At 37.8% G+C, this 72,089-nt stretch overlaps 3 protein-coding genes, 2 long non-coding RNA genes and 1 pseudogene across 6 annotated transcripts; 3 read left to right on the forward strand and 3 right to left on the reverse strand.

Moving 5' to 3' along the window:
• Positions 1–1,775: 1,775 nt before the first annotated feature.
• LOC109046696 (NF-kappa-B inhibitor alpha-like) lies at positions 1,776–3,755 on the forward strand. The gene is made up of 6 exons (XM_042760858.1): positions 1,776–1,989; positions 2,081–2,198; positions 2,595–2,799; positions 2,913–3,001; positions 3,233–3,466; positions 3,549–3,755. Exons 1-6 carry the CDS (start codon positions 1,793–1,795, stop codon positions 3,582–3,584), a joined length of 879 nt encoding a protein of 292 aa, XP_042616792.1. The 5' UTR covers positions 1,776–1,792; the 3' UTR covers positions 3,585–3,755.
• An 11,741-nt stretch (positions 3,756–15,496) lies between these two features.
• On the reverse strand, positions 15,497–47,391 carry LOC109050310 (B-cadherin-like). 2 transcript variants are annotated; one of them, XM_042760855.1, is made up of 15 exons: positions 47,310–47,391; positions 27,420–27,667; positions 26,349–26,486; positions 26,099–26,254; positions 24,459–24,606; positions 24,177–24,349; positions 23,965–24,093; positions 23,685–23,870; positions 22,116–22,363; positions 18,204–18,349; positions 17,906–18,130; positions 17,579–17,794; positions 17,138–17,271; positions 16,251–16,313; positions 15,497–16,165 (listed from the first exon to the last, which is right to left on the reverse strand). In XM_042760855.1, exons 2-15 carry the CDS (start codon positions 27,633–27,635, stop codon positions 15,959–15,961), a joined length of 2,385 nt encoding a protein of 794 aa, XP_042616789.1. In that variant the 5' UTR covers positions 27,636–27,667; positions 47,310–47,391; the 3' UTR covers positions 15,497–15,958. The 2 variants fall into 2 exon arrangements, with proteins under 2 accessions (XP_042616789.1, XP_042616788.1); XM_042760854.1 differs by having other exon boundaries at positions 17,579–17,797.
• A 1,995-nt stretch (positions 47,392–49,386) lies between these two features.
• Positions 49,387–54,514, reverse strand: LOC122145673 (BEN domain-containing protein 5-like). Its single transcript, XM_042760859.1, has 5 exons — positions 54,366–54,514; positions 54,147–54,264; positions 50,056–50,100; positions 49,688–49,969; positions 49,387–49,597 (listed from the first exon to the last, which is right to left on the reverse strand). The coding sequence occupies exons 2-5, from the start codon at positions 54,184–54,186 to the stop codon at positions 49,497–49,499; spliced, it is 468 nt and encodes a 155-aa protein (XP_042616793.1). The 5' UTR covers positions 54,187–54,264; positions 54,366–54,514; the 3' UTR covers positions 49,387–49,496.
• An 8,662-nt stretch (positions 54,515–63,176) lies between these two features.
• On the forward strand, positions 63,177–64,573 carry LOC122145675. Its single transcript, XR_006160495.1, has 3 exons — positions 63,177–63,539; positions 63,632–63,780; positions 64,509–64,573. It is a non-coding gene; the product is annotated as an uncharacterized LOC122145675 (long non-coding RNA).
• Positions 64,574–66,538: 1,965 nt separating this feature from the next.
• On the forward strand, positions 66,539–67,713 carry LOC122145676. Its single transcript, XR_006160496.1, has 2 exons — positions 66,539–66,859; positions 67,042–67,713. It is a non-coding gene; the product is annotated as an uncharacterized LOC122145676 (long non-coding RNA).
• Positions 67,714–68,755: 1,042 nt separating this feature from the next.
• Positions 68,756–69,189, reverse strand: LOC122145674 (annotated as a pseudogene).
• Positions 69,190–72,089: the final 2,900 nt, after the last annotated feature.

Raw genomic sequence — 72,089 nt, forward strand, 5'->3', positions numbered from 1 at the left:
AAAAATAATTACATGTACAATTTTACAAAAAAAATAATATACACCACCAGTCAAAAGTTTTTGAACAGTAAGATTTTTATTATTTTTTAAAGTCTCTTCTGCTCACCAAGCCAGCATTTATTTGATCTAAAACACAGCAAAAACAGTAATGTGAAATATTTTTTACAATTTAAAAGAACTGCTTTCTATTTGAATGTATTTTTTAAAATGCGGTTTATTCCTGTGATCAAAGCTGAATTTTCTGCATCATTACTCCAGTCTTCAGTGTATTAACATAATAATAATAATTATAAAATGTTTTTTGAGCATCAAATCAGCATATTAGAATGATTTCTGAAGGATCATGTGACTGGAGTAAGTCACCTTTGAAATCACAGGAATACATTTCATTTTAATAGAAATATAGAAAATTGTTATTTTAAATAGCAAAATATTATACAAATATTTTAAAATTGGACTGTTTTTGCTATACTTCAGATTAAATAAATGCAGGCTTGATGAGCAGAAGAGATTTCTTTAAAAACATAAAAAAATCTAACTGTTCAAAAACTTTTGACTGGTTGTGTTTAACAAAAGGTAAGCTCCCAAATATTATAAAGTCTGAGCAGCTGAATGATCAGATAAACAGTTCTTGACATGCAGTACACACACATACATACATAGACTACACAGAGAGATTCCTTGCTTCAATATATCCTCCGATTCTCCCTCAAGGTAGTCTTTGATGGCATTCTGCTGATTTTTACTGTCCATCTGGAGAAAGGCAGGCCCTGTCACCTCCCCACAGAATAACCCACGATGACTCTGTACCACGCTGGACCAATGTCCCTTACAAACTTCCACTTTATGTCCTCTTGGCGTTCCTGTTAAAAATAGAGAATACATACGTGTTTGGGGGTATATGTGTCCACTAAAAATTATTTACCTCATCATTCTACATAAACATATTTATGATTTTAAACCACAAAAATCAATCAGTATCTAAAGAAATGCTCTCACCATACCTCCATGCACCACTGCATGGCTTATGTGGTCCTTCAAGTGAACTGTAACAAGTAATTTTCTTTACTGGTGAAAACTGCAGCAGGGACCCCTTAACCCGGGAGAACTGCCCTGCATCAGGCTTGGACTGAAAATGTGTAGAATGCTGTAAAACATGACAAACAAACATTAGGTGATGTTTTCGTTAACATAGAAGAATACAAAGATAATTTGTGACATACACAGAGTTATCCAGCAAGACATAATGAAATGATGCGGTTGCCCAACCAAGTTACTGTGCATGGGTACTGTGATCAGAGTATATCATTAAAGAGGTTATATATATATGTGAGTGTTTTGTGTGTGTGTGTGTGTGTGTGTGTGTGTGTGTGTGTGTGTGTGTGTGGTGGTGGTGGTGGTGGTGGTGGGGTGGGGGTGGGGGTGGGGGTGGGGGGGGCAGGTAAGTACATATGTGTGAGAGGGATGAAGTGTGTGTGTCTGAGTGGGTGAGATGAGTGTTATGTGTGGGGGAAGGGTATAAAAATATTGCACATTGATTGCTAGCTAAGCAATAACGTGCCGGTGTGAAGTTGAAATTAAAAATACTTACTGTTGTTTATGCACATGCACACAAATGACGCACACGTTCTTAAAGTTGTCAACGTTTGGTAAAGACCAAAGATATTTTTTTTTTACTTACCAACACGGCAAACAACAGCTTCTTTTTTAGCGGTTGGCAAACAATACAAATTATGTTCTTATCGATGCTTCTTCCTGTTTCAAAATGATTGAGAATGTGACGTATTTTGACATGGGCGTGGTCTGTGACGTCACACTTGGATGTGGGCCGTGTTGGATGTCCACCGCAGGCTGCAGCGAGATGCTCCTGCTGGGCGAGCCTGCAGGTAACGTTACAGACAGACTGGCGGTTTCAAACACTGAGGAGGATCGGCAGCGAAGGGAAGAGCTCTTCAACACGCTAAACTTTCTGTCAGAGGACGGTGATACGTAAGTCTATGTTGTTTTCTATTACCTGCACAGTTGAGCAGTTTGGAAGGCTATTAGATTTAGGCTGTAAACATTTCCTCTTGTCTCTTAGGGTACTTCATTTGGCGCTAATTCATGAGCAGTGGGGTGTTGTTCAGTGCCTGCTTGAAGAAATTGTGGTGGACAACACCTGGATTCCTTACCTGGACATCCAAAATGACCTGGGTCAGGTAAATGTACAACAGTGTTGCCAGATCCCTCTAGAAAAACAAACAACCTGCTCTAACAATTCAGAACCCGTGGATCAAGAAGAACTGCTTTACTTCCAGTGATTTATTGTTGCATAAAACATTACATATTAAACGAACAAATAAATTTAATAGTGCTGTTGAAGTCACCATAAAAGCAAACTTCACAATACTTATTTTTATGGATTATTGCAGTGTTTAACCATAAAGGATTTATGCATTCCTGTAATTTTTTTTTTTTTTTTATATATATAATTAAAATTCTTTCATGTACAACTCAAATTTTCTCATGCCTGTACACCTATAGGGAAACAGAAACCAAGACCTAGCAAGTTACCTATCTATAACGTTTTCCACCCTCCCTTCTTATTTGCTTAGACCGCTCTACATTTAGCAGTCATCGTAGACCGGAGTGAGTGTGTTCGGGCACTGTTGTGTAGTGGAGCCAGTGCGGAGATCCAAGAGAGGGGTGGAAACACACCTTTACACCTGGCTGTCCGAGAGCTTCGCACAGAGTGTGTGAGAGAGCTGACCAGCTGCTCACAGACCCCACCAGTGCACCTGAACACCACCAATTATGCAGGTACAAACTCAAGCAAATGTATTTCACTCTAAATAATGCCATTATTTTTTTTTTCATTATTTTTATCTATGTTTTCCATCCTGTCCCTTTCTCTGTCCGTCTGTCTCTTTAAGGTGTGAGTGCACTGCACCTGGCTGTACATATGAGCAATTGTGAGATCATCAAAATGCTGTTGGAGGCAGGAGCAGATGTAAATCAACAGGTGAGAAGTTACCTTTTGATTTAAATAAGGGTTATTTAACTAAAATTTAAACTAAAATGAAAACCAGTAAAAATGTTTTTGTTACTTGGAAAAAAAACATTAATTGAATTAAAGTATTAAAAACATACTTAATTAAATCTTTATTTAAAGAATGGGCTCCTCTGGAGTTGTATTATAATTAATTTGAGTGTTCAATTTTTTTTTTAAATCATTAATTCTTTGGTTTTGTAGGATTTGGGGTCAGGGCGGTCTCCATTGCACTGGGCGGTGGAAAGTCAGAGGTCAGAGGTAGTGGAGTTATTATTGAGCGCTGGTGCATTGGTGAATCAGTGCTCATATGCAGGCCACACCCCATTCTACTATGCCCTTTACCGACCCAACAAAGAGGTGCAGGCCCTACTTAATGCCCATGGGGCCACATACACACAGGACGATGAAGAAGAGGAGTACCGAGAGAGTGAGGAGGTTAGAGCCAAATCTACACACACTGACTAACAGAATGCTTAATGGCCTGCTTCTGTATTTATAATTTCTCTGTCTGTCACAGGAGGAGTTTGATGATGTCATCATAAATGGACAGTGAGTGCTGCAGCTGCAAAACTTACCCTAATGGTGGTTCAAGACTGTATGACTTTTTCTTCTGAGGAATAAGAAAATGTTCTGAATTTGTTCTGACACAGGTTAACTCTGAGTTCTTGTCTTATTTTATTACGATTTTCTAAACCATAGCGAATAAACTGTGATAATGTGAGAAATGTTCACGGTGTCTGAATAAATGTAGTTTTTATTGTATATTATATGTATATGTACGTATAATACTGACACAGAGAAGTGTCATTATAGTTAGTTTTAAATGTTAAATTTTTAAATGTTCAAGGTGTCTGAATAAATTTAGTTTTTACTGTGTATATATATATATACACACACACACACACACACATATATATATATACATTATATGTATATGTACGTAAAATACTGACACACTGAGAAGTGTCATTATAGTTAGTTTTATTAGTACTTAGTTTCTTTATTTTTCAAATAATAATAATAGTAATAATAATAGTAATAAAATTAGAGTCAGCCAGCTGGCAATAGTTCAAGGGCAGAGGTAATGCCTCTTATAATTAACAATATTATTAGTTTTATTTAACATTTATTTAACATTTTCTTGGCTTAACCCCAGTACACTTTTCAACGTATGAACGCAATCAAAAAACATTCCTGGGAAGCTCCTATCGGTGATGATAATTTTATCAGACAGGCAGACAGACAGACAGATAGATGGAATAGTGCTAATGTTCATCAAAACACTTAGGTCCCCTGTTAAATGGTAAACTGTGACATCTCTTTGGTTGCTTTGACATGTCTTGCCAATTTCATGTTGACTTTGAAAATGTTCAATTGGCTAAATTTCTAAATCAAATGTTACAATCAACATATATTGTAACACTGTATTATCAACCTTGCCATAGCATTCAGAGATAGTGAGAATGTGAAATATTGTTAAATGTAAGGTCAACCAATCAGGCGTCGCACTTCACCATGTCGCACTTCACCATATAACAGGGGACCAGTGTCCTTTAGTCTAGTGAAATCACCACTACATGCACAGACCTGTTGCCGTGTACGTGTAGCATGTACAGTTGTACATGTACCGCCTGTGTGGAATTGTTTTTATTATTTGACTTTTTTTTTCAGCACAAACAAAAATGACCCTCACTGGCCCATGAGAAACATCAAAGGAGGATTCGTTGCAGAGTGTCTGACAAAATTAATGTCTTGTAATGTATAATGTACGCTCAGCACCGCCGAGTGTTCCCGCGATCATTAAATCGAAACGTGCAAACGCATTTAAAAGCAATTTTAATACCCCGCGTTTTGAGAGCGACTCCCTGATGCGCGCAAATTAGGCTACATAACATATCTAGGCTATTATTAGTATATAGGCTATAACAGGTTTTGTAGTTGTCAATAGATCTGCATCTTGCTTGAAAAATTTGTCTCTATTTGCACTTTGAATATATAGAGAGCACTTATTGTTAATTGTTATGTTATTTATTATGTGTTTATTTTTATGTTCAATTTGTGAAAAGGAGTTCCCTTTCAGTCGGTCACTCTCGACGTCACGTCGGTGATGACTGACAAATTGGGATCCTAATTCGAGTTTTGACCTCCACATGTGTATTAGTGTCAGGTTTTGTATGGACGGCACTTCAATAAAATACTTTTAAACATTGGCACTTAAGTCGTTTAACACACTGACATTTTTCAGAGCAGCACTTGATTTAGGGGCTCCATTTTTATTATCAACATTGCCATTACATTCAGAAATAGTCAGAATATGCTAAACGTTAATGTAAAATCTCATACGCTCTCTAAAAGAGCCACCCTGCGGTAGTTCAGACTTTTCACCCTCAGTGATGAGTGGCTACATATACAACAATAATAACAATACCATTAAATAATAAAAAAAATTCTGTAGTACTTTATGTAGAAGGTGCATTTTGCTTTGCAGGAAATAATAATGTAGATAATTATATTAAAATTAGTATTGATAGTATAAAGAAAAAGTAAAACAAAAAAATCAAAATGAAAATTATAAAAATACCTGTATTTTAAACATATTTTTAAAATAGTGCAATTTTAAAGTGGCTTACATCAAAGTTATAACAGGTCATTCCAAAACAGAGGCCCAAACAGCAACTAAAAACAGCAACTGAAAACAGCTGTAGTCAATCATTTCAATGCTATGACACACTGATGCTCCATTTACATGGACTATCAATGTTGTGGCACAATTATGACTCAACATTGATACTCCACATTGCAAGCTCTCAGTGTTTATGGGCTCAATACTGTTGACCCAAATTTTTCTCTTAATTGAATTTATTCTGTTGTGCACAAAACTATTTAACTGCTTTCCAATCTCTTCCATTATCCTTTAAAATCTTGTTTTCGTTTATGCATTTTTCACAGTCCACTTTTCCAGGAGCCTTCATTTCCTTAAAGTAGGTTCTTGAAACAGTGTTCTATGACTTTCCTCTCTGTTTCTGACCAGGGCTTTCTGGGTTTTGCTATTTAACAAAACGAAAAGATAAAAAAAATATATAGTAAATAAATATATGAATGAACGAACAAAAATGTAATGTCAGTAATGCATACTTTACAAAGTTGAAAACATGAAAAGACCATGATCTTCAGATCTTCTGTATTCTTTATGGTGAATGGAACATACCTTTCTTATTTAATGGCACTAGTGATTTACTGGTGTATCCAAGGCTGAAGGCTGAAGTCTTTCCTGAGTTGGCAGCCCTTATTTCAGAAAGATCATCCTCTGTGTCATTATTTCCTATAAACCACATGGACAGCAGCTCTTACTTAAAATTATAGAATAAATGAACGTGATATTGCATTTAATGGAAATTATTTATTTATTCTATTTTTTTTTAATTCTTAATTCAAAAGTTACAAATAAAAATACTTACCTTCTTGAATTGTCTGTTTTTTTTTTAAATTAAACATCCTCTGCCTCTGAGTTGGAGTCCTCCTCAACTGTAACAAAATGATCAAATACTCAGTACATTTAAAAATGAAAAGGTTTTACAAAGTGTGGACCTTTTGCCTTGTTTAAAAAGGACAAATACAAATTTACTTACAATTTATGTTAGGTGTGTATGTCCTCCAGGGAATTTTCCTTGAAATTTGCTGATTCCACTTTGCAAGGCAAAAAGAATTCTGCTCACTTTTTGCAATTTGCAACGTTTCTTCAGGGAGTCTATAAAACTCCCTATGGACGTCAATGTCATGTCCCCTGAATGTGGCTAGCTGGTCGAGTTCATGCGTTTTTTTAAGTTGAGTAGCTGAGAAACTGTGGCTACATGTTTTCTCAACTTAGTGGAAGTGATATTTTCTGGATGTTTCGCTCCACAGCTTTCGGCATATCGCTTTAAGCTGTCACATCCACGCATGTTCTCTTGTGATCCATAATAAGGGCGTGCAAATATGTAGGGATTCCTAGGGGAAATCCCAGCGTCCTCTCTAGTTTTAATTAGAAGGTCCACTGATTCTTTTACATTTACTTGAAATAGTATTGGTACTTTTTGCGACCTCTTTTTCCCTCGTACCTCTACTCTGGTGAGATTCTCACATAGTTTCTTCTCAAAAGGTGAAAGACTCTCCAGAATTTCATCCTGCATATTGTGTTGGTTTCTCTGCAGATATGTTGTAACTTCCATCCTAGAAACCTCACCTTTCACGACGTCGATTGAATAAAAATGAGCTGTGCCAGAGTCACTTGGGAGAGATCACTCCATGACCTTTGGGATGGATGGTCAATGAGGTGCTTTTTTTTGTTGACCTTCTCTAGGCACTTTAAGTGATCCTGAAGCTTCTTGATGTCTTCAGCTAGAGGCAGCATTTGTGGGCTATTCCATTTTTTTTTGGTATAATGTTTTCAGTGCATTTGATGACACATGGATTGTCCATTCAAGTTCAATTAACTTGCTAAAGTGCACTGCTCTTCCCTTTAAAGCATCATCCTCTTGACATAAAGCCTCCCCTTGCAATATATATGACACTTTGACAAGGGAATGTGTCGCAGTTTCAGTGCTGTTGAAGGAACTGAGAATCTGTTTGTAGAGCTGTCAAATCCGGTCATCTTTTTCACAGCTTCAAGTACTGTGTTAAACTTTGCTGGGTTGATCAAGTATTCACTTTAGCAGTGTGATCTTGCAAACTGTCTCAATCTTTTACTGTACTGTAATATGTATACTAGATCTACACTGAACTACACAATTTTGCCTGACACTGTTCTTCAGAGTTTTACGAATGGATGGAGAGGAGATCCAGCGTGAGTTCATTTACGTAGATGAGGCTGGGTTCCACCTGATGAGAACACGAAGGAGGGGAAGAAACATCATTGGCCACAGGGCTATAATCAATGTCCTGGGGCAACGTGGGGGTAATATAACACTCTGTGCAGCTATTACACAGAATGGGGTCCTCCACCGCCATGCCCATATGGGCCCTTACAACACAGCACTCATACTTACATTCTTGGACCAATTGCACAACATAACAGCAGCAAATCAAATCAATCATATGCAATACATTGTTGTCTGGGACAATGTGTCTTTCCACCGCTCTGTTCTGGTTCAGAACTGGTTTCAGCAACATCTACATTTCACCGTCCTATATCTTCCACCATACTCTCCATTCCTCAACCCTATAAAGAGTTATAGAAGAGGCATGGCGGTGGAAGGTATATGATCTCCGTCTCCAGGCTGAGGTACCCCTCATCCAAGTCATGGAGGAGGCCTGTGACCAGATGGAGGTAGCAGCAATGCAAGGATGGATTCATCATTGAAAACGTTTCTTTCCAAGGCGTCTTGCTAATGACAACATTGTCTGCGATGTTGATGAAATTCTCTGGCCAGATCCAGCTAGGCGAAGAGACAATGTCGTTTTTTTTTTTTTTAAACAGTAAACTTACAGTACAATACGTAAAGTGACATTTTGTTACAGTATTATGAATCTCCATGTCAACATTTTGGGCGTGTTGACAAATGAGTTTCTTCAGTCTGCAACATTGGTCTTGTGTAGTGTTTTGTGAATTTACATTATATTTGTACTTTGTTGATGGTAGCCTACTCTAATCATAGGGAAGTAGAAGTGCTAAAAGTGTTTTAGGTTTATCACAGCAGAGTGTAACTCGTGCAAACAGAGTATAGCAATAGCAATTCAGAAAAACTGTATTGGCAAGAAGGGCTTTATATTGAAAAGATTCAGTGTCAGATTGAGTCAGGTGATGATAGAATTGAACAGCTCTTTTTTTTTTATTTCAATGTGTAAGGGGTATAAGCCCAGTTCAGGCCTGCAGGCATTATTAGAAGTGCTTCTGTTTACCCTTAGGATGTTTTTGGCAAATTCCAATTGTGTTCTTTCTATTAAACTTTTATCCCAGTTTTCAAATTTGAATATTGGTCCCCAAATTTCACTCCCGTACAGTAGGATTGGTTTGATGATTGCGTGATATAATTTAATCCATGTTCTAATTGGTAGTTTTAATTGGCCAAACCTTGCTTTTATGGCATAAAATGCCCTCCGGGCCTTCTCATTCAGGGACTTCACAGCCAGACTGAAGCCCCCTGATGCTGAGATCTTGATGCCCAGGTAACTGTAGCTGGTGCTGTGCTCGAGGATTTCTCCTCCGTAACTGAACTGGTATCTGTTTCCCTGAGACCTGGCCTTCTTCTGGAACACCGTGATTCTGGTTTTGTCCAGGTTGACTGTCAGTGCCCACTCCTCACAGTACTGTTCCAGCAGGGCCAGACTGTGCTGAAGACCCTCGGCTGTGGGAGACAGCAGAACCAGGTCGTCCGCATACAGCAGGCATTTGACTTCAGAGTGGTGCAGAGCGAGGCCCGGGATGCTGCCGGAGCGGTCCAGAGCTTCTTCCAGCTCGTTAATGTAGATGTTAAACAGTGTTGGGCTCAGACTGCATCCCTGCCTCACTCCACGACCCTGCTGGAAGAACGCTGTTCTCAGATTCCCGATTTTGACCACACATTTATTGTTTTTATACATGGATTGTATAACATCAAATGTTTTTCCACCAATGCCAATTTGTAATAATTTGTATAGTAAACATTCATGCCAAATCTCTCTCTCTCTCTCTCTCTCTCTCACTCTCTCTCTCTCTCTCTCACTTCCAGTGTGACTGTTGAGCGAGGGTGTGGGAGCGTGGTGCAGAGTGGTGTGAGTGAAAATCTTTTTTTCTCTTTTTCTGCTTATCTATTTCTTATTTTTGTTGTCTGTTTTGTTATTTGTTTTTTGTTTTAGTTATTTGGAGGGTCATGTGCTGTCTGTCAGTCGGACGCATGGCGGCCCAACAAACACAGGGGTTGAATACACTCACGAGATGCCACGCAATTAAGGTAGCATCAGCTGTGAGCATTGAGGCATGTTGTTTGGCCGTTGGAGAGTTAGTTGGACATTCTAGCGTTTTGTCCGCGTCTAGAATGAACAATGCGACAGTAGTATTTCTAGATAGTGTAGACAAGGCAAATGGTTTGGTTGAGCAGGGAATTGTCATTGATGGGGAATTTATTTCAGTTCTACCACTTTCTATGCCAGCGAAAAAGTTAATCATTTCTAATGTACCACATTTTGTTAGTGATGTAATTCTAATGAAAGCGCTGTCACGCTATGGTAAATTGGTGTCACCAATAAAAAAGATCCCAATCAGTAGCGAATCGCCGTTATTAAAGCATATCATTTCATTTAGGAGCTTCGTGATAATTCCGGATGACGCCGATTTAGATTTAACTTTGAATTTTCGAATTGAGGATTTTAGTTATTCGATTTTCGTCACGACTGGTAAAGTCAAATGCTTCGGATGCGGCTTTAAAGGGCATTTAATTTGGAATTGCCCAACCAAAAATGTTGAGGGAGAAAAAAGTAATGAAGTAGTTGTACAGGGTAAGGAAAATGATGGAAAAGAATTTAATGTGGAAGGTTCGGTAGTGGTGGAGAAGGTGGTAGATCGTTCGGTAGAAATTGAGGCTGGAATAGCTTCATCTCAGATTGAACAAGCGGATCCAATTCCTAAGAATTTACCTACAAGTAGTGTTTTAAGTGTTTCTGATAGGGTGGTTTATCCTTCAGAAAGCAAAAAAGGTGCAAATGGTGAAGAGTTTCAAATCAGTGTAATGGCTGAAGAAGCACAGTTGACACCAGAACAAGAGCAGTTTTCCTTTAAGACACCGCAAAAAAGAAAGATGAAAAATAAAGTGCTAGATGTAAAAATCAGTAAGACAACTGAACTACGAGATGAGGATATTCAAGATACAAGTGACAGTTATTCGTCTGAATGCAGTGAGAGTCTTTCTCAAGGTGAACTTAATGTACGTAGTTATGATCTTGAAGACATTAAATTGTTTCTCAGGTTAACAAAAAATAAAAGAGGTGTAAAAGTGCAAGAATATTTTCCTGATTTGAAACAATTTGTGGATCGGGATTCATTTACAAATAAAGAAGCGTATAGATTGAAGAAAATAGTGAGGAACATAAATATCGCTCACAATAATGATGTTGTATAAGTGGAAGAAAAGGAATAATTTTTCCTGTTGGTATGGCGTATTGGTTTCTTTCTCTTTCTTTGCCTTCATTATGAATGAAATTCATATTGCATCTATGAATTTTAATGGGGCAAAAAATTTGAAAAAAGAGTGCACATTTTTGAGGAAATTGAGCAGAAAAATATAGACATAACTTTTTTACAGGAAATTCATAGTAGTGTGGAGAATGAGGTTGACTGGATGAACGAATTTAGTGGATTATCCGTTCTAAGTCATTACTCAGATATAAGTGGTGGGGTGGCTGTTTTATTTAATAAAAAGTTTAAACCAACTTCGTATGATGTAGCTGAAGTTGTGAAAGGCAGACTGTTAAAAGTTAGAGCTTCTTATGAAAAGTTTGTTTTTATTTATGTTTATATTCCAACGGCACCTATAGAAAGATTACTTTTTTTGGATACTCTTTGTGCAACACTAAAAGATTGCGGTTCTGAAGATTTTCTTCTTTTGGGCGGTGATTTTAATTGTACTGAGTTGGATATAGACAGAAATCATGTTGAACCTCATATGGCTTCACGTAAGAGGTTAATTCATCTGATTGAGAAATATGATTTATGTGACATTTGGAGAATGATAAATGGTAATGAAAAACAATACACATGGGCCCACATGCGTGATAATTATATATCACTGGCAAGATTAGATAGATTTTATGTATTTAAACATCATTTAAATTTATTTAACAAATGTTTTATCATGCCTTTGTCTTTTACTGATCATAGTATGGTAAGTATGGTAAATTAATAGTATGTAAATTAATAGATGGTAAGTATAGTATGGTAAATTAATAGATTTACAAAAGTTGTATCAATCCTCGGGTGATAGTAATATTTTGGAAACTTGTTTTAGGAAAAAAGCTGAACTTAAAGAGCTATTAGAGTTTAAGGCACAAGGTGCTTTAGTTTGTGCTCATTTTTTAAACATTGATCAGATGGATGCACCTTCCAAGTATTTCTTTGGTCATGAGAAGAAAAATGGGCAGAAACGTTTAATTCATGCCCTACGTTCTGAGGATGGCAATTTGTTATATAATCCCAGACAGATTCGTGATGTAGCAATGAGTTATCAATCCCTGTACAAAAGTGAACTTAAGCCGGAAAATAAAGGAAAATCTCCTTTTCTAGAGGATTTACCAAAGATCTCAGAGGAGTCTAGTGAAGAACTGGAATGTAGTCTAACCCTGGAAGAGCTGTACAAGGCACTCCATGATATGGAGTCCGGGAAAGCTCCAGGTATAGATGGGCTTCCAGTGGACTTTCTGAAGGTTTTCTGGTCGGATTTAGGAGCTGACCTGCTAGAGGTATTCAACGACAGTTTGCTGAAGGGTGGGCTACCGTTGAGTTGCCGAAGGGCAGTAGTTACTCTCCTTCTGAAAAAGGGGGATCTTTCGGAGATCAAGAATTGGAGGCCGGTATCACTTCTGTGCAGTGATTATAAATTACTTTCTAAAACTTTGGCTAAGAGAATGACTAAGGTAATGACACAGGTGATCCATTCAGATCAATCGTACTGTATACCTGGTAGGTCAATATTTGACAATATTTCTTTAATTAGAGATGTTATACAGGTTTCCAAACTATTTAATATTAACTGTGGTCTGTTGTCTCTTGACCAAGAGAAAGCTTTTGATCGGGCTGAGCATGAATTTTTATGGAATATTTTAGAAGCTTTTGGTTTTAATGAAAATTTTCTAAACATGATTAAAATTCTTTATAGTGACATAGAGAGTATAATTAAAATTAATGGTGGCTTATGTGCTCCGTTCAAGGTCAAAAGAGGTATTAGACAAGGATGTTCGTTATCTGGAATGTTGTATTCTCTTGTCACTGAACCCCTTCTTCAAAAAATCAGGAAGAATTTAGATGGTTTCAAGATACCTTTATGTGAATTTGATTTTTGTTTATCAGCTTATGCTGATGATCTCATAATAGTAATTAACAAACAAAGTGATATACATGTTTTATCTAGACTGATAGAGGATTTTGGAAAATGGTCATCAGCAAAAGTCAACTGGAAAAAAAGTGAAGCGTTTTTATTAGGAGATTGGAGGGAAGGGAAACCAAGTCTTCCTGAAGGTTTGTGCTGGAATAGGTGGGGTTTGAAATATTTAGGGTTTTTTTTTAGAAGATGATAATTTGTTACAAAAGAATTGGGATGGTGTATTACAAAAAGTTAAAGGACGTTTAGATAAATGGAAGTGGCTTCTACTCAACATGTCCTATAGGGGTAGAACGCTTATTGTAAATAATTTGGTTGCCTCGTTTTTATGGCACAGACTGGTTTGTATTGATCCTCCTGTGAATCTAATAGCCGAAATTCAAGCGGCTTTAGTTGATTTTTTTTGGGACAAATGTCACTGGATTCCACAGAGTATTTTATTTCTACCTAAGGAAGAAGGAGGCCAGGGTTTGATTCACTTCACAGCAGGATTGCAGCTTTCCGACTGCACTTTTTACAAAGACTTCTTGATGGACCGATGAATGTGAGTTGGAGAGCAATCAGTTGTGCCCTACTTAAGACTGCTGGAAACTTCGGAATGGACAAATCTCTTTTCCCTAATGGACCCTCAGTGTTTGGATCTCTCGAAATTGCCGTTTTTTTATCAACATCTTTTTAAGATCTGGAATCTTTTTCACATTCAAAGAACTGAAATTTTTCTTTCAATTTTTTGGTTACTGAATGAATGATTGATTGTTAATTAATGCATGGTTGTTTGTTTATCTAATTTCCTACCAGGATTTAGTAGGAGTTTACAAGACTCAGGATTTATGTTTTAAAACATTTATTATGTTAAACTGGGCCTGTTTTTCAGAATGTAGAAACTTTTACTGAAAAGCTTGGAATTCGATCTGTTCGTTCAGTTTCTCGTTATCTGAATAAATTAAAAGAAGTATTTACGGATGAAGAAAAATTAATGTTGGAGGAATTCTCTTTAGGGACTAATATCCCTGACAGTGAAGATTTGTTCCTTGTTTGTTAATTCAACCAAAAATTGAAGAGTGTTCGGGATGTTTTATTCAACAAAGGAAGTTTTCATCTGTTGATTTTTTTTCATGTGTTGGAAAAGAGCTGTATAAAATGTGTGTGCTCGTTCTAAACAAAAAAAATTTGAATAATAGAGTTGATACCCCTTGGTGTGCTGTTTTAAAGTTGGCTGTTGAGGTAAGACCTGAATGGAGAGTATTGTACAAGCCACCATTATCAAAAAGAACAGGAGATTTGCAGTGGAGAATCTTGCATGGAGCTGTTGCAGTGAATTCTTTTATTTCAGTTTTAGATCCGAAGAATAAGTCAGGTTGTCCTTTTTGTTTAAAAAAAGAGACTGTGTTTCATGCTTTCATGCAATGTATCAGACTTGGACCTTTGTTTGAGATGGTAGAAAGACTGTGTAATAAGTTTAATGAGTGTTTTTATCCTGAGACTTTTATTTTTGGTTTTAAATATGATCAAAAAAAGCGAGTTGTTTTTCAATTGTTGAATTTTATTTTGGGACAAGCGACGTTGGCAATATACATGAGAAGGAAAAACAAAATAGAGAAAAAAAGCAATGATGATGTTATTTTTGTTTTTAAATCGTTACTTAAAGTAAGAATTTTGATTGATTTCAGATTTTACAAAGCTATGTGTGATCTTTGTACTTTTAAAATGAAATGGTGTAGTTGGGAAGGTCTGTGTAAAATTGATGATGATGATGAGTTATTTTTTTGTTTTTAAATGAATGTTTTTTTCTCTAACAAATTATGATGTGAATTTATAGAATAATGTGTGATTTGGCTAATGGTAAATAAAGTTTTGTTTAAAAATCAAATCAAATCTCTCTCTCTCACAGTCTCTCTTTGTTTTCTCTCTCTCTCTCTCTCTCTCAATTTAATTATCTCTCTCTCTCTCACAGTCTCTCTCTCTCTCTCTCTCACAGTCTCTCTCTCTCCCTCTCTCTCTCTCTCTCACAGTCTCGCTCTCTCCCTCTCTCTCGCTCTCTCTCTCTGTCTCTCTCTCTCTCTCACAGTCTCTCTCTCTCTCTCTCTCTCTCGCTCTCTCACAGTCTCGCTCTCTCCCTCTCTCTCGCTCTCTCTCTCTGTCTCTCTCTCTCTCTCACAGTCTCGCTCTCTCTCTCTCTCTCTCTCTCACAGTCTCGCTCTCGCATAATTTACTGTTCTTGATGTAAGTATATGTAATATGTTTAACAAGGTCACTGTAAAATAAAGTTACCACAGTTTGGCTCAAATGAACAACAATAAAAAATTTGGTCAAAACTAAGATTATTCCATGTTCCAGTTTACTGTGAGAGGTGCTACAGACTGAAAACTTGGAAACAAAAAGAGTAAACGTAATTTGTTTAATAACATATGTAGGACAGAAATAAGACACCAGCAAATATAAAAAAAAGTTTTTGAAAAATTAGTGCTTTTCAAAAATGGTAAATTTACAGTACCCCTCATCCTTTAGATCAATCTTTAATGCCAAAGTTAACAAAAGGTTACAAAAGGCATATACAGTTAAACAGCTTTGGACTGCTGTTTTATAGGTTCTTACCTACTGAGCAACCAGAGCAAATATTCAAAGTCTTTTTAATTGGGAGCTTCATTTAAAGAGGATGAAGAAAGACAAAAAAAACACAACTTAAAAACTGCTCCCAAGAAAAGAAAACATTTCAAAGCAAACAATCTTTTTGTTTATGCTGATGCATGAACAGTGCTATTATTCCAGTTCCAACTTTAAACATAGTATGCAAATCACCAGAGCATGAACTGAACTTTAGAATTCTCATATTTTTTGCACTTATTAACCACCAACATGCCTCTTGCGTGGGGGGGGGGTCTTAATCCTCTCCTCCTCCAAACATGTCTGCCAGCTTTTTAAAGCGTGGACCCCACTTATTGAGGAAGTCATAGTCTTGGTCGTGTCCTGAGCTGGAAGAGTTGAGGGAGCTGAGTGAACCTGCATCTGAGCCTCCTCCTTCATAGTAAAACGTCAGGAGGGAGTCATGGGGGGGTGTTGTAGGGTCGTTATCCACAGCCTTCACATTCTGTGGTACAAAATTGTGTTATTCCAATATTTACACCTTGTTATAAAAAGATATAACAAACACAGACTTTAAACATATCACTTACATCATCAATGAACGTCCCAATCTGTCTGTCCAAGCCACGATGCAACACACTCAGATCATAATCCTGTGCAGAAAGAGTGTTAGATATGAAAGAACTGCAAAGAGGAAACCAACTACTACACCGTAGTACTGTCACCGATGGAGTTTTGGTTCCTTGCCGCTGTCTCCTCTGGCTTGCTTAGTTGGGGACACTTCATTTCCAGCGATATTCTTGACTTGATTGCACAGATACTGTTTAAACTGAACTGAGCTGGAAGATGACATCACTAAATTCAATGATGAACTGCCTTTAACTGAAAAATTTGTGTTTATTATTGTCATTTTGCATTACTGACACACTATTTTCCTAATTAATGTTGTTCAGTTGCTTTGACACAATCTGTATTGTTAAAAGTGCTATATAAATAAAGGTGATTTGACTTGACTACTACACAGCATGCAGAAGGTCAGTATATAGTCTCAAGCTTTTTTTCCCAAACATCAAGCTATCAACATCAAGTCAAAGTCATCGCAAGCTACTACAAATGTAACTGCACACAAGTTGGACCCATTGACACCTGAATGTTAAGTTTACATGGAACCCAAACCAAAAACCATTTTTATAAGATGGCTATGCTTATGGACTATGACTATGGAACTCCGTAACAAGTATTTCACAAAGCTTCAAAAATGCTTATAATGCAAAAAGATGTTAAGAAAAAGACAGATTTGTACATGATACTTGAACACTGCAGCCAAGATTTGACTGGAATATATATAAATAAGTAAATAAAATCAAGTAACATCAAATAACAGGTTGCTTGACTGTCAATATTTTGTTTCAAATATAACCAAACATTATGAATTCAGCCATCAAAAACTGATAAATTTATTCAAGTTAAAACCAACCTGATTGTCGTCTTCTCCACCGCCTTCCTCATCATCAGAGCAGATGTTGTCTCTTGCATCATCTTCAGGATGGAGTGGTTCTTTTTTGGTACTGCTTTTCCTCCTCAGGAACAAAAGCAGAAGACAAACAAGCACTGTGGTACAAGAAACAACATAACTTACTGTTCAATAGCAAACTTTCAAATTGAGTAGTAGTAAGGAATTAAACTGAAAAGTCCATTTCTGCAGTATAGTTTATTTACACCAACTGTCTATATGCACACAACACCTGGAAGACCAACTACGGTTGCTAAAATGATCAGTATACAGAGCATACACTTACACTATGCCCACTGCATTGACTATGACAACCAAGTAAACCAGCTGCAATTAATTTCTTTAGCCTCATTTGATTTGACTGCCAGATGTTATGACACATAATACATGAGAGAAACTACATACACAGCAGAGCCAAGATTCCTCCCAGGATCCGAAGCACTCCAGATAGTGACATCTCTGCTAACCGTTTGTCAGTACACTGGAATTCATCTCCTATGCAGTCACACACAGTTGCTTGAATGGAGCTGTCCTGATACAGCTTATGTCGATCAAACACTCTCAGGACTACATTGTATGCCCCCTGCTCCAATTGAGACTTGAGATGCAGAAAAACACCAGCTGCTAAAATGGGCACATTATAATTGTTAGACGTGTAGCCACTACCAACCAGCCAGCCATTTTAATGTGAAACAATTAGTTGAATTTCTTAAAACATTAGAAACTGCTCACATGTTTCATTCATTGTGGTGGACCATTTTTTACTGGTTTCTCCTCGGGTCTCAACGATAAAGGGTGCAGCATGAGGAGGTCCATCTTTGTCCGTTACAGAGAGAAGAACTGGGGCTGATCCACGATTGCAAACTGTTATATTCCTTTCATTAATAACAGGAGCGTTGTCATTTACATCCTCCAATTCAATTATCACGGTTCCTGTGCCAGTTGCTGGAGATGTTGCTGCACACAAGCACAAACATATTAGAAAAAGGCTATGCTGCATGAATGCCTTCTACCTAGAAACACAAATTACCGTCATCATCCACGGCCAAAATGGTAGCTCTGTATTTTCCATCTTTGACATAAGCAGACTCTCTATCCATAAGTGTTCTGACTTTAATCACTCCAGTTTCTGGAGACACACTGAGCCAACCAGCAGGATCACTGCCCATTTTATACCTAGAAGGAACAAAAACTGGTTTGACAAGACATGGAGATTTAAAAATGTGAAGTTTAAAGGGGTCCTATTATGCTTTTTCACTTTTTCAACTTTAGTTAGTCTGTAATGTTGCTGTATGAGCATAAAAAGATTTGCAAAGTTACAAAGCTCAAAGTCCACTTCAAAAGGAGATATTTTATTTAACAGAAATCACTTTTCAAGGAGTTCCGGAAATGGCGCCTGAGGAGTGGACGTGCGCGCGTTTCACTCCCATAAACTTTTCAGTTTTGTCTTATAAACCTCAGTGCTTTTGTCAGCATCTGACAGTTTTTGTTTACCAACTGTTTTGGTACTTCAATCACTTTTGAAATGTCCAAAGGAAGGGGCAAACAGGTCGATAAAGACCGAGAAGGAACTCTCTCGCTGAGTGCTAGCATCACGCTAGCCGAGATCACTGCTTTGCATGAAGATCTTAGAGCCTCAATCGCCACAGATTTCAAAGAATCTTTTGAAAGTTTTGCAGCCAAACTAGATATCATTCAATCCACAGTGGCTGACCATGATCTGCGCATCGGCAATTTCGAATCCGGCACTACAGAGATTAGTCAGCAGCTTGAACAACTCGAAGCTACATGTTCGCCACTCCAGAAAGATAATGAGTGGCTTAAGGCTAAAGTCTCAGATCTTGAGAGCCGCAGCCGACGCCAAAATATTTGAATTCTGGGCTTACCCGAGTCAATTGAAGGGCCGCGTCTAACGGCTTTTTTCTCTCAGCTTCTGGTCGATGTCCTTGGTTCCCGGGTTTTAACCTCCCCGCCTGAGCTGGACAGAGCTCATCGTAGCCTCACACCTAAACCCGCGCCAGGGCAGAGATCACGACCCATCATTCTCCGATTGCATCGCTTTCAAGTGAAGGATTTGGTAATCCGTGAATCTCACAAAAAGGGTGAGCTGCTGTATGATGGCCACAAGATTCGGAGGGTCATCTCAGAAACCTGGTCTTGTTCATAGTACTTGTTATTTAAGTCCCTGATGAGTATTAAGGCACCATGTGGTGTTCTGAAATTCACCAGTTGGAATGTTAAGGGACTGAATTCTCCAGTGAAGTGAAATAAAGTTCTTAATTATTTGAAATATTTGAATACTAGCATAGACTTTATTCAGGAAACACACCTTAGGCCTGAAGATCATCTAAGAATTAGAAAGGGCTGGGTAGGTCAACTTTATCATTCTAGTTTCCAAAGTAAGTCTCGAGGTGTAGCTATTCTCATCCATAAATCTGTTCCTTTTTCTGTCGCTGAGGTAATCTCAGACCCTAATGGGCGTTTTATTTTTCTTAGAGGTCAGATTAACGGAGTCCGTTTGATTTTGGCAAATATATACGGTCCTAATTGGGATGATGAGGCTTTTTTCAAAAAAGTGTTGTTTCCTCTCCTTGATCTGTATTCCAACCAACTAATTCTGGGTGGGGATTTTAACTGTTGTTTAGACCCTCTTCTAGACCGTTCCTCATCTAGGCCCTGCGCCTTGTCTAAATCTGGCAGGATTATCCGGCTATTTATGGAGCAATATGCGGTTTCTGATGTTTGGCGTTTTTTAAATTCTAATACAAAACAATTCTCCTTCTTTTCCCCTGTTCATCATTCTTTCTCCCATATTGACTACTTTTTGGTTTATAATAAATTGCTCCCACTGGTTAGTTCATGTATTTATAATAATATTGTAATTTCGGATCATGCTGCTGTTACTTTTGACCTTGCCCTTCCAGGTCTCTCAATATCTCTATCCCCTTGGCGCTTTAATTCCTTACTTCTTAATGATCCTGATTTTATAGCTGTTATTAACGATCATATTGACCTTTTTATTTCACCCTTCCATTCATCTAACTTAGTCAATTCCCCTTCTTGGCTGCATATTGAGAATGCCTCATGTAATAAGTCTTCCTCTTTGGCCTCCCTTTTATGCCTCCCATGTACAAAGACCCTAATTAAATATTCAAATAATATAATTGTAAAAAACAGTTTTAAAATCTGGACCCAATTTGTGCGTCATTTTAGTCTTCATAATACCCCTTTATTATCCCCAATACACTCCAATCCTTTGTTCTACCCTTCCATCCTGGACAATGCGTAAGTTATTCTCTGATAACCTTCGCATCATCTGGTCCCAAGACATTGGCACTGATATCAATGAGGAGACATGGAAAGAGGTCTTGATTAGAGTTAACTCCTCTTCTCTCTGTGCACGTCACAGGCTTATACAGTGCAAGGTGGTACACAGGGCACATTGGTCAAAGAACAGACTAGCTTGCATTAACCCCTCTATTGACCCGAGTGTGACAGGTGTCATTCTGGTCCAGCTACTTTAATCCATATGTTCTGGTCCTGTCCTGCCCTGTCTACTTTTTGGAGGCTAATTTTTGTTTCATTGTCAGCCATTACCTCTGTCGATATTCAGCCTTCTCCAATTACTGGTTTATTCGAGGTTCTCCCACCTGGCCTCTTTTTGCCTTTGCATTTTTCAGACTTTGTAGCCTTTTTAACCCTTTTGGCTAGGCGTTTAATTCTCCTGAACTGGAAAAGCCCTCATCCTCCGTCGCACAACCGCTGGGTAAAGGATGTTCTTTACTTTATGAGGTTAGAGAAAATGAGGTACTCTCTTCACCGACCTAGCACTTTTTTCGTTAAACTCTGGCAAACATGTCCAACATGTCCAAACTCTCCAGCGTGACCCTGTTCTTTGTGATTGAGTCCCCCCTCAGCCCCCGCCCCCAGTTTTGTTTTGGATACTATCTATGTACAGCTTGACCAACATACTGTAGAACTGCATTTGCTGTATGTAGGATTGCACTAGGTGTTTTTTTGAGGTATTTGTTCACTGCTACATGTGGTGGTGTTGTTTTCCTGTGTTCTTGCAATGTTTGTATTCTTTTGTAAGTATTTTAAAATGTATAAATAAAACATAAAAAGAAAGAAAGAAAGAAATCACTTTTTAAAAACTACAACGAACGACTCGTTTGGACTACAAAGCATATTTTCCGGGATTTGTGACATCACAAAGATCGACAAATGGGAGGAGACCTGGTTGAGCTGCACTAGAGAAGGCAACGAGTGTTATCACTATGTCGGAGACACGCTAGCTTTTCCAAGGCAGACAAGCTTAGAGTGATTACAATCATCCGGGTTTATATCACGCTCAAATTGATTTGATTTTGATGCAATATTTACACTGAAGCTATGTTAAGGGGCATGACATTTCCCGACCAGGCGCCGAGTGCTTCCAGTCACAACACAGACTGGCCCAGCTAACCAATCACAACACATTTCGTATTTCAGAAGGCGGGCCATTTGATACAGGAACTATTCAAGCCGTTCATGCCAGACTGGGGAGAAAGGTGTTGTAATAATGTAAAATATATGAAAAATGTTTTTCGAACAACCTAGTATGAGAGCCTGTTCTAGTACACCCCCACAACAAAATCAAGACTTTGTAAAAGAGCATAATAGGACCCCTTTAAAGTATGTGCTGTAGGTTTTATGGCTGGGTAGAAGAGATTTAAAGTCGGAAGGTGGTTCTCAACAGTTATACTAGTGAAGTGAATTTAGTCAGTCTTCTAAGCATTCACACCTAAACTGTTTGAATATTAGAGCATGTAAAAGAAAAGGTCTGAAATCATGAAGAGCACATTTACTGAAGTCCATTGGAATTTTGTTCACTATAAAACATGGAAACCTCTAGAGAAATCAGTCAGAAAAGGAAATTATTCAAATATATTTTGTGACTTACATTATCTTTATCTGTGGTTTTCCAGTGTCTGGATCAGTGGCTATATAAGTAACCAATTCAGTATCAACTGGTGTATCTTCAGGTTTGAAGATAATCTTCTCTTTTGGATTAAACTCAGGAGGTTCATTTACATCCTCTACATTCACTGTGACCGTGGCAGTGGATGTGGACAAAGAACCAACGAATGGATCATCATTCTCAACAATCACAGACAGAACATATTGCTTGGTCTTCTCAAAGTCCAGGGGCTAAATGGAAGAGAAAGTGTCTTTTACGAAGGTATGTCATCACAACCAGTTGTCTGGGCAAACACAGGAGCAACCACTTATCTATAATATAGAATTGGATTGCTCATGACGTCATAAAATTGAAGCTGCTGCGCCGCCATATTGGTAATCCCTAGTGTGCGTAAACGTTCTATTGAATTAATAGGAAATTGTATGATTTTAATAAGAAAACATGACATAACAAGTCAGCGTTTTTAAATCTGAAGCATCTCTGTACATTCTTGCAATGCAAACACCCTAGGCATGTAAACGGTTATTTTTTTAAATGTCTGGAACTTCCCCTACTTATTAAAAAGTTATGTTACAGTACATTACAGTAACGAACATCATGAACATGATGAACATCAGATGGACACGACCTCAACATATAAAACAAAACACAAAGTGCTCATTCTGAAATCTGAAGAAAGATTTATTCTTTGTATACCTTTACTTGCCTTGTACAGTTATTCATTGTTTATATAATTTAGTTATAGTGTTTTTATTCGTTATTCGGCGCTAAGTGCAAATGTTTCAACTATGATTTCATTAACAGCATTCATTTTGAAGCAGGTAATGATTCAAACGGTTGTTAAAACAGTTATTAATTTAGCATACAATATTTTACATGTAAACAGTAGGCCTAACGTTACTGCTAGTAAACGTATTTGCGCGATCATGGAGAGTCTGAAATAGATGTTGCTCAATCATGACATTAAAAATATACACATCATAATTTATTCAGATAAATAACTTACTATACACAGTATGGATTTAAAGACATTTAAAGGCTTTATTTCTAAGATAGTAAATTAAGCTTTTCAGTTCAGTATATAGCAATATTAACAGATGCTTTTGTATTATTCATTGTAATATATTCAAATCCATTTCTGATACTAATACGTTTATGTTTAATAATTCCTGAATAATTATGTTCATAGAGAAATAAGCTATATTTTGTGTTTGATCGTTACCTGTCATCAGTGAGCAGCAGACACACCCACCTAAACGGTTTAAATATATCGCTTATACTGCCCCAAAAGACCGTAAACACTGCAGATAACATCTGAAGTAAACATTAATTTACATACACATAACATAAAAACTAGTCCCGTTCGACTGATTTGCTTCAATCGGGTGATTTTAGTTCAGCGGTTTGAATGTGACTCAATGGTGCTCTCTGCCGGTAGGGATTAGTAAGATGGCGGATCGAACACTTCCGGTGGCTTCACTGCCTGCTGGCAGTTTAGAACGTGATGAGCGATCCAGTGATATATAGATCAGTGGGAGCAACACACAGTACCTTTACAGTGGTGATGATGCCCTCCAGCTGGCTGGGTCCAGTACTGACATTGAAAAACCCACCCTCGTCACCACTAATAATGCGATACTTGGTTGACCAGGCCGGTGATCCAACTTCATCTCCATCAGAAACTGTAAGTTTGGTCACAACATGGCCTACTTCATTCTCTGGGATGGATACGACGTGCTAAAAGATATGTATGGTGTGTGTATATAAGAATTAATGAGTTCAAACACCTACAAGTGGTAGAGTAAAACCGTTCTAAATAAATATACATTACCGAAGTTTGCTCAAACTGAGGAGGGTTATCATTGCTGTCAGTAATTGTAATAACAGCTGTGCCAGTGGTTGACAAACCGTTTCCTTCCATGTCAGCAGCCACAATTAACAAAGTATATCTGGGCCATTGCTGAAAAGAAACATAGCTGATGAATTTGTTTACATGAAGTCATTTTATTACCACTTTGAAATTCATCAAATGTCACTTCTCACCTCTCTGTCCATGCCTGTTTCTCGCACACGAATGGTTCCAGATACAATGTTGATATCAAACATGTTCGGTTTTGGAAATGGCGGCTCTTGGCTGACAAATGTGTAGTAGACTACACCGTTGTGCGTTTCTGGGTCATCTGCATCAGTGGCTGTGACTGTCATAAACTCATAATCTTTGATGAGAAAATAAAGATTAATTAGGTGGTAAAGTCTGCAGAGGCATTTGAAGGGGGAAAAAACAGCTAAAAGCCATTTTATTGAGAAACTGCACCATACACCTACCTTTTTCAGCAGCTTCAGGAACATGTCCATTAAAAGGATTTTGAGTAAACACAGGCTTATTATCATTTTGGTCAATCACATTGATGAGAATTTCCATTGGACTTTCTTCTAGATTAATCACATCTTGTCCTACAGCATGAGCTATAAGCTAAAGAAATGAGAAGACTTTTGGGCGTTAATGGGCAAATAATGAATGAGTTTAATGTGTTTAGTCCATGTCTATTAACTTTAGGGGCTTTCGCACCACATAGCTCAAGGAACTTAGTTCTAGGAATTAGCCCGCAGGGTCGTTCCTTGAGAACCAATTTCTCCTTCGGGTTTCCCTGGTTGCATTTGCACCAGCAGCAGGAACTGTGAAGCAGCTGACAGCGACGTCTTTTTGTGTGGCATTTACAAATGTCAACAACCAATGAATGGAGGATGCTGCGATTAGAGCGGTTTTTGTTGTCTGTTGTGGGTTTTGTGATAACAGAATGTAAATGCACAATTTATGCAATTAAAAGAGCAAAACGTTGGGCTAAGAAACTACATTTCTTATGACAACTTGCAGTGTTACATATTGCAGCTGAGAAAAGAACAACACTGAAGACAACATGTAAATGCCTTTATCACTGTTTTCCATCTGTTATGGAAATTTTTCATTTTGTTAATCTTTCATTGATTGCATTCATCTCATTTAAGTATCTTTTTAACATACAATGATCAAGATAGTATATATAGTCCATAGGGACATTGAGTTCTTTTATGTAACTTGTGCACGTAACTGCTTTAGGTTGAAAAACAACATTTAAGGGGAAACTGTGTACCAGGGATGGGCAGTTTTGAGAGTAACCAGACATCTACCATGTAATGTGCATGAGGTGTGCATGTGTTATGTGGTGATGTGCACTGAGCTACATGATTGGCTCAAAGGTCCTAATCTGTCCTTCAATGTATCTTTTTACATACTATAAAAAGTGGGCTGTGAGTCTATGTGTTATCTCTTTGCACACAGTCTCAAGCTGTGTGTAAACCAGATCATTCTCTGCAGAGAATTAAAGCAATACAAAGACAAATCTCTGTTTGGTTTTTCATTCTCAGTCTCTACAAATTGTTATTGAATTAGAATTTCCATGACACATCTTTGTGGAGTAAATGAGTTTACATGGCTTTTTTTTTTTTTAAATACTGGGTAGTCGGTGTTTCATGTGCATTTGGCCAATTACTTCACTGATAGTTCCTATAGAACTGTTTGTTTTAGACCGTACTCTGAAGTAGGAGCCAATTTAGTTCCCTCACACAATCCTGGAACTAAAACAGTTCCTAGGTCCTGTGATGCAAACACACCAAAAAGCGAGTACTTCTGCCAGTACTTTTCATAGTTCTAGGAGCTATGAAAAGGTTCCTCTTGTGCGAAAGCCCCTTGAGACACTGACACTCAAGGGTAGTCCTAAAGAAAACTGACTTAATCTTTAGTAGATATACAAATTTAAAACGCAAGGCCTCATGCAAACACATGACAAGAAAACTGTGTCAAGCCATTTCATCTGATTAAAAGAGGAGAGTTTTCAAAGAATTAGGAATGATCAGACAGTTTAGTGCTAAAATACACCAAGAACTAAATGTTGATTTTAAACGTTATGAGACTAAAATCAACTCACTCTGTATGAAGCTTTTTTTTCTCTGTTGAGTGGCTGAGTGACAAAGAGATTCCCTGATGATTTTTCAACAGTGAAAATCCCCTTTGGGTCCTGATCTGCTCCTTCACCTGTGATGCTGTATACCATTTGAGTTTCCTCTGCAAAGTCTGACTTTATCTAAACACAGAAAGCAATAAGAGAAAGCCAATAACAGGCAAACCTCTCTCTCACACATCTAATTCTGAACAGTTCTTTCATGATTTCTACTCACCTTCCCAATCTTCATTGGGAATGGACCTCTGCTATTCTCAGATACATGGAACGGAGGAATAACCCAATCTCTCTTTGCTCTCTTTGCTCCCGTTGAAGACTTCGAAAAAGTCAGAACCTGATCAGAGAACGATTCGATCTAAAAATATTAGTTAAATATGTTAGTAAAAGACACTGAATGACCATTTTTGTTTACAATTAAAGAGTGCAGATTTTGTAGTAGTAAATATGAAAAACAACATTTGCTCATTTCTGTGCATGACCAAGGAACTCAAAACTTTTAAACATCGAATGCGATTATCATGCACATCTAGTCAGTAAAGCTGATTCTGTGATTAGTAGTTAATCCCCATCACGTGCTTTTAAATGTAGCAGCATTTACTACATAGAGCCGTAGTTCACTGACAAGTTACACAATATCACATTCATTATCGTCGATGTATCGCCTTCGATAATGAAAATGATATTGCATAGCTTGTCAGCGAACTACGGCTTTGTGTAGTAAATGCTGCTCCATCTGAAAGGACGTGATAGAGATTAACTACTAAACACAGAACCGGCTTTACTGACTAGATGTGCATCATAATCGCATTCGATTATCTGCACAGCCCTAGCTACTAACTACTAAGATTGTTCTGGTAAAAACAGTATTAATAAATGGGGAGTCAAATTTTGGGCCGCCATTTAATAAACTAATTTAGGGTAAATTGAGAACCTTTTGTTTCCTAGCTTGATGTGCATTATTCCACTATGTATAATAAATGGAGCAGAATATAGAACAAAGTTTAGGAAATCTTAGGCTTTAGGTTTTAGCACTGCATAAATGAAACATCTGCAGACTCATTTTGTGTTTATGAGACCAATGAGCTGCGACAAATCACATTCATCAGTATGGATGGAAAACTCAATGAATTTAGCAAGTCTTCAATAATTAATTGTTATCATATACAGAACTTAATAACCATCCATTTGAAGTACCACAGTAAAGTACCACACAAAAACTGAAATGCCCAGTAGAGGTCAGGCTTGCACTATATTGAACAGCAGCTTCTTGCATGAAATGTGTTTGTACCTCTGGGAAGGAGATGTTCATGACCCGATCCATGTGATGTTCCTTATGATGGTGGATACACTCAACTTTGACAGATACAGTGTGCTTCTCGCCACTGGAGTCCCAACCGTGCACAGAAAACACCTTGTGGCCTTCATGAAGAGTCACTTGTCTCTTCAGCATTACAGTCCCATCCGTGTTCACATCAAACCGTTTGTCAACGGACTGAAAGAGCATTCTTGTTCTTCCATTGCAGTTATTGAAAGTTACTGAAAGTTAAAGAAAATAGTAAATTTATGATGCTTACAGCAACACAGCCTCACTTCTTCACAACTTTTAATCCATCAAAAGTTTCAAACCAATAAACCAACAGTTGTTGTTTAAGCATAAGGGGAAGCTACTTGCCAAGTTTGTTTTTCCACCCACAATAATAATTGTTTAAAAGGGTCATCGGATGTCCATTTTCCACAAGTTGATATGATTCTTTAGGGTCTTAATGAAAAGTCTGTAATAGTTTGGTTAAAATTTCTCAATGGTAGTGTAAAACAACACCTTTTTTACCTTACCATTTTCCTTAATGTTAATGAGCTCTGCTGACCCCACCCCTCTCTTCCGAGCTGCTCTCAGAGACTTTTTACTTTAGCCGCATTCATCATGAAACTTGCTAATTAGCACATTATTAGGAAAGGCGATTTGCAAAGATTCATTAAAAACCTTATACTCACTTTTTCTGTAGGTGAAGCTGGACTATGAATGATTCACGCGAACATAGACGCATTTAGGTAGATTGGGGGCGCATTCCCTTCAGAAACAAATGAAATCCACTGCGTCTTCAGCGGGTCAGATGTCGGGAGTAAATGATGACTGCTGTGTTCATTATTACATCCAACAACAGAACACCTCAATCACTTAGGAGTCATTCTTGTCTACATCTACTCCGGTGGTGAAACAATGGCGGACTGACGACAGTCACTCAGGGCGGGTCTAAGGTAAGACGCCAGTCCAGTCAGTGCTGAAACGCTACTGTCAATCAAACTATCATGGGAGGGGCCTGTTTTTGTGACATCACACAGACAGGCATCTGAGATCAGCTCGATTTGAGAAAGGGGTAAAATATTAGGACAGGACTAGTTTTACAGGGGGTCATTAGAGAAATTTGGGTATCACAGACGTACTTGGTGATTTTAATCCCGTCTGAATCTGCCACGTCTGTGTTTTTCTCACACAACCTCTGTAATAATTCCAGAGCAAATTACCTACTGTTTTTTAGCAAACTCAGTGATCCTCTCAGAAAACGAATCACGTCCGAATGCGAATGTCTGTAATTGCCGGTGATATTTTTTTATTAATGCATTTCCTTGTGTGTTTTGGACAACGTGAATTACCGTAAATGCTATTACTGCACACATGTTTGATATATTTGACTCCCAGCAAAGAAATAAAAAAATAATAATAATAAAATTAAGAGCCAGATCACGTAAACTGTTAAGACTGGCTACTGTAATATCAGCGTCAGGTAAGATCACTCACATTCATTTCTGCACTCAATTACATAATGTTTTAATTACATGTACCTTTTATTAAAATTAAACATGGGTTTACTACAAAAAAAAAAAAAAAATTAAATAGTTAAACTAAAGTAACCACACATTAACATGGTTTTGCTACTAGCTTTACCATGGTATTTGTAGTAAAACTGATTATACTAAAGGTAATTAATCTAAATGACTACAGCCTACGCAATGCACGCATACAAAGCGCATGATCTCTGAAACGCCCAGATGTGCCTCCTGCTGGTGGAGTAGATGTTTTTTTTCGTACGAATGTTAATATTTGTGGAATTTTTGATGGTAATGTGAGGTTAAATTAAATTTGCATGTGCAAGAAAAGCTTTGTAAAGGTGTAAATCGTGTCTCAAGCACAAGATAAAATTATTTGCAGCATTTTACTGTTATTCGTAAGTGTAATTCATGTATTGTGAAACTGCAGCTTCATGCTAACGCAAAATAAATATGATCTGCATTCTTCTAACTTCCATTTTTTCTGTGCTTACACTTTTGGCATGTTGTTTTCGAAAGTACTGAAAGCCTGTGAACAGTGATTTGCAAGCGAAAACAAAATAACTGCAAAACGGATTGACTGCATAGAGCTAATCTGTATGTGTAAAAAAACAAACTGTTGCAAATGTCTAAATGACTTGTTGTGTATGTAAGGCAAAAAGTTCCCCAAATAATCTGATATGTACAGCTCCGTCTTTCTTTTCTCTGCGCTTACAATTTTGTCACAATTGTCTCACTTACTGAGTTTTGCAAGCGCGAGGGGGAGGGCGGGTCCACCTTCTTCTTTAAGCCAATAAAATGAGCCTCTCGCTGACTCTCCATTTACTCTTATCTGATTGGTCCAGTAAACACATCATACTCCAAGACATTTATCTTCATTTAGTTCAGGATCCTTCTTTTAATGTGCACATACAGTTAAAAAATAAAATAAAATAAAAAATAACAACTTAATTAAAACATGTTCCTTTGATAAACTGTGTTCCTTTAGGATAAACTCCCATGTGTTTAAACAGAATTGTGAGCTGGTTTTAACATTATTTGCTTATGTTTGGCTTTACTTTGAAAATTCATAATCTGCTTATACCACTGAGCTGATGTTAAACTTTATAATCAAAATGATGTTATGTGACAATGCTCAACACTATGGTATCAGAGTGCTACACTTTGTAAATTTACTATGCCAATAAAGCTACTTAAATATGAATTTGTCAATTTTTCAGACCATGTTTCTATATTTGGTATTTAACACTCAATTGTATATTTTGAAATTTCAGTATTGATTCCGATTACTTTCATGTGACTGATCAAGCTATTATATGAACCAAGAATAAGTAACAACTTTGATAAATATGTCTTTACTAATGTCTAAATATATATCTAAATTCAAGTAGCTAATTATGTGGGAATCCAAAGTTCCCAGCCATACAGTCATGTTTATTTTTATATAGAGAGAGCTAAACAGCCATCTAGTGGTTACACGACAGTGATAAATGGTGAATAAATTAGAGGTGAATATTTTAATAAATATTCTAGTAATAGTTTGTAAAATCCCCTTAAATTACAACATGTTAAATAAAAAAAATATTACTTTTGGTTCTGTTGGTTCAATTATTATTGAACCAAATGTGTTTTAAAAAATGGATCAGTAGACAGGTGAAATTATGCATGTATTAGGCTAGTGCAGATACTAGATCTTCTTTAAGTATCATCAAAATTACAATATAATATTACAATAAACTAATATTTCATATAGCCTGTTCAGGAGGAGAAGGAAAACACACAGATCGAAATTCAATATGAACACATAGCCTAATGGTACACAACTTATAAAATATCAAGGTTTAATTAAGTTGGTGGGTTTTTTTTTTTTGGGGGGGGGGGGTTTACTGTATGTGCACGTTCAAGGTACTGGTGGGTAACTAAAGGTAGCTGGTGGTGGATTTCAGGAGACAGAGCAGAGAACACACACCCATCACCATCGACAAGACACCTGTGGAGCGGGTAAACAGTTTCCTCGGCAAGTTCCTCGGCGTTCACATCAATAAGGATCTCACATGGTCTACACACACCGATGCAGTGCTGAAGAAGGCACATAAACGCCTCTTCTTCCTGAGACTTCTTCCTCAGATCATTCTACACCTGCACTGTGGAGAGAATCCTGACTATCTGCATCACTGCCTGGTTTGGAAACAGCACCGCTTGCAACCGCAAAGCTCTGAAAAGGGTCGTGCGAACTGCCAGCCACATTGTTGGAGTTGAGCTTCCCTCTCTCCAGGACATCTACACCAGGTGGTGTATAAGGAAATCCCGGAGTATCATCAGTGACTCCAGCCATCCGTCCCACAGACTGCTCTCTCTGCTATCCTCAGGAAGACGTCTCCGCAGCATCCGATCCCGCACTAGCCGACTGAGGGATAGCTTTTTCCCTCAGGCTATCAGACTAATGAACAGTCTGAACTAATACACCCTACAGCATACTCCCACAACACGGTATGCTATACACACTGCACTTTAACTCCAACAGTTCAACACTGGACTATACATACACACTGCATTTAATACAATAATGTATCTGCTACCATCCAATGCACATCCACGACATTTTACATTTCCAGTTCATGTATAATCTGTTGCACCTTCGCATATTTTATGTGTATATATATATATATGTCTACATATTGTAGAATGTGTAAATACTGTATATAATGTGTATTGCTAACTGAAAGTATGTACATACTGTGTATAATTTGTCTCGCTAACTGTAAGTATGTCTAATAGTACACTGTGTGTACTGACTATATGTATGTGTATATTGCACACTGTCATCAGTTGAAGTCTGTATGTCTATATGTAAATTGTTTCTGCACTGTCTGGAGCACGCTCCCAAGAATTTCACTCATTAAGGCACATGTGCTGTGGTGATGTGACAATAAAAGTGATTTGATTTATTCTCTGTCAAAGATTTATTCTCTGGAACTGTCAAATTGTATACTTTGGCGATTTAGTGGCCATTTATTAAACAATGATGAAGCGTTGTGCTTTATAAATAATAATATAGACATCTTTAAGATTACAAATAGAAATTCTGCTTCTTCGGGTAGGCCTAAAATTTGGGAAGCTTTGAAGGCATTCTTAAGGAGCCAAATCATTTCTTATTCTTCCAGTAAGAAAAGACAATATCAAAAACAATCACAATTGGTCAAAAAAGAAATTTTAACAATGGAAAGAGAGCACTCCAAGACTAAGGATACTCAGCTGTTTAAACAATTGCAGTCTAAAAAATTGGAATACATTTTTTGTCATCTAAAGAAGCAGAAAATGCACTTCTCAGATCACGACAGAGGTATAACGAACACGGGGATAAGATTGGAAAAGTGTTAGCATGGCAAATAAGAAAAGAAGAAATTAGCAAATCTATAACTATAATATGTTCTTCATATACTAAAAGTATCAAACATCCAAAATTAATTAACCAAGTATTCTTATATTTTTATAAATTGCTGTATAAGTCTCAAGGAGTAGAGGAATCTGAAATCCAAAACTTTTTAAGCAAATTGGATATCCCAGTCTTATGTGATAATGACCGAGAAGAACTGGAAAAAGAAATTTCAAAAGAAGAGATTCAGTCTGCAGTTGCTGCACTAGCCAGGCGTAAAACACCTGGTTTGGACGGTTTTTCTATGGATTTTTATAAAACTTTTTTTTTTTCTAAATTAGCTGACCCATTGCTTTCAATGTATGAGGAGGCAATTTATAAAAAATAATTACCAGAGACTTTTAATCAGGCTTTAATTACAATCCTACTGAAACCTGGCAAAGACCCTAATCTATGTATCGGCCGATCTCACTACTTAATTCTGATTATAAAGTTCTTACTAAAATGATTTCATTACTTTTGGAGGGGGTTTTGCCTAGTTTAATTCATATGGATCAAACTGGATTTATTAAAAAATCAATAATATAGGGAGGGTAATGAACATTATTTACTCGGCAAAACAAATGGATTCTCCGGTGATTGCTCTTTCTTTAGATGCAGAAATCTAACCGAGTAGAATGGCCTTATTTGATAGATATTTTGCATAAAATGAATTTCGGTTCCAAATTTATTGATATGATTTGAATGTTGTATAGAAGTCCATCAGCAACTGTCCGTACTAACTTCGCACTTTCATTTATCAAGGGGAACCAGACAGGGATGTCCCTCTGTCTCCACTTCTTTTTGCATTGGCAGTGGAACCCCTGGCCATAGCAATATGGGCAAATTAATCAATATCTGGGCAAGAGGTAGGAGGCTGTGTACACAAAATATCATTGTACGCGGATATAACATGATGTTATGTTATATTTAACTAATCCTGAATCACCTCTGCCTACTTTATCTCAATTCAAAAATTTTAGAGACATATCTGGTTATAAAATGAATATTAATAAAAGTGTTATGATGCCACTGAATTTGGCTGCAGATAAATTGCCCTTAAATAACATTACTTTTTTTTACGGAAGTCGGAAAAGATAGTTCATTTAAGTTTAGTTCATATTCTTTGAATTATTCCCCATTACTTAAAAAAGTAATGAGAGATTTGGAAAGATGGAACTCACTACCGTTATCACTAATTGGCACGATAAATTACAAAATAATGAACAATCTTCCTAAATTTTTATATTTATTTCAAACTCTTCCCATTTCTATCACACAGAATTTTTTTAAATAATCTCAATAGCTCAATTAGAAAACTTATTTGGAATAATAAAACTCAGAGGGTTAAACTTAAAACATCACAAATGGCATCTAAAAAAGGTGGATTATAACTTCCAGATTGTATGTCTTATTTTTGGGCAGCACAAATGAGAGCGTTATGGTTTTGGCAGGTGAATAGTACTTTGCCACCTGCATGGATACAAATTGAAAGATATCATGCAGGGGAAATACCTCTAGATAAGACTCTGTTCATCCCATTAAAATATAATTGGTTACTATCATTATATAACTGTCATGTTTCAGTTCCTGTTTTTCCTTACTTGGTCTGTTTCCCGTCCTTGTTTAGTTTGATTATTATCATACCTGTGTTTCCTTGTTATCCTGTCTTTATATGCCCCAGTCTTTCAGTTCAGTTTGGTCGGGTCTATCAGTTCCATGCGTGTGTCTTCCTCCTGTTTTCCCATGTTGGATTAACCCTGTGTTGAATTAATAAAGACTTTTCTGATTATCCTCGCTCCGTGTTCCTTCCGGCACAGTAGCGTGACAGAAGATCCGAGCAAAAACAGTGTAAATATAGTGTCTACCCTCCATTTGTTTTCCAGTTTCACTCAGTCCTTTTTCTTTCCGTTGTGTTGTATGGATCCCCTACTTCACCCAGAATACCTCCTCCTCCTGCAAGAGCAGGGGGAGAATTCGCTCAGGGGCACACACCAGACTGTTCTGGATCATGGCACGCCTCACCAGCTGCCTGGACGACGCGCTCTGTGCGTTCTACGACACCAGTTTGAACATCGCATACAGAGTGCCGTCGTCCGAGGACGGTCCCCGAGCGAATTTCACCGCCTTTGTGGAGTGGACACTGGTGAGAAATGGATTTCCGTTCCCCACCTGTTCCCAGGGATTGATCACCAGTGCCACTCCCGACCCAGAGCCCAGCCCACCATCTCCCCACGGTATGGAGCATAAGCCCGAGCCCACCGATGACAGAGTGCCAGAGCCCAACCTGTCAGACCAGGTGTGGGAGAGAGAGAGCTCCGCCCCCTGCATCATGGCTGAGAGTGAGCTGAATATGGTACACCAAAAGGGCCAAAATGAGGGGGAGGATCTTATAGATTGAGTATCTGAACTGGAGGTTGAACTGCCCCCTCTCCACTCTCCGTCGTCTCTGCTGATCCCGTCCAGCCCTCCTTTGTCCTCTGGCTCCACCTTGGTCGGGCGTCGATCCACCATCGGCCCTGGACTCCTCTCCACTGGCTGCGCCTAGTCGCTCTGTCCCACCAGCTCCTCTGGGCTCCTTCCTCCCGCCAGCTCCACCTTGGTCCTCAGTCGCTCTGGTTCCACCGCAGATCTCTGGATCTCCGCCTCCACCTCTGTTGCCAGAGCCCTCGGCTCCAACCTGGCCCCCCGGATCCTCGGCATCCCCCTGGCTCGTTGGCTCTCCGTCTCCGCCTCGGGCTCCTCCTTCACCTGCTCCGCCGCCGTTGGTCGCCGTTGGTCGTCAGCTCCTCCTGTCTCCTCCCTGGCTCCTCCATCCGTTGTCGCCTCCCTGGATCCTCCCTCCGTGGTCTCTTGTGTGCCGGCCCCCTCCCGGGGATCCGTCCTCCACTGGAGCCTCCTCTCAAGCTCCCACCTATGCCTCCTCCTGTTGTTGCCTACGGTGCGACACACCTTCCGGGAGGGGGGTGAAATGTCATGTTTCAGTTCCTGGTTTTCCTTATTTGGTTTGTTTCCTGTCCTTGTTTAGTTTGATTAATAGCTCATTCCATACACCTGTGTTTCCTTGTTATCCTATCTTTATATGCCCCAGTCTTTCAGTTCAGTTTTGTCGGGTCTACCAGTTCCATGCGTGTGTCTTCCTCCTGTTTTCCCATGTTGGATTTACCCCGTGTTGGATTAATAAATACTTTTCCGATTATCCTCGGCCCCGTGTTCCTTCCGGCACAGTAGTATGACAATAACAATACTCCTTTTCACTACAACCTATCTCTTCCTGCCATTTTTCTCATGCTACTTTACTTAAAGCGGTCAAAGACCACTTATAAGTAGAAATAATAATAATAATAATAATAAAAAAAAATATCTCAAATAGCCATAAGATAAGATAGATCAGATGAATGTGTAATATGACACATTTGCTTTGAACTACAAACCCGATTCCAAAAAAGTTGGGACACTGTACAAATTGTGAGTAAAAAAGGAATGGAATAATTTACAAATCTCATAAACTTATATTTTATTCACAATAGAATATAGATAACATATCAAATGTTGAAAGTGAGACATTTTAAAATGTCATGCCAAATATTGGCTCATTTTGGATTTCATGAGAGCTACACATTCCAAAAAAGTTGGGACAGGTAGCAATAAGAGGCCGGAAAAATTAAATGTACATATAAGTAACAGCTGGAGGAACAATTTGCAACTTATTAGGTCAATTGGCAACATGATTGGGTATAAAAAGAGCCTCTCTGTGTGGCAGTGTCTCTCAGAAGTCAAGATGGGCAGAGGATCACCAATTCCCCCAATGCTGCGGTGAAAAATAGTGGAGCAATATCAGAAAGGAGTTTCTCAGAGAAAAATTGCAAAGAGTTTGAAGTTATCATCATCTACAGTGCATTATATTATCCAAAGATTCAGAGAATCTGGAACAATCTCTGTGCGTAAGGGTCAAGGCCAGAAAACCATACTGTATGCCCGTGATCTTCGGGCCCTTAGACGGCACTGCATCACATACAGGAATGCTACTGTAATGGAAATCACAACATGGGCTCAGGAATACTTCCAGAAAACATTGTCGGTGAACACAATCCACCGTGCCATTTGCCGTTGCCGGCTAAAACTCTATAGGTCAAAAAAGAAGCCATATCTAAACATGATCCAGAAGCGCAGGCGTTTTCTCTGGGCCAAGGCTCATTTAAAATGGACTGTGGCAAAGTGGAAAACTGTTCTGTGGTCAGATGAATCAAACTTTGAAGTTCTTTTTGGAAAACTGGGACGCCATGTCATCCGGGCTAAAGAGGACAAGGACAACCCAAGTTGTTATCAGCGCTCAGTTCAGAAGCCTGCATCTCTGATGGTATGGGGTTGCATGAGTGCGTGTGGAATGGGCAGCTTACACATCTGGAAAGGCACCATCAAAGCTGAAAGGTATATCCAAGTTCTAGAACAACATATGCTCCCATCCAGACGTCGTCTCTTTCAGGGAAGACCTTGCATTTTCGAACATGACAATGCCAGACCACATACTGCATCAACTACAACATCATGGCTGTGTAGAAGAAGGATCCGGGTACTGAAATGGCCAGCCTGCAGTCCAGATCTTTCACCCATAGAAAACATTTGACGCATCATAAAGAGGAAGATGCAACAAAGAAGACCTAAGACAGTTGAGCAACTAGAAGCCTGCATTAGACAAGAATGGGACAACATTCCTATTCCTAAACTTGAACAACTTGTCTCCTCAGTCCCCAGACGTTTGCAGACTGTTATAAAAAGAAGAGGGGATGTCACACAGTGGTAAACATGGCCTTGTCCCAACTTTTTTGAGATGTGTTGATGCCATGAAATTTAAAATCAACTTATTTTTCCCTTAAAATTATAAATTTTCTCAGTTTAAACATTTGATATGTCATATATGTTGTATTCTGAATAAAATATTGAAATTTGAAACTTCCACATCATTGCATTCTGTTTTTATTCACAATTTATACAGTGTCCCAACTTTTTTGGAATCGGGTTTGTATTTTTATTGTAATATTAGTTTGATTATTTTGATGGTACCCTTCACTCTCAGAAATAAAGGTACAAAAGCTGTTGCTGGGGCAGTACCTTTTCTAAAAGTACACTTTTTTACCTATTAGGTTCTAATATGTACACTTTAAGGACTAAAATGTACCTTTAAGGTACCAAAATTGTCCCTTTAGGTACAAAAATGTACCTTTTGAAAAGGTACCGCCCCAGTGACAGCTTTTGTACCTTTATTTCTGAGAGTGTTTAGACAGCTGTTGATAAGTAACTCTGCAACTACATATCAACTAGCAGTCACTAGAGTATTAGTATGTCTGCTACTGTAAATATATGCTAACACTTTATTTCAATGGTCAACCAACAGATAAACTGACTATAAGTGTCTTTGCAAGTACGTTAACTACCATTCTTGAGCATACTAATACTCTAATGAGAATTAGTTGGCATGTAGTTGCAAAGTTGCTTAAAGTCGACCGATTAAGGGGAACATCAAAATAAAATGTAACCATATAAAACATTGCATTTTTTTCAGTTGGAGCATAAAGCTCACATCAATTAATTAACATTAGCTCCACAGGAAACACTCAAATAACACTCAACATCTAACCACTCACAAGCTGTAGTGAGATACTGTGCAGATCTTAAATAAACAATGTTAAGATATGATACAGTCCATTATACTGTAAATGAAGTAGACTTAATATGATGTTCACTGTGTGTTATAAATAATCGTACTCTTAAACTTATAACCACAAATACGTAAGCCCTGTAGGTGGGTGTCGCTGTTGGACAGTGTTATTCCTGCTTCCTGTTTGCCGTGCTGCTGTTTTGTGATCGTAGCTCCATGTAGCTTTGTTTTTCTGTAGAATCTTTATATTACTATCACTCTCTGTTGTTTAAAGTGATGAAATATAACTTAATTCCCACCATATTTCTGATATTATCTATCAATCTAATCTGATTAATTTGATCGTTCACTTTTATTTTAAATCCGCGAGTGCAGTGCACCTGCATCGCGTTAGCACTCGTTAGCTTGTCATTAGCGTTTCCATTTGTGCCTATCGCTGTTTTCTTTCCTTCTCTCCTCTCTCTCGTTACTCTCTCTCTCCGGTTTTCACAAGTTCATCAAACAACTGTGGTAAGAATCTTTCATCAAGCACGGTGAGTAATGGCTTCTCCTGCTATTGTTATTTGCTCTGCTTGCCACATGTATAGTTTATCTATCTCTGTCGGTGATGAGGGATTCACATGTGATAAATGCAGGGAAATAGTTAGGCTGACAGAGAAGATTTCAGAATTAGAGACACGCATCCAAACTTTAATTGAGGATAGTAAGAATGTGAGGGCTCTAGATACGGCTTTGGATGCGTCTAGCTCGGGGAGTCCTGTACATTGTTCGTTTCCGGTAACAGGGCCTTTGCAGCAGGGCAACTGGGTGACTGTGAGGCGGCATAGTCGTGGGTCTAAACAACACTCTTCTGTTCCGATCAAAACATTAAACAGGTTCTCCCCACTCAGTGATGCACCCACTGAGAAACCTGATGAAAGTGCTCTAGTTATTGGTGATTCTATTGTACGGAATGTGAAAATAGAGACCCCAGCCACTATAGTCCAATGTTTACCGGGAGCCAGAGCGCCTGACAACTTAGCAAATTTAAAAGTGCTGGCTAATGCTAAACGTAAATACAGTAAGATTGTTATTCATGCCGGTGCTAATGATGTTCGACTTCGCCAGTCAGAGATCACTAAAAATAACATTAAAGAGGTGTGTGAACTTGCAAGCATGATGTCAGACACTGGTCTCCTCCCTGCTTACCGTGGTGATGAGATGCATAGCAGATTGTTATCACTCAATGGCTGGATGTCTAAGTGGTGCCCGCAGAATAACATAGGTTTCATAGACAATTGGACAAGCTTTTGGGGCAGACCTGACCTGTTGAAAAGAGATGGTCTTCATCCCTCCTGGGGTGGTGCCGCTCTTCTTTCTAGAAATATGGCACATAGTCTTAGAGTTTGTACTTGACTAACTGGGGCCCAGGTCAGGAAGCATACAGACTGGCTAAACCGACCGTCTGCTAGCCGCCTCCAGTCACAGAAGTCAGTTAATTCTCAGCACATAGAGACTATTTCACCTAGATATCACACTATAGAGACTGTGTCTGTTCCCCGGGCTAGAAAATACAAAAAATGTCCAAACCAATTTAAGAGCAACAATTTAATTGAGGTTCAACAAATAAGAAACAGATGCAATACGGATAAACAAATGATAAAGCTTGGCTTATTGAATATCAGGTCCCTTTCTACGAAAGCACTTTTTGTAAATAATATGATCACTGATCATAATCTAGATGCACTCTGTTTGACAGAAACCTGGCTAAAACCTGATGATTACATTATTTTAAATGAGTCTACACCCCAAGATTACTGTTATAAACATGAGCCACGTCCAAAAGGTAAAGGGGGAGGTGTTGCTTCAATCTATAACAATGTTTTCAGGATTTCTCAGATGGCTGGCTTCAAGTATAACTCGTTTGAAGTATTGGTGCTTAATATAACATTATCCAGAGAAACCAATGTTAATGATAAATCCCCTGTGATGTTTGTACTGGCTACTGTATACAGGCCACCAGGGCACCATACAGACTTTATTAAAGAGTTTGCTGATTTTACATCCGAGTTAGTGCTGGCTGCAGATAAAGTTTTAATTGTTGGTGATTTTAATATCCATGTTGATAATGAAAAAGATGTATTGGGATCAGCATTTATAGACATTCTGAACTCTATTGGGGTTAGACAACACGTCTCAGGACCTACTCATTGTCGAAATCATACTCTAGATTTAATACTGTCACATGGAATTGATGTTGATGGTGTTGAAATTATGCAGCCAAGTGATGATATCTCAGATCATTATTTAGTTTTGTGCAAACTTCATATAGCTAAAACTGTAAATTCCACTTCTTGTTACAAGTATGGTAGAACCATCACTTCTACCACAAAAGACTGCTTTGTAAGTAATCTTCCTGATGTATACCAATTCCTTAGCATATCCAAAACCTCAGAACAACTTGATGATGTAACAGAAACTATGGACTCTCTCTTTTCTAGCATTTTAAATACAGTTGCTCTTTAAGCTTAAGGAAGGTTAAGGAAAACAGTCTGACACCGTGGTGTAATGAGCACACTCGCACCCTAAAGAGAGCAGCCCGGAAAATGGAGCGCAGCTGGAGGAAAACAAAACTAGAAGTATTTCGTATTGCTTGGAGGGAAAGTAACCTATCTTACAGAAAAGCATTAAAAAACTGCTAAATCTGATTACTTTTCGTCTCTTTTAGAAGAAAACAAACATAACCCCAGGTATTTATTCAATACAGTGGCTAAATTAACGAAAAATAAAGCATCAACAAGTGTTGACATTTCTCAACATCACAGCAGTAATGACTTTATGAACTACTTTACTTCTAAAGTCGATACTATTAGAGATAAAATTGTAACCATGCATCCATCAGCTACAATATCACATCAGACAGTGCACTATAGACCCCCTGAGGAACAGTTCCACTCATTCTCTACTATAGGAGAGGAAGAACTGTATAAACTTGTTAAACTCATCTAAACCAACAACATGTATGTTAGACCCTATTCCATCTAAGCCTCCTAAAAGAGGTGCTTCCAGAAGTCATAGATCCTCTTCTGACTATTATTAATTCCTCATTGTTATTAGGGTATGTCCCCAAAACCTTCAAACTGGCTGGTATTAAGCCTCTCATCAAAAAAACCACAACTTGACCCCAAAGAAATAGTTAATTATAGACCGATCTCGAATCTCCCTTTTCTTTCCAAGATACTAGAAAAGGTAGTATCCTCACAATTATATTCCTTCTTGGAGAAAAATGGCATCTGTGAGGATTTCCAGTCAGGATTTAGACCGTATCATAGTACTGAGACTGCTCTCCTTAGAGTTACAAATGACCTGCTCTTATCATCTGATCGTGGTTGTATCTCTCTATTAGTGCTATTGGATCTTAGTGCTGCGTTCGACACTATTTACCACAACATTCTTTTGCATAGACTAGAACACTTTGTTGGCATTAATGGAAGTGCATTAGCATGGTTTAAATCGTACTTATATGACCGCCATCAATTCGTAGCAGTGAATGAAGAGGTATCATATCGTTCACAAGTGCAGTATGGAGTACCTCAAGGCTCAGTACTAGGGCCGTTACTCTTCACGCTTTACATGTTACCTTTGGGAGATATCATCAGGAAACAAGGTGTTAGCTTTCACTGTTATGCTGATGATACTTAGCTCTATATTTCTTTGCGGTCCGGCGAAACATACCAATTTGAAAAACTAACGGAATGCATAGTCGATATAAAAAACTGGATGACAAGTAATTTCTTACTGCTAAATTCTGAAAAAACAGAGGTGTTAATTATAGGGCCTAAAAGCTCTGCATGTAATGACATAGAACGTTGTCTAAGCCTTTATGGCTGCTCTGTCAATTCTTTGTCATCAGTTAGGAACCTAGGTGTGCTATTTGATAGCAACCTTTCCTTAGAAAGCCATGTTTCTAGCATTTGTAAAACTGCTTTTTTCCATCTCAGAAATATATCTTAATTACGGCCTATGCTCTCAATGTCAAATGCAGAAATGTTAATCCATGCGTTTATGACCTCAAGGTTAGACTATTGTAATGCTCTATTGGGTGGTTGTTCTGCACGCTTAGTAAACAAACTCCAGTTAGTCCAAAATGCAGCAGCTAGAGTTCTTACTGGAACCAGGAAGTATGATCATATTAGCCCTGTCCTGTCAACACTGCACTGGCACCCTATCAAAACATCGTCCTATTAAACACTGAATAGATTTTAAAATCTTGCTTATTACTTATAAGCCCTGAGTGGTTTAGCACCTCAGTATTTGAACGAGAGTCCTGCACGTCTGCTGCGTTCTCAAAACTCTGGCAATTTGATAATACCTAGAATATCAAAGTCAACTGCGGGTGGCAGATCCTTCTCCTATTTAGCGCCCAAACTCTGGAATAACCTACCTAACATTGTTCGGGAGGCAGACACACTCTTGCAGTTTAAATCTAGATTAAAGACCCATCTCTTTAACCTGGCTAACACATAACATACTAATACACTTCTAATATCCAAATCCGTTAAAGGATTTTTAGGCTGCACTAATTAGGTAAACCGGAACCGGGAACACTTCCCATAACACCCGATGTACTTGCTACATCGTTAGAAGAATGGCATCTACGCTCATATTAGTCTGTTTCTCTCTTATTCCGAGGTCACCATAGCAACCAGATCCAGTCTGTATCCAAGTCAGAGGGTCACTGCAGTCACCCGGATCCAGTACGTATCCAGCCCAGATGGTGGATTAGCACCTAGAAAGGACCTCTACAGCCCTGAAAGACAGCGGAGACCAGGACAACTAGAGCCCCAGATACAGATCCCCTGTAAAGACCTTGTCTCAGAAGACCACCGGGACAAGACCACAGGAATCAGATGATTCTTCTGCACAATCTGACTTTGCTGCAGCCTGGAATTGAACTGCTGGTTTCGTCTGGTCAGAGGAAAACTGGCCCCCCAACTGAGCCTGGTTTCTCCCAAGGTTTTTTTCTCCATTCTGTCACCGATGGAGTTTTGGTTCCTTGCCGCTGTCGCCTCTGGCTTGCTTAGTTGGGGACACTTCATTTACAGCGATATCGTTGACTTGATTGCAAATTATTGCACAGATACTATTAAAACTGAACTGAGCTGCATGATGTCATCACCGAATTCAATGATGAACTGTCTTTAACTGTCATTTTGCATTATTGACACTGTTTTCCTAATTATTGTTGTTCAGTTGCTTTGACGCAATCTTTTTTGTTTAAAGCGCTATATAAATAAAGATGACTTGACTATTATGATGTATTATAATTGTTGTTATGATTATTCATGAATGGATTTTACATATTATAATTTTTTTTTATATTGCATTATGCATTCATTATAAAGCCTTAAGAATGCCCTTATAATGTATTATAAAATACGTGCTTCATAGAAAGTGTTGCCAAGTTTTCTCTTCCTGTTAAACACTTTTTCAAATATTTTCAGGTGAGAAATTATATCAATACAATACAAGGTAATTTAAGGTCTCTTTCTTTACTCCAAATAGCTAGCACTATAAGAGAGAAAAAAGGATCTAAAGGTTTTGTGTCTTATATGTAAGGCCAATTTCATTGACTTGTATAGGAAGGATGTATCATCTTCAAGATTTAAATGGAAAAAAGATCTGGAATGTACTGACATCTTTATTTAACCTAAATCTGTAATTACAGTTATATAATTCATATACATATAATTTTTATCATTTCATATCATTTAGTTATATAATAATAATCATACACATAAATCAAATTATGTGTATGATTATTATTATATAACTAAATTATTATATAACTATTATTATATAACTAAATAATAACCCAATTTGAAGCAAAAACAGAATGTTCTGACTAGCTTTGTGAAATTATACTAAATGCCTGAACGAAACAAACAGCAGAAGCTGTGAATGAGAGGCATATTCACTCTCTGACAGCAGGAGGCGCCTCTGGAACACCAGACACAGACCAGATACAACATTTCCTTGGCTACCGCTGTAAACAAAGCTGCTCTGCACTGAAACACTGCTTTTGTGTGTGTTGTTGATATGTGTGTTTGTAGGTGGTTTGAATGTGTGTTTTAAAGAAGACAGTCAGCTCCCCTCAGAAACACATTCATATAAACCCCCAAATCAATATTGAGGATTTTCTTCCAATAGTTTGTGAATCATGAACAGTGAGTGATCTGCCTGCTACAGTATTTTTCTCTGTGGATCCGTCTTCAGCATCTCTGGCCTGTTAAAAGGCTTTAACCTTTTAAGGCTTTAACAGACTTCCATATTTTCACATAAATGACATTTTGGAAAATGATTGCATTGCAGCCTGAGGGATTCCTACTCTTTCAGTCTTTGATGTGACATGGAAAAAAGCACATACCGCAGGAACGGTATAGAGATTGCTAATGTGTCGTCATCATGACATATTCCCAGTGGTGAACGCAAAGCATTTTGGGAAACCGCGGCACAAACATAACGCGCCAGACTTCTATGCATGGAGGGAGGAACGCTGTTATAAACTGGAATAGTCGTTCTCACGATAGAAGTGGCGTAAAGCTTAAGAACGGAATATCCTTTTATCGTTTTCCAGCGTGGAAAAATAATAGTACAAGCCATGTTTCAGAGGTGACAAAAAGTTGACGAATGGCATGGATAACATTAGCAGCGGTAAGGAGCCCAAGATTACCTTCGATAACACTCCACACGATGGTGTGTTCAAAACATTTTCACAAAGGTAAGTTACAATTACTCTCTGTAAATGTTATGTTGTGGGCAAATAACCAGTGTGTTTTGTTTGACTCAACCAAACCATTAGATTTGACGTTAGGCCACTGTTAACTGTTAAGTAGCATGAAATGGCTAGAAGATGAGCTTAAGTTACCAACGTACTAAAGCGTAATGTTAATCAGTTTTAAATGTTGTACATCTAGGCTACATAGCAATTTATTTGGTGACTGTGTTTGCAGGCAAACCTGACCTATGAAATGTTGGAGTGTGATCCTGACTGGACCCCTTCTCTGTACCTCGGCCATACTGAGGTCAAAGCTACGAACACAGACCGGTTCAAGCCCTTTTGGAGAATTATATACCATGCTCACATCTAATATGTAAATGTTTATTGTTTTCCAAAATATTTTGTAATGTCTCTTCTCACATGTAATGATTTTTAGCCATGTCTGTAATGAAAAAAATACACAAAGACTGAATGGAATTCTGCCTCCTTTATCTGTATTAAGGAATAATTGTGCAAAATCAGTGTTCTTTGGTTGCAAACACAAGTACATAACTTAAATAGTAGTAACAATCCAACTTAATTTCAGTTTCTTTACATATTTAACATGTAAATACATTTAAATGAATTCATTTACATTATAAAAAGTCCATAGAAAACTTTGTGTGTGTATGCACTAAAACTTAGTATCATGTAGTTGTAAATATATGGGTGCTGGAAGTTGGGCAACAGTTAGACGTCCCTTGACCAGTCGCTCTGCTCGTAAGGATCCAGTCCTTTGATTCCCTTTTTTTTCTCGTCATATCTCGTCTTTGCATTAGGATTTAGTTTTAGGCGGTATGGTCCGACAATGTTTTCTTTAGTCCGCTCTATTTTGTACGATTATATTCTGTTTTTCACGCTAATTTTTCATTATTTTCATCCCAGAACACTAGCCTGCTATGCCAGCCCAGGTAAACTGGCCAAACATACCCATAATTCTTTGCGTTCTGATGACGTTGCCGCCCAGTTGGTCACATGTCTTAGCGATCTCTATAATGGAAAATATTAGTGGTTTTGAAACTGTGAAATTTTCAAATAGCGGTATACCTTGAAATCGGTAATCGGCCCATGTCTACATACACACATGGTGCTGTTTTTTTTTCTCTAATTGTTTAAGCAACTTTATATGGTTTATAAACATTATATATTTGGTTTATAAACATTATTTTAAACATTGTGCACTTTTTTCAAAGATAGTTGTGTTATTTTATTACGCTTTGAAGAAACGTGCATAATATTTTGCTCGATCCGCCCTCTTGTAGCCTCAGGAGAGAAGCCAAAAGCTTTTTTCCCCTAACTGAAATTATACCTTTTAAATTCGAATATAATTAAAATTTTGATAATATTTAAGTATAAAATTAGAATTTAGTTTTTTAGTCATTTTGACAGCCATACAGACCAGTGAGGTTTTTTTCAGGGTTGGAGCTTAACTCTGCAGGACATCAGCACTCCAGGACTGACGTTGCCTACCCCTGTTTTAGATGCCTGACAACAAGTGAAAGCTGTGAAAAAGGAGGCTTCAGAGATCATCTTTACTGTGTGCAAAAATGGCTCTGTTGTGGTCCTGAACAGCTTGAGGGCATTGCAATGTGGTGGAAAGCCCTGAGTTCATCAGACTATCTGTTTAATGAGGAGTAAGGACATCATTTTTTTTTTCATCAGAAAAGTAGCTACAATCCGTGAAAAGTTTTTAAGTCCTGAACAGCAAAGTGGTAATGTTTCAGTCTGTAGTACTTTAGTGTTTCTGCCTTTGATGGTGAGTTTTCATTTGCATTTACGTCCATTTTGCAGATTCAGGTTGCATTTGTTATATGTTGTAAATTTTACAGGACCTATTCTGTTCTGTGTCAGATGCGTCACACCGATAAGCTGTTTTCGTTCAGATTAAATCACAACAACGTAGGAAACAGTTCCGACGTATGCCGTTCTGACACAGAACAGCATAGGTCCAGCAGATATTCTCTAAAATGGCACCAGGGTGATGTGGAGGAGACAAATTGTTGAATAAAGTAGTTTTTTTGTGTGTGTGTGTGTGTGTGTGTGTGCACAAAATGTATTCTAGTAGCTTTGTATAATTGGAGATGAACCACTGATGTCACATGGATTAATTCACAGATCTCCTTGCTACATTTCCGGACTTTCAGAATTTCAGTTGCGTTGTTGTCTATGTAGGGACAGACAGCTCTCAGATTCCATCGAAAATATCTTAATTTGTGTTCCGAAGATGAACGAAGGTCTCACGGGTTTGAAACGACATGAGGGTGAGTAATTTAATGACAGAATTTTCATTTTTGGGTGAACTAAGCCTTTATGGTGAGACCAGATTTAACATAAGCATAAACATAGACTAACGTTATAGCGTTTTTGAAACCGGCCTTGTAAGTGTACTTTGCTTTGTTTAAAAATATTTTAATATTATAATTTTTTTAAACAACGTTCGGCTGCTTTAGCGTTTTAATGAGATGTGAAAACAGCCTACCTCTTCCTAGTCTTTCCCCCCTGTAAAGGTGATCTCTGTGCACTTTAAAAACGAATAACTCCGACTCAAATCCAGGTGTACGTTTTGAATGTCTATTATATATCATGTAATAACTGAATAAATGATAAAAAATAAACAAAATGAATAAATAAATAATTAAAAACATAAGAAATAAGTATAACATCCCGAAGTCTTCATTGTCCGAAACTGCGCATCCATTTTCTGTATATCACTCTACGATCAAAGAAAAAATCTTACCTGACCAAGAAAAACGATAACTCCAAATAGAATCATTACACACGCCATTCGACACAACAGCATCCAGCTGCAGAGATCGCAGCTACAACGGTTTCAGAACCACAGCCACAGAACCGGAAGTGAGGGGCGGAGCTTACGTTCTTAACAGAGTAGCGCCACCTTACGGTTTTTAAGGGGTAATTTGCTTTTATTTTGCTTTTGTTACGTAGTATTTTTTGTACTTTTTGTTTTTATAATTTTATATTGATATTTTATGAATTTTAATCTTGTGTAATTTAGTTGTAGGCCTATACAGGTTTTCGTTTCATTTTATTATGTGAGTTATTTCCTGTTTGTGATATTAACAAATAATGTTTGAAACTTTTGGGCATTTTATATGAAATATACTTTAATCACAAGATTCAAAATAAATGTTTACTCCAAAGTCAAGAACAAACGCATCATACATTTTTCTATATGAAAACTAAAACATTTCAATAAACACACACACACACAAACAGCACCATCATTTTAAAAGTAACAATCAAAATGTACACAATTATTAAATTGAAGTTTATAAAATGAACAATTCACATTTGAGCCCATTTTGTCATGACAACCCTGCTGGAAAAACCAGCATAGACCAGCATAGCTGGTCATACCAGCAAGACCAGCATATGTTGTGTTTTGGTCCTGGTATGCTGGTGACCAGCATGGGATGGTGGCGCTGGTATGCAGCATCCCATGCTGTTCACCAGCATACCAGCCCCAGCATCCCATGCTGGTCACCAGCATACCAGCCCCAGCATCCCATGCTGCTCACCAGCATACCAGCCCCAGCATACCATGCTGCTCACCAGCATACCAGCCCCAGCATACCAGCCCCAGCATCCCATGCTGGTCACCAGCATACCAGCACCAGCATCCCATGCTAGTCACCAGCATACCAGCCCCAGCATCCCATGCTGGTCACCAGCATACCAGCACCAGCATCCCATGCTAGTCACCAGCATACCAGCACCAGCATCCCATGCTGGTCACCAGCATACCAGCACCAGCATACCATGCTGGCCACCAGCATACCAGCACCAGCATCCCATGCTGGCCACCAGCATACCAGCACCAGCATCCCATGCTGGTCACCAGCATACCAGCACCAGCATCCCATGCTGGTCACCAGCATACCAGCACCAGCATACCATGCTGGCCACCAGCATACCAGCACCAGCATACCATGCTGGCCACCAGCATACCAGCACCAGCATCCCATGCTGGTCACCAGCATACCAGCCCCAGCATCCCATGCTGCTCACCAGCATACCAGCCCCAGCATCCCATGCTGGTCACCAGCATACCAGCACCAGCATCCCATGCTAGTCACCAGCATACCAGCACCAGCATCCCATGCTAGTCACCAGCATACCAGCACCAGCATACCATGCTGGCCACCAGCATACCAGCACCAGCATCCCACGCTGGTCACAAGCAGTTTCCAGCATTCAATCACCAGCATCCCATGCTGCTCACCAGCATACCAGCACCAAAACACAACATATGCTGGTCTTGCTGGTATGGTGGTGACAAGCATGGGATGCTGGTTACTAACATTGGAAACTGTGCTGTCAACATAGATGTTGAGGATGGTAGCCTGTTCACTAGGGTGGAATGCTAACTACACTGAATTTTGGTATGATGAAAATCATGAAAATACAAGCTTTCATTTAATAATTAAAAAAAGTTAATTTAATAATAACAATAATTTAATAAAATAAGTAAACATTAACACAATAATAATACATATTTAACAAAAAAACAAAAAAAAAAAAAACTCTCATCTGGCTCAACAAGCAAATTACAATAAAACACATACACAACAATTATCTTTTCAATTATCAATTTATCTTAAGTGCTCAAATTTTCTTTTGAGCACTTTTTGTTTGTTTGTTAATGTTAATGAATTTTTTCAGTGATGTACTGTCCAGCCTTTCCCCATTTGGCCTGCAACTCTGTCTCCTCCACATTCTTTTTGACAAGCCACTCCTTAAAGCAGACTAAAAAGGAATGTACAGATAAACAGTAATGCTTCTGTCGCACCAGAACAAAGAAAAATGTATTACTATTTATTTATTTATTACTGCTACCTTTTAATGTCTGAAGTTTCTGGGGGGTTAAACGCTGCTTGGTTGTTTTGGTCGTTGCGCATTCCTTCCCTGTGAGACTTCTTTCCCACAGAGCCTTAGTTCCCCAGATTGCCACTGCCAACTCCTTCACAAATAAGGAATCCCGCATGTTGTTTTGTATCCTTGACCAGGCCTCTCTACGCACTCGAACGCCTTCACCCAAGTGAATCTGACGAGGGCAATGCTGTACCTCATCTCCTTTTGGAGATACAGATGGTTCCACCTTGTTCAAACAGCCAGACTCTGCAATTATATACAAAATAGTGTAAATATACTCAATATACATATAGATTTCAGATATCTGTGAATAATATATTTGTTTCTCTTACTTTGTAAGATCTCCTTTGGGCTTGGTGGTTCAGGATCTTCGACAGCTAGAAAGAGAACAAACATATCAAGAAAATATGATCATATTACCCCAATACTACAGTCTCTGCACTGGCTACCTATTAAGTTCCGTATCAGTTACAAAATATTATTACTTACTTATAAGGCCCTTAATGGCTTAGCTCCTGCGTACCCAACTAGTCTTCTACCACGCTACAACCCATCACGGTCCCTAAGGTCACAAAACGCTGGACTTTTGATAGTACCTAGGATAGCAAAGTCCACTAAAGGAGGTAGAGCTTTTTCGCATTTGGCTCCCAAACTCTGGAATAGCCTTCCTGATAATGTTCGGGGCTCAGACACACTCTCTCTGTTTAAATCTAGATTAAAAACACACACCTCTTTGGCCAAGCATTCAAATAATGCATCTCATAATTTTGGACTGCAGTTATATCTGATCAAATGTGCATTATTATTCTTTAGCTTGGGTTAAAACGAATGAATTTTACTTGGCTGGAACAGCAGCTACGCTAATTATGTCTCTATTTGTTTCTGCTTTGCCACGGGATTTACATCCCGTGGTAACTAGGATTTACACAAGCTCCAGTCTGGATCCAGAACACCTGAGAAGAGATGATGCCAGCCCCTCAGAGGACCTCAGATGATACTAAGATGCCAACCCCTCAGAGGGAACTACCACATTTTGCTATAAGTTTGATTGCATAATTGCTGTTAATAGTGTTAATCGTCTGTTTGTTTACGTCTTTTTATTGATTTTTCTGAACATTTCTGCTATATGCACATGAACTGACAATCACCACTAAGCTACTACTAAATATTGTAGAAACTTAATTTTCTGTAAAGTTGCTTTGTAATGATTTGTATCGTAAAAAGCGCTATACAAATAAACTTGAATTGAATTGAATTGAATATCACAAATATGACAGATGATGGAAAACATGACAACAAAGGATATACTTTGTAAACCCTCAAAGATCACAGCTGAAGCACTCCAATAAGACTTTTTTTTTTAATATTGTATATAAGCTGGTTTGAATGGGATACCCAGGCATTCCCAGAGCAGATGAGATTTATAATCCCTTCAGCGCATTCTGAATCTACCCTGTGGATGGTGCTTAAGAGGCATCCTGATCGGATGCCTGAACCAGGGGTCCTGTCTGTCAGGTGTGGCCATAAACTTCTGGGGACGGGTTTCAAGAGCTAATGTGGGGCCCTGTATAGTTGGGATATAAGTTGGTTTTCATTAATTATGGTATATATCCAGACATTATCTGTAAACATTTTTGTAATTGCGAGCACAAATGCACAACATGACTACATACAGTGGAGACCTTAGTCTTGTATTTGCTGCTTGTTAGTATATTCTAACACTTATGCCAGAGAAAAACGTCAGAGAGTGTGCCAACCAACCCCACCCTTACAAAAGTTAACCTTAGCATTATTATAGTATACTACTGTATAAGAATAGTAGTCCTATAGTAAGTTCTATAACATTTTCACCAGTACTATAGTTTGTATTGTAGTGCTATTTTATAAGCTATAGTACCTGTCAAAAGTATGTGTGTCCAAACTTTTGAATGGTAATATATAGTAGCCCTATAATATTTCAATAGCAATACTATGAAGCCATAGTAATAGTAGTACTACAGTAACATTCTACACTGCATCTGAAAGAAAACCATAGAAAACACTATAGTAATACTATTTAAAATACAGTCGACATGCACTTATAATAATTTCTTGGAAAAAAAAAAAAACATAGTAATACTACTGGAAATAATATAGTGATATTATATATTATATAGTGCTTGGGGTACTGCATGACAGATGGAGGCGCCGCTCTGCGATCATTTGCTCTTAAAATACTTCGTCATTTTTGGTCATACAGATAATAGTAATGCATCTTTTGTATCTGTAAAGACTCTACGTTTATTTGTGTGCACTCAGAATAACAACGAAACGATGCGCTTTCTGCCGTCTCGGACTCTGTGGACTTGAGCACGTCACTTCGGAACTCTGTGTATGCTTGACTTATTACAGACATAAAAAATATATCTATAGAGAGTGAAACTTTTAAATGAACCAATTCAAACTGACAACAAATATTCTTAGATTATGTAATCTGTATGAAACATGCATACAGGTGCATACCGCAGAGATGACGAGTCAGTGTCACCGACTTCATATCTTAAACCGGAAAACAGAAAGCAATAGTGTAACAATAATTTATTAAAATGTTAATGCATTGTACTTGCTGTTTTCCCCTAACACATTCATAATGATTATATTCGTCGGTGTGCAGTGGCAAGCCTTTTTTGCGTGCGCTCGAGGGCTTATTAGGCTATGTAGGCAATTAAAGGCTCATTATTATGATTTATATGGTTTATTAATAAAAGTGTGACTAATAGTCGACTAATGCTTAAAATGAACGACTACTAGTCGACCAGAAAAATCTTTAGTCGAGGGCAGCCCTAATGCATATTGACTAATTGTTTACGAGAAGCAAACATATAAGAGGCTGCCAATTAGCTGAATATATAGCCTACTTGTTTAATTTGTGACACTTAGCCTGCATTTTAAAATTTTTTTTGAATGTGGCAATTAACATTTTTTATTTTTAAACCTTTATTTGAATATGGCAACATAATATTGCGCTCTACAACATTTCTATGAATAAATCTCTGACAGAGACTATAAGCCAATCACTGTGTGCATAGTTCGTAAGTATGCTGACATCATCCATAGCAACAAAGTCAACCCGGCCCTTACTCTTAGCTTAAGACTTCTCTCTATTCCTTAGTAAAAGTTTGTCTCAGCAGCTTTGTGAATAGGTTTTAAGAGAAAACTCTTAGCTAACAACTTTTACTGCTATTTAGGAGAACTCTTAGTGGTAAGATAAAATGTTTTGTGAATATGGGCCCAGGTGTGTTTGATTAAAGGGATATTTCACCCAAAAATGAAAATTAGCAAGGCCTTCTGTAGCGATCCCATGCATTGTTGTAATAGCAATATCCATATTTAACAACTTATAAACTCTTTTTGTCACATCCTCTAACGGTCGTACAGGCATTCAGAGAGAGTGTCGTTCCAGCGGATGACCTAGCACTAATTAGAAGCACAAAACGAGAATTTATAAAGGAAAATGTTGGAGTTTTCTTTTGCTGAAGTAAGGAAACTTTGTTTCCTTTGATCCTACATTTCCCAGAGGCGCACGTGCTACCGGAACAGCTTCCGGATTTGACCGTTAGAGGAAGTGACAGAAAAGTGTTAATTATGTTTGAAATATGGATATTTATCTTACAACAACGCAGGGGATCGCTACAGAAGACCTTCATTCACCCCCCGGAGCCGTGTGAGCCATGTTTTACTATGGATGTGACCGGATATGTGAACGGACTTCCTTCGGACTGATTAACTGTAACACCCACAAGGTCCATTCTAAGGCTTGCAAGATCAAAAACATTGTTTAATATAATTCTGACTAGATTCGTCTGAAAGAAGAAAGTCACCTGCACCTAGGATGCTTCGAAGGTGAGTAAAAGACAGGCTAATTTTCATTTTTGGGTGAACTATCCCTTTAAGGAGACATGGAAAACATGCAGTGTTGGGGGGCCTCCAGGATTGTGGTTGGGAACTACTGCACTATAGTATAACTATAACTTCACTATAATATCATCATAATTAACTCACTTGTGTTACTGTAGTAATTTTTACAGTGCTTTCCAGAAAAAAACATAGTTACTATAGTACTATACTATAGTTATACTGATATTTCTATTTTTATTATTATTTTTGTGATATTTCTATAGTAACTCTTTATAGTAATACAATTGTTAGTGCTTTTGTAAGGACCCTGTGGGTCTGTCCTACACAGGGAAGCTGGCAGTCAGTCACAGTTGGGGGTGCTAAGAGATGGTGAGTCTGTATTAAAACGGATAGCGCGGTACAGCATTTTAACAGTCAGGAAAACGGGAGCAGATCAGAAAGCAGCAGCCAATAACATTAATTTACCAATTTTACACTACTATAATGTTAGATAACATTTGAAATTTAACATCAATAGCAACGTTACACTTATAGTTTTGGCTTCCTCCTTCTCGGAGCGCGACCATGGAGGCGGCGTTGACTCCTTCAGGAGTCTCGGACCCGCTTCCCCTTGGCCAGTTCCTCCTCGATCTCTTCTCTGGACTCTGGAATATTAATAACACTGAATGTAAGCACTTGAAAGCACCTGCTATAACGTTATACACTGTCATCTGTCTTAAGAAAATAATGTTTAACGTTAACTTACTAGCTTGCCACGTTAGCTCTGCAAGCGCGTTAGCCAAATCTCTTGGCGGGAAGCGCAAGATGCACTGTTGCCTTGGTTACAGACTACAGTCATACTGTATCCACCTTTTTCTTCAACACGGAGGGAAGCCTATGGGTGAGACTTCGGCTCATTAGCCAGTATAGGTAAATAATGAGGAGAATAACACATACAGTACATTAAAATAATATAAGACACACCAATTGTCAATATCAAGCAGCAAAAAAAAAAAAAAAAAAAAAAAAAAAACTGTTTTGTACAGCTAAAATAGCTGGACGCAGACCGGAAGCTAGAATTTACAAGTGGCAAGCTCATTTTTATGAAAAAGAAAAAGGTGGATAGTGTGTCTTAGACATAATAAAGTTAAAGGGTTTACTAAACTTAAACATAACAGAAGCACATCTGTACAACACAACACAGTTCCACAATGATTATAATGCTGAATCAACAACTCTCTAAAGCAGTTTCGACAATAGCATGTGCTATTCGCTTGTTAAGTCTGACGTCACGTGAATGGAGTACTTAAACTTAAATGGCTTCAGTCTTTTGTTAGAAATGAGCATTCATACTGGTTTGCAATTCCATCCAGTTTGTTTAAAAAATTTGGAGGTTTTTTTTACAATGTGACTTTGAGATATCTAAAATTCCATTGAAACTGTCGAATTTTCATAAACAAGTCCTCTTGTATTGGAAAATGTTGTTTAAACATAACTTTAGTCCTCATAATGTTTCCTTATGGAATAATCGTTGTATTTTATTTCAAAGAAAGTCTTTATTTTTGGAGGACTGGTGGCAAAGAGGTATTTGGTCAGAGTTGCACATTATGGATAAAAATGGCTGCTTCTTTAATTATAATGATTTCTGCACTAAATTTAATTTTAAGTGTGAGGAAAAAGTATATTTGAAAGTTATTAAAATTATTCCTTTATCATTCCTTAATATGCTAAAGGGGATTTTAACATATTCAACTATCATTCCCAAAATTTTGGATCTTAAATTAGGCAAAGTAAATTTTGCAGATGAGAAGTGTATTAATAAGTTTATAAGAAATTGTCTTATGCAGGAAAGCTATCCTGGTCCAATAAGAAGGAACTATATTTTTCAACATCTAAGTAGGAAATCAGTTAATGAATTTAGATGCAAATATTTGTTATTTCCTCTTCCACCAAAATATAAAGAAGTGCACTTTAAAATTTTGTACGATATTTATCCTGCTAAGGAATTTCTGAGATTAAGATTTAATATGGATTGTAATATATGTCAATTTTGTAATAAGGATGTAGAAACTGTTGAACACTTATTTCTCCATTGTTATCTGGTTAATTCGTTTTGGACTGAAGTATGTCATTGGATTAAACAAAGAATTTCTATTTTTCCATCGATTACTTGGGACATGTTGAAATTTGGAGTTCATTTGGAGGATAAAAGTGTAGACTTTGTTGTAAATTGTTTACTTCTCATATTAAAATACTTTATTCACAAATGTAAAGTTCTGAAAACAGCACCCCAGTTTAATGTTTTTAAAAAAGAGCTTGACATGTATACAGAGGTCCTGAAAATTATGAGATGTGATAAGGCCAAGAAATTATGTGATTTGTTTAATAAGTGTGATTTTGTTTAATCCCCTACATTGTTTATGGTTGCATGAATTTATTTTTATTTTTTTATTTTATTTGGATTATTGTCTTGTATGGTGGTTTATTTCTCTTTTGTAGTATGAATAATATGAATCTCTCAGTCTGTGAGGACTTACAGTTGTGTTTATGTTAGCCTAGTTCAATCAACTCTGAGTAGGTTGACTCTTAGTTAAGTGCATACACCACAACTATGAAAAACCATGATCAGTGGAGCTCTGATGTTACGATTAACCATGGCAACAGCACCTGACAAGCGTATTAGTTCAATAACCTACCGTTCTGCCAGTTTTCACCTGCGATATTATAACATTGATAAGAATTAAACTTGTATTGACTCTAAAGTATGCAGACGCATTCTATTTGATTTCATGGAATCCCATGTGCATTTCGGTGTTAATATGTTTAGAGTTTTTCACTTATCCTTTCTGGAACAGACCCTTGCAGGCTTGTGGCATGTTGTTGTTGAAATTGTTGTCTAAATGTTACTCCTTGTTGTTCAGGGTTTGGCTTTCACCGGTGACCACATAGATCAAGGGGACAGAATCAGTCCACACCTGAGCACTGCAGATGTTGAGGTGAGGGATTTATCTACTTTTTAAATTAGGGAATGACATAATTAGGACTGGGTGATAAATCGATAACAATAATTATTGTGCAATATAAATTTCCTCGATAAAGGATAACAAGAGTTGTTTGATATAATGTCCTTCTAAGATGCATTGTAAATACATCTAAATGCCTCTTCAGATGCAGCTTCTGTGTTTCCTCTGCATTGCAAAGATTAATTTTGTTGATATTGATTTTATTTGTTTGGTAACAGCACCAAATATCTTATTATTTTATTATTTTATTTTATTATTTTTAATAAATTAGGTTAGGGGGACCCCTCAAGAGCTTTGGCACAATTCAAACACTGCTTTAAAACATTGGAGCAAATATCTGCCTTTAAACTCGAAAGAAATAAAAACTTGACATATATTGTGATAATTATTGATATTGACCGATACGAAAAAAAAAATGTGATAATTTTTGGCTATATTGTTCAGCCCTAGACATAATTGGGCTTTACTACATTTAGTACAGTTCTTCTTGATCCTGTGCAGACCATGTCTCCATCTGGCGAGCTTACGTCACGTCCTTCTGCCTTTAATCTACAACTGGATCCAGATGACATGGCCAACATGGTGAGCTCTTCTACCAATCACACCTGCAGGCTTGTGGCATGTTGTTGTTGAAATTGTTGTCTAAATGTTACTCCTTGTTGTTCAGGGTTTGGCTTTCACCGGTGACCACATAGATCAAGGGGACAGAATCAGTCCACACCTGAGCACTGCAGATGTTGAGGTGAGGGTAGGGCTGTGACGGTATGGAATTTTTCTTACCGCGGTGAAGACGCAACAAATCACCGCGGTTTGGCGGTTAATCGCAATACCCCTCGCAGCGGAAATATAATGACTTAAGAACACATGCAGCTTGTAAATGAACATGGAAATGAATAATAATAAAGCAGTCTGTCTTATTTTTTCCTAAAACAGCAAATTATATTAACAATAATAAAATAAAATTACATTTATTTCAGCTTTGTTTTTTCGATATCTTTTGAGTTTAATAGGAATTATGAAACAGTTTTTCATAATTTAACAGCAAATTACCATTAATATTATTTAACTTAACAAGGCTACATTTAAAACAACATTTTTAATTTTTAAAGTGGAAGATGAAAGATTTTTTTTTTGTTTTTTGGTTTTTTTAAGTGTGAAATATGGGGGGATCAGGAATATAATTGATAAACTACTGGGCCGCTTAAGTGAATCGGCAAGTCCTGCTGCTTTATTTTTCAGTTTTGAAGTTTCTTGCCAGGAAAACCAACATGTTCACTTCGTCTGGTTTCAGCGAAGATCTTAACGGAGTGATGTTGCCAGCCACACTGAATACACTCTCCGAGGGAGGGCTTGAGCGCATATAGTTATATATTTTCTGGCAACTTTCAAAAGAAGAGGGAATCGAGCCTGAGCCCTGCATTTCAGCCCGGAACCGACGGGAACCGACTTTTTTACGCCCCTCAGGCCGGGCCTGTTTTAGGCTTCTCCTTAGTTTTATATTTTAGACATCGATCAATTAGTGATGAAAAAAAAGAATGCTGCGCTGGTGGAAACAACACGAGACTGTGCTACCGCGAATGTCAAGAGTAGCTCGACAGATTTGGTGTGTGCCTCAGCGCAGCTGAACAGTTCAGTGTGACAGGGGAGATATTTGAATTATTTACTAATAAACTAGTGTTTTCTGAGTCTGTGTCGCAAGGATGAAGTTGCCGATCCTGACTCATTAAACACGCCTTTAGACAGAAGTGCATCCTTACAGATTATAATTATAATGAAAAAGTTTTTGTTTTCGAATTTGTTTTATTTCGTTAAGTAGTAATTTAAAGCTTTCTACAGATATATTTATCATGTCTGTGAGGCATCTATTCGCTGATTTTCGGTTCATTTTTGTACTCCTGTTAAAGACGAGACGGAAGAAAGCGCATCATGTTTGTTTTCTTTATTTTATAAAAGCACAACGTTTTGTTGATATTGTGAGTGCACACAAATAAAAGTAGACCCTTTGCAGGTACGAATGATTACTCTTACTTTTGTGAGCAAAAAGGACGGCATATCCACTGAAAAAAATGCAAGTGATCACGCTGGCTCCATATCCTGCAAAGTGTCTCTGCACAAACTATTGGATATAGCGCACATTTATCTAGGTTTAACGTTTAAACATTGTTATATGCTTGAACTGTTTTATAACTATAGATTTTATTTTAGGCTAGTCGTGATGATTTGAGAAGACTAAATTGATCAAATAGGCTCACTGTCTGCCGCTGGCTGCTTGGTCGTTACTTTAAAAAAACTAAAACTTAGCTATATTTAACGAACAAAAAATGCTCCAAACGTTTTTCTAAATTAACTTAATAAAAAAAAGAACTGAAACGAAATACAATCACTTTGCTATTACATATAAAACGGAACTATTTTAATAGCTGAAACAGTAGTATAAGCTGTTTAGGGAGAAGGGGAAAAAAGACGGGCTCGGGTCAGTAATTCTTATAAGATGTCGTACGGGCCGGGTGCAGGGCCGGGTTTCCCGATAACCATTGATCTTAGCGCTTAAGAGTGTTTTCTACGAGTAAATTTATGGACGTTCATTACTGTTTCACGTGCGTTTCCCAAAAATGCACTTAACACGGTCGCACGTAGCCGTGCGTTAAGTGCTACTTAGGAGTCGCTATCCGTTCGTCAAGTGATGAAATGTCACCTATAGAATGGCTCGTAATTGTAGGCTACACACTCGTTTACTGAAATGTTAACCTAACCGAATATAATATAATATAATATAATATAATATAATATAATATAATATAATATAGTATAATATAATATAATAGTTATAAGTATATTTGTAGAGACTTTGATTCCAGGCCCAAGATGGCTGCACGTCAGTAAGTCATTTAGTTTATTTTCCCCAGTCTTTGAAACATATTTCCTACATTACTTATTTTATTAATTTTTTTGTTCAGTCATTTAATTTAGATGTGAATTTGTATTTTTTTGTATTCTGCCCTTTTTTAATTATTTCATTTATAAATTCAAATTTAACCATAGTCACATGAATAAAGCACTTGAATCAAGTTAAAGGTGTAGCCTAATCTGCTGATTGTCCTGCAGGTGACTGCATAAATCTGTCTTCTTACGATGCACTTAGGGCTTTACGATTACTCCAGAGTACTTGTAGATCTACGATGATTTTCAAGTGCTACTTAAGTTACGATGCTTTTGGGAAACAGACCGTAATATTAAGATCAGTCGTACGATCGTTTTTACGAACTTCTTAGGCTTACGAAGCTTTTGGGAAACTCAGCCCAGGGCTCTAAGCCTGATTATCCTGCCACCAGGCAAGCGGATCAGAGTGCAGATCAAGGGCTTCTCCTGCAAATACCTTGCGACTTCAGTGTCTGCACGGATTATTTTTGGGACCAGATTGGATTGATTTTGTGTATTTATTGAACATTATATGTAGACATACTGAAATCTAGCCTGGTAATTAATAATAATCAGACACACACACAAAATAACCGCCCCCCAATATGTTTAATGTACTGTCCCTCTTCCTTGCACAGGAAGCCGGGGTTTTAAAAAAAAAAAAAATCCTCCAGCAGCCCCTTGTACATAGGACGGAACAGTGGTGTCTGCAGATGTACAGCTGTATGCGCTGTGCGTTGTACATGAGCGCTCAGACTGACCTGAGATTCAGGCTATATATAAAAGCTGTTTTTAAAGCATTTGCTGTATGGATTAAAAAAATAGGCTAATAAATATATTCACTTATTAGACAAAATTGCATTGCAGCAAATCCTTTAAATTTTAAGGTATTCAGAACAGAGCAACATAAAAATCTGAATATATAAGCAGCTATACAATTTTAGGACAACGTTTTACATGTATGCCATTATAATTTGTGTTTTATTTTTTAATTGTACAGAATTATAAAATAAAACGCAAATTTTAATCTGGCCTGTTTTAGGCTTTTCCCTGTTTTTATATTTTAGACATCCATCATTTATGGTGATGAAGAAATTTACTCGCCATCTCCTCATTGGATGGGCCTTTAGAGAGAAATGCACGGATTACATAATGAAAGATTTTTTATTTTCGATTTGAATTATTTTGTTTTAAAGTTGTAATTTATAGCTTTCTATATATTTCCATCATGCCTGTGAGGCAATTCCCTGAGATTAGGTTCATCACTGTGAAGCGCTCCTGTTCAAGATGAGACGGCAGAAAGTGTTAGTTTTCTTTATTTTATAAAAACACAATGTTTTGTTGATATTGTGAGTGTACACAAACAAAAGTAGACCTTTAAAGTATGGAATGACGTATTACTCTTACCGTTATGAGCAAAAATGACTGTATTTTAAGTTGTTTCCATTGTTGGAAAAAAATGCAAGTGATAGCCCTGGGCCTCCATGTCCTGCAGCTTCCACTCTCCGCACAAACGATTGGATATGCATCTAACAGTGCACATTTATCTAGGTTAAACGTTTAAACTAACATTGTGATATGCTTGAACTGTTTTATATTTATAGATTCTATTGTAGGCAAGTTGTGATGATTTGAGAAGGCTAAATTGATCAAAACATAGGCTATGATCAACTCATTGTCTGCCGCTGGCCGCTTGGTCTTTAAAAAACAAAAACTTACATTTAACGAACAAAAAAATGCTCCAAACGTTTTTCTAAATTAACTTTATAAAAAAATGAAATGAAATATAATCACTTTTCCATTAAATACAAAACTGAACTATTTTAATAGCTGAAACAGTAGTATATAAGCTGTTTTTGGAGAAGGGGAAAAAAAAGACTGGCTAAGGTCAAAAGTTCGTTTAAAATTTTTTTTGTAAAATTTGTTTTGGAAAAAAAATTAAAGAAAAATAATGAAAAAGATTAATATTTGATATTTTTTATGTTTATTGCACACCAACTGAAATATTTCAGGTCTTTTATTGTTTTAATACTGATGATTTTGGCATACAGCTCATGAAAACCCAAAATTCCTATCTCAAAAAATTAGCATATTTCATCCGACCAATAAAAGAAAAGTGTTTTTAATACAAAAAAAGTAAACCTTCAAATAATTATGTTCAGTTATGCACTCAATACTTGGTCGGGAATCCTTTTTGCAGAAATGACTGCTTCAATGCGGCGTGGCATGGAGGCAATCAGCCTGTGGCACTGCTGAGGTGTTATGGAGGCCCAGGATGCTTCGATAGCGGCCTTAAGCTCATCCAGAGTGTTGGGTCTTGCGTCTCTCAACTTTCTCTTCACAATATCCCACAGATTCTCTATGGGGTTCAGGTCAGGAGAGTTGGCAGGCCAATTGAGCACAGTAATACCATGGTCAGTAAACCATTTACCAGTGGTTTTGGCACTGTGAGCAGGTGCCAGGTCGTGCTGAAAAACGAAATCTTCATCTCCATTAAAGCTTTTCAGCAGATGGAAGCATGAAGTGCTCCCAAAATCTCCTGATAGCTAGCTGCATTGACCCTGCCCTTGAAAAACACAGTGGACCAACACCAGCAGCTGACATGGCACCCCAGACCATCACTGACTGTGGGTACTTGACACTGGACTTCAGGCATTTTGGCATTTCCTTCTCCCCAGTCTTCCTCCAGACTCTGGCACCTTGATTTCCGACGTGACATGCAAAATTTGCTTTCATCCGAATAAAGTACTTTGGACCACTGAGCAACAGTCCAGTGCTGCTTCTCTGTAGCCCAGGTCAGGCGCTTCTGCCGCTGTTTCTGGTTCAAAAGCACACGCCTGTGCACGGTGGCTCTGGATGTTTCTACTCCAGACTCGGTCCACTGCTTCCGCAGGTCCCCCAAGGTCTGGAATCGGTCCTTCTCCACAATCTTCCTCAGGGTCCGGTCACCTCTTCTCATTGTGCAGCGTTTTTTGCCACACTTTTTCCTTCCCACAGAATTCCCACTGAGGTGCCTTGATACAGCACTCTGGGAACAGCCTATTTCATTCAGAAATTCTTTCTGTGTCTTACCCTCTCGCTTGAGGGTGTCAATGATGGCCTTCTGGACAGCAGTCAGGTCGGCAGTCTTACCCATGATTGCGGTTTTGAGTAATGAACCAGGCTGGGAGTTTTTTAAAAGCCTCAGGAATCTTTTGCAGGTGTTTAGAGTTAATTAGTTGATTCAGATGATTAGGTTAATAGTTCGTTTAGAGAACCTTTTCATGATATGCTAATTTTTTGAGATAGGAAATTTGGGTTTTTCATGAGCTGTATGCCAAAATCATCAGTATTAAAAACAATTAAAAGACCTGAAATATTTCAGTTGGTGTGCAATGAATCTAAAAATATATGAAAGTTTAATTTTTATCATTACATTATGGAAAATAATGAACTTTTTCACAATATGCTAATTTTTTGAGAAGGACCTGTATATTTGAGACCCGTGCGGGGCTCTAATTTACTTCATCCAACGCTGTTTTGTTCTCTGTCATTTTCTGTGAGCATGCTCTTGATATACGTAAGCATTTATATCACGTGATAAAGGAACGACTCAAACCGGAGGACTCGAGAGATGAACTAATCAATTCTCTTTCCGGCTCAGACTGCATAACAGGTGAACTAATTCCTGTACAGCTACCATAGAATGTTGCGCATGCATGAGTGAACGAATCACTCCCCGGAACGACTCGTTCTTCTCGAGTCATATTAAAGATTCGTTCAAAATGAACGAATCGTTCAAGAACGACAGATCACTATGTCGCTTTAAGAAATGCACTGTTAAGTGCGGTTGCCAATAAAACGAAAGAAGAAGAAAGAAGAAGAAGAAGAAGTCGCTTTAAGAACATTTCCCTCGCCTGGCTGGAGTCTTTCAGTTTAGGCGATTGATGCAGGCGTGCTCTAACAGAACCTCGCACGGTTTTCAACGCGGAGTCTGTTTTGGAGTTAATATTTCTCAGGTAAATACGGAATAATGTTATACAATCTTATTTATACACGTGTGATGCCATGTTCGGTTAATTTTGTTGAACTTGGTGTTCCCCTGTTCTAGCCCGCTAAAAATGCTTGCGTCAGACTGGCTGGTGTAACGTACCTTGGCCTGCAGGATGGAGCTGGCTAGGATGTCTACAGCTAACTTAATAAAGGAGTTAATACAATTTGTTATCGAAGTCACTGAAGAGGAGAGGAAAAAATTTGATGGTGAGTATGCTGTTACATTTTGTTTAAAAGTGTTTTGAGGATTTTCCCGGTGATATCTGTGATCTTTTTTTTATCCTCCTTTCATACCTTGTTGCTTAAATAATAATAACTATGGCCACTACGGAATATATTTGCAATATTAACATTGTACGGTAATTAGTGATTGACGTTTTACATTTTGAGGCATATTTTCCCGCCTTTGCGAGCATGACGACATTTTGTAATGGGCCGCAGGAGAGTTGCCCAACGCACTCCTTATCACACAGCCATTTTGTGTAGATACGGCAAAGCAAGTGATTTATCAAGTAAAAGGACAGCATCCAAGCGAATATTTATTCGTTACAAACATGAGAGTAACTTCAGATGTTTGTAAGCGGGGAGGTGTCTCTCTCACTTTTAAAGTGTAAATTTGTCTCCTGCAGTTTTTTTTTTTTTTTTTTTTTTCTCGGTAACGTTAGGTGTGTTCAGAGAGAATTTATTTTTCTGCAGTGTTTTTATTCATATCCAAAATGAGGGTACATGAACATTATGGATTAAGCGCTGAACACTCTAATGCATTGTGTTTTTATTTATACTTCATATATAGAATATCAATTATTAGTTTTTATCCAGCAGTGTATTTGATTTCTTATCCAATTAATAGGAAAAGCTTCAAAAACACTGGTTTAGTACATGCTTCAGTTTGATGGGTAATTAAATGATACTTTTCTTCTTTTTTTATATTATAGACAATGACGTGGATGGAGAGACTGTTGACATCGGAATGACTGAGTCTATGATTTCATTCCTCTTTTGTGGTTCATTTTTTGAGGGATGATTTATTAAATGGATTTGTTTTCGATGGTTTTGGTTATGGTGATGTTGGATCTTGAACCTGTGCCTGAAAGCCAGTCAAGAGCTGGAGCAAGGTAATTTCTGTTTAATAATATTTCATTTGTTTCAGAGAGCTATTCTAAAAGCAAATCTTAAAAGTAGCTAGGTTATTTCCCATGCATGCTTCTTTTTCTAGTGCTTAGTTTATCAATTTCCGGTAACATAATGTATTAGAGGTGCTTTAAAAATTTCAGCTTTTTTTTGTCAAAAAATATCAGCAGGAAAATATATACTTCAGCAGATAGATAACAGAAGCTTGGACATGGAGAGTGTACAGTCTCAGCCCAGTGTGCCCCGAATGTTTGGTGCATCACTATTTATGTTTACTGTATACTTATTTATTAGGTTACCACCAGTGTATGAATTGACGACTAAGATGATCAAGTAAAGGGATGGCACATATTTTAAATAAAACTTTTGGTAAAATTCTGAAGTTTTTGTTTTGTTTGTTAATGTAATAATTTGTCTTTTCAGTACTGAAACTGGTAATTTACAGTATTTGTGCTATTTATGTATACCTGCAACACTGCAATGTCTAAATATTACTTTCTCTTTTGGCAATAGTAATATCAGCCCGTCAACAGCTTTCCCTGAATTTTTTGAAGTTCTGAAGTTCCCATTTGAAGTTCAGGCCAAGTTGGACCGAAAAGAATGCAGACTAACGTCATCAGACCGAAACAAAATTATTAGAACGTTGTATGAAAGCGTGGCTCAGTACAAAATGTAAGTATTTCTCATTACCTGTACCTGTTTTAATCGCTTTCATTCAATTTTATACAACATTTAATGCTACACTCATGTGTTTTAAATATTTTTGTAGGTATCTAACTACAGAAGAGTATGTTCAAGTGGCTAAGGCCCTGACTCTGAGGTATCCCTTTTTAAAAGACAAAGAGGGCAATGGATATGGAATTTATTTTGTGAAACTACTTTTTTTTTTTTTTTTTTTTTTGAATAGCACACTTGGCACGTCTCTGAAACGCAAGTTTAAATTTGAGCGGACACCTTTGGCTGATGTTGAAGAAGTGAAAAGACTTTGGTCATTCAAAAAAAGTCTGCAACCTGAAGAAAGCAGTTGCAAAGAAATTACAAGGCCTTTGGTGAGAGCATATTTTTATAATATTAATATTTTTACACTTGTTACCAGTGTATTGTTCTCAAATTAAGTGACAAGATGCAAACATTTTCATTATTCTCTTGCCTAAAAATAGAAATAACTAGGGATGCACCAAAATAAAAATTCTTGGCCAAAACCGAAACAGAAAAATTCTAGATGCACAGAAATTTCCTGTCAGTGTGTTATTTCGTTGGACTTTGAGCATAAGCGGTACACAAGCGGAACACACTTTTATGGAGCAAAATATTGAGCGGAGCATCACACCGTTCAGTAATAGCAGCTAGACGGAGAGTGAAACCTGCGTATATGTTCAGCTCATATTTTGGCACTTTTTTCAACGAAAAATGCCATTTTTGGCCAGTAATTTTCAGCAGCAAAATTTCGGTGCATCTCTAGCAATAAAAATTCTATCTGTTTTTGTTTTTGTCTCTGCACAAGGAGAATAATGCTGTTGGAGAGGATGCTACATCAATAGACGGGACATGTGAAAGTCCTGCAGGACCAATATAGAAGGACACAGTCAGAGACTCACATTGTGAATATCGAATGAGGAGGAACTTTGCCTGGAGGCGGCAGGAGATTACTAGTGGTATGACTGTTGAAGATGTCAACAAATATCCATCAGGGGTTAGTGTGCAAATTATAATTCTGAAATTACACAAACTCATTAACATGTAGAACACTAAAACTGTATAAAATCCTCTGATTTACTCATGCTTGTCTTTTTCAATTAACTGCAGCCTTATCAAGAAATTGGGTTTCCTGTATAAATGTGTTGAACTGAGCCGCCATTTTCGAGAACATTTTGGAAACATTACATCCAGCGTGCTACGGCTTGCTCAAGGGAAATCCCCTTTAGCAAAGCTGCACAAAGAAGCTAGAGAAGAATCTCTCATTGAAGACCATCTTGTGACTCCTAAACTTTATTTAGCACTTTATTAAGCCTATCAAATTCTTGCCTTTGATAGAGTTTTACATATTTGTTTGTGTATCACATTTTATGTTCCAGGAATTGATTTTAAAGCAGCACTTCTCGTGTTGCCAGCCTTGTTCAGAGAAAAACTTGAACATTTCATTGTGCTTGGAGAGGTGCGTATATAGTACTCTGTTTTAAATTTCTGTGCAATTCTTAAACTGTTTTTTGGCCAAATGCAAATGGGTGAATATTAATTATCTTAGTCTTTATGCATGTCAATTTTCTCTCCATCAGTTTAGTCAACTGCTGAGAAAATTTTACTGATACAGAATCTGTTTTTTGCTTTGTCATTTAGAGTGAACCATCTTCACCATATCATACTGTTCAAGTAGAGGAGACCACTGACTGGAAAACTGTGTTTACAAGAAGAGTCACTGCAGTCATCAGAGTTGATGGGATCGAGATAGATGAACGGTGTGGATGAAGGGGCTCTTGCAGCATTTTGTGCTTATTTCGTCTTCAATTTGACATATCCATCCCATTTGAAGAACACCCTGGTGTTTCTTCAGTGGTATGTTTTGAGAGTTACTGTGGATGGTGACAAGCCTCTACCTACCCCAGTTACCAGAATAATCAACCTTCTTAACTCAACATTCTTAACATAGACACAGACTGGTTATTGTGTGGCAAGCTTTTAATTCCTGGGGTTTTTTTGTCGTCATTTTTACTCATACTGTGTGAAATGAGAATGAATGGACTGTCCTCTTGCCAGGTGAAGAGGTTGATTACCAGGCATTAGATACCTACAATGTTGATGACAAGTTATTTATTAGCACTAGATATTCTTGCTGAAGACAAACTGCTGCAAAACTTCAAAATGTGCAGTACTTGATGTAGCCTGTGTAATAAGGCTGCTTTACTTGTTTGAGTTTTTCATTGAAGAGCTAGTTTTTTCTTGACACGCTGTTGTGAGATGTAATGAAATCTTTTTAAAAGAACATTTCTAAATAAAATTGTGTATTTGTCAGCCAAGGTATTTATTTATTTATGCATGCACACAGACACCAAAATAATCAAAATCCTGAGGATGCTTTTAATAAGGTATACTTTTTTGCCATCATTGCAAAATTGTTTTTTGGGGTACAAAATTGCCCCTTAAATGGTACAAAGCTAGAAGGTACCCTTCAGGGTACCACCCCAGCGACGGCCACTTGTACCTCAAAAGGTACAGTTTTGCACCTTTCTTTCTGAGAGTGTGTGTGTGTGTGTGTATATATATGTATATGTATGTGTATATATATATATGTATATATATATATATATATACACAATATTATATATACACACACACTCTCAGAAAGAAAGGTACAAAACTGTACCTTTTGAGGTACAAGTGGCCGTCGCTGGGGTTTTCTCAATTCTAGCAGATCTGCACCATTGTCGCAAATCCATACAAATATGAGCAGAAAATATCTGAGAGCACAAAAAACAGAAAAATAACCAAGGAAAACATGATTTTGTGTGCAAGTTGGATAATTTTGCAGTAATATTTCAGTTTTGTGAAATATTATTTTAAATGTGTTTAAAGTTTTGATTTGCTTATTATTTTTTAAATGCGTTATTACATTTTTGATTTACGCTTATTTTTCGATCCGTGACCATCGTTTGCTATTCTGAAAACATTTGTTTTTATTTTTAAATTTTGTGCAATATATTTTTTACATGAGTTTTTAAATTATGGTTTTATGCTTATTTTTTTATTCATGACTGCAAAATTTGGCGGAAGCCTGTTAAAATTTATATAACATTTGTAAACATAAAATTGAACAATTTTACAGTCATCAGGTGTTGATTTTGTGGTTTTATAATAAATTTAATTTAAATACAATTCAAAGAAGAAAACCTGTTTTTGATGCACTAGAAAAACATTTTAATTTTTAATCATAAAAACGCATATTAATCATAAAAACACATTTCAACCATTAACAGGTAAACAACTTTCTCTGTTTTTGAACATATTTTTATAACAAACGAACACAAACGTACAGTGCTGACAGAGTCCAACTGATTCACGAGTCGCCGGTCATCGGTGTGTTTATCCTCGGACAGTAGTTGCGGGTGTGCGCCCAGTCTCCGGTGGCGGAGCAGAACGGACACACATAGCTTCGCAGAGGATCGGGCAGAGGATGCGGCCGTCTTGGGCTTTAAGTTTGTGACTCCTGTACACCATCTGCGTCTCTCCGTTTTGTCGGCAGAAAATCCGCAGAGGTCCCGCGGGGTCTGCATTTCGAGGCTGGAGGAGGCGGAGGTGCTGGAGCCGGCTCTCATGATGAAACCCTCCGCGGGCGTCCCGCTGACATCTGCGTCTTGTGCTCCGTCTCGATGCTGAAGCAGCTGCGATAGTGTCTTGTGAAGGTCCATGTAGTCCCGCCACATCAGGAAACAGTCCGTCAGCTGCGGGGATGACCTTCTCGCGCTCGGTCAGAGAGGAGGACTGCATCATGTCCTAACAGTTTTTATGGCAGGTGTGTGTCATTTCATCATCACCCCCAACTATTTATAGCCAGACAGACTCCAGACAGGGAATGCGGTTGTCTTGGGAACCGAACAGCTTTCACACACTTGGCCGAGGTCGTCGCAAGGTCAGTAGGGTTAGGTAATTACTGAGCGCACGTGAGCGCTGCTGTCTGCCCGACTGTCTGGATTTTTGCAAACATTGTAACATTTTGTAATTAGTCACCTAAGAGGGACTTTCCAATGCCCCTTTGCATCCCTAGTCAAGACAAACTTTAGGAGAAGCCTAGCCTGAAAGTTTAATTATATATATATCTATAATATATATATATATATATATATATATATATATATATATATATATATATATATATATATATATATTGTTTTTTAAATATTTACATGTAAAAATATAATTAATTTTCTTAATAAAGTTTCTTATTTCCTTTGTTTGATTTTGGTGTGAATTTATGACCTGGATACAGTATTTACAGGTGAGGTTCACTAATTATTTGTTTGTTTGTTTCTTAGCTACATTTTACCAGATACCAGAAAACTTGCATTACAAAAAAGACTCAGGACCCTGTGTATCACAAAACAACAATCTCGCCAATCAGTTTCTGGGAGGTCTGTGCCTTAGTCTCGGAACAGGTAACCAAACCTTTTCTTCATTGCAGCTGTATTTTGTACCTAATCTACAGTATATTTATAATCTACAGTATATTTATATTTTAATATGATCATATTCTCTTGACCTGGTAAGGACTCTAGCCGCTGCATTTTGGACTACCTGTAGCTTGTTTATTGAGGATGCAGGACAGCCACCTAGCAGTGCATTACAATAGTCCAGTCTAGAGGTCATGAATGCATGAACTAGCTTTTCTGCATCAGAAACAGGTAACATGTTTCGTAGCTTGTCAATGTTTCTAAGATGGAAGAATGCTGTTTTTGTAACATGGGAAATATGATTTTCAAAAGACAAGTTACTGTCTAATATAACACCCAGATTTTTGACTGTGGAGGAAGTAACAGTAGATTTTTGGTCCAATAAGTAATATCTCTGTCTTATCTGAATTTAATAGGAGAAAATTATTGGTCATCCAATCTTTTACATTTTTACGCACTCTGTTAGCTTTGATAATTTAGAAGTTTCATCTGGTCTTGTTGAGATATATAGTTGAGTATCATCAGTATAACAGTGGAAACTAATCCCGTATTTTCTAATAATATTACCAAGGGGCAACATGTGTATTTGAAAATAACAGAGGACCTATGACAGATCCTTGTGGCACTCCATATTTTACTGGTGATAAATGAGATGACTCCCCATTTAAATAAACAAAGTGGTAGCGATCGGACAGGTAGGATCTAAACCTTCTTAAAGCCTGCCCTTGGATACCTGTATAGTTTTGTAATCTATCTATGAGTATGTCGTGATCTATGGTCTCGAACGCAGCACTAAGATCAAGTAAAACTAGCAATGAGATGCAGCCTTGGTCTGATGCAAGAGGCAAGTCATTTATAATTTTAACAAGAGCAGTTTCTGTGCTATGGTGGGGCCTGAAACCCGACTGAAATCCTTCATAGAGATCTTTTTTTTGCAGGAAGGAGCACAATTGAGCAGACACAACTTTTTCTAAAATTTTAGACATAAATGGAAGATTTGAAATAGGTCTGTAATTTGTCAGTTCACTAGAATCTAGTTGTGGTTTCTTTAATACAATGCTTAATAACCGCCAGCTTGAATGGTTTTGGGACGTGACCTAAAGATAACGACGAGTAATAATATTGAGGAGCGGTTCTTCTGCTACAGGTAACAACTCTTTCTGTAATTTAATGGGTACAGGATCTAATAAACATGTTGTTGGTTTAGATGCAGTGATAAGTTTATTTAGCCTCTTCCTGTCCTATAGTTGTAAAGCACTGCAGTTTATCTTTGGGTGCGATGGATAAAACTAAAGTATTAGATGCTGTAGAATCTACATTTGTTATTGTATTTCTGATGTTATCTATTTTATCAGTGAAGAAATTCATAAAGTCATTACTATTAAACTGTGAGGGAATATTTAGATTGGGTGGTGTCTGGTTATTTGTTAATCTTGCCACTGTGCTAAATAAAAACCTTGGATTGTTTTGGTTATTTTCTATGAGTTTGTGGATATGCTCGGCCCTGGCAGTTTTTAGAGCCTGTCTATAGCTGGACATACTGTTTTTCCGCGCAATTCTAAAAACTTCCAAGTTCGTTTTTTCTCCATTTGCGCTCAAGACTACGAGTTTCTTTCTTGAGAGAGTGGGTATTAGTGTTGTACCATGCCACAGTACGTTTTTCTCTAACCTTTTTCAATTTGATGGGGGCAGCAGCTTCTAATATATTAGAGAAGATAGTGCCCATGTTCCCAGTCATTTCGTCTAGTTTCTCAGTATTTATGGGTACACAGAGCAGTTGAGATAAATCAGGCAGGTTATTTGCGAATCTGTCTTTGGTGGCTGGAACAATAGTTCTGTCCGGACGATAACGCGCAGCCATATAGTTATTATCATCAATACGCAGAATGCACTATACAAGGAAATGGTCAGTGACATCATCACTTTGAGGTACGATATCTATATCGGTAAGATCGATTCCGTGTGATATAATTAAATCTAGCGTATGATTAAAACGATGAGTGGGCCCGGTGACATTTTGCTTGACTCCAAATGAGTTTTATTAGGTTAGTAAACGCAAGTCCTAATGCATCATTTGTATTATCAATGTGAATGTTAAAATCTCAGACAATTAGTGCTTTATCAGCGGTAACCAATAGGTCTGAGAGGAAATCTGCAAATTCTTTTAGGAATTCTGTATACGGCCCTGGTGGTCTATACACAGTAGACAGAGCAAGAGATACA

The sequence above is a fragment of the Cyprinus carpio genome, chromosome A7, assembly GCF_018340385.1.
Source record: "Cyprinus carpio isolate SPL01 chromosome A7, ASM1834038v1, whole genome shotgun sequence".
Lineage (NCBI taxonomy): Eukaryota > Metazoa > Chordata > Actinopteri > Cypriniformes > Cyprinidae > Cyprinus > Cyprinus carpio.

Excerpts from the sequence above, each read along its gene's own strand:
- LOC109046696 (XM_042760858.1), top strand. The coding sequence starts at position 1,793 with ATGGGCGTGGTCTGTGACGTCACACTTGGATGTGGGCCGTGTTGGATG. Across the intron at positions 1,990-2,080 it reads CTGTCAGAGGACGGTGATAC|GGTACTTCATTTGGCGCTAA; the intron begins GTAAGTCTATGT and ends CTTGTCTCTTAG. Across the intron at positions 2,800-2,912 it reads GAACACCACCAATTATGCAG|GTGTGAGTGCACTGCACCTG; the intron begins GTACAAACTCAA and ends TGTCTCTTTAAG.
- LOC109050310 (XM_042760854.1), bottom strand. The coding sequence starts at position 27,635 with ATGCTCTTTCAGTCCGTTGACAAACGGTTTGATGTGAACACGGATGGG. Across the intron at positions 24,094-24,176 it reads AAACAGGCATGGACAGAGAG|CAATGGCCCAGATATACTTT; the intron begins GTGAGAAGTGAC and ends GTTTCTTTTCAG. Across the intron at positions 17,798-17,905 it reads CACCACAATGAATGAAACAT|CAGCTGGTGTTTTTCTGCAT; the intron begins GTGAGCAGTTTC and ends TGCCCATTTTAG.
- LOC122145673 (XM_042760859.1), bottom strand. The coding sequence starts at position 54,186 with ATGGTCGCGCTCCGAGAAGGAGGAAGCCAAAACTATAAGT. Across the intron at positions 50,101-54,146 it reads AGGAAGCCAAAACTATAAGT|CTGTCGAAGATCCTGAACCA; the intron begins GTAACGTTGCTA and ends TTCTCTTTCTAG. Across the intron at positions 49,598-49,687 it reads GAAACTTCAGACATTAAAAG|TCTGCTTTAAGGAGTGGCTT; the intron begins GTAGCAGTAATA and ends ATTCCTTTTTAG.